Source organism: Taudactylus pleione, unplaced genomic scaffold, assembly GCF_031769625.1.
Source record: "Taudactylus pleione unplaced genomic scaffold, aTauple2 ptg000436l, whole genome shotgun sequence".
NCBI classification, from domain to species: domain Eukaryota; kingdom Metazoa; phylum Chordata; class Amphibia; order Anura; family Myobatrachidae; genus Taudactylus; species Taudactylus pleione.
Genome location: NW_028284838.1, coordinates 10,869,833 through 10,941,921, shown reverse-complemented (window position 1 = coordinate 10,941,921; position 72,089 = coordinate 10,869,833). Strand labels below are relative to the sequence as shown.

The following is a 72,089-nucleotide window of genomic DNA, read 5'->3' as shown; positions in this document are numbered from 1 at the left end:
TTGTTATGGCAACATTTGCACAAAATAAAAAAAAACAATCAAAAATAAAACAAATTAAAATAATAAATAAATAAAAGGCAAATTATAAAAGAGCTTGAGACATTGGTGACAAGAAATAAGGGGACTGGACAAGAGGTGAGGGAGACGATATCCAGGGCTACTTGCGTCGTTTTGACTGGCTCGGAGGAAGGTAAGCTATGGACAGCCGTCTGGCGTGTAACACGCCGACTGGCCTGGCCGGAGGTAGATGGTATTTCCTCTGGCCTAGGCATAGGGCTCTCCATACTTGCGGGGGTGGCTGTTGGGCTGCCAGAGGTGGTGGTCCTGGGAGGATGGGAGTCTCGCTCCATCATGGCAGGTGGGTTTGCCTGCTCCTGGGTATTGGCCCAACGATCCATGGCCCCAGCAATGGTCTCCAGGGCCACCACCACCCTCACCAGAGTGGTCTCCATCCTCAGGAGAACACATCTGTTCTCCTGAGTTTGGGAGACCAACCTGGTGAGGAGAGGCATGGCTCATTCCGATGGTTGCCCTGGAGTAGACTCCACAGGGTCCCCAGATGGAGTACTTGGATCCTCCCCTGCAGAGTCTCCATCTGTGCTGGACCCAGACCTGACCTCAGGAGCAGACACTACCTCCTCTGAGTCTGGAAAAAAAAAATATAAAAATGTAGTTGTTTTTGTTTTTTAAACGCATACACGTTTTAGCTTTATATGTTTTCGAAACAATAAATATTTACATTCTTGAACATGTGGAGCGTTGAAGTTGGCCATGTCAGTATCCATAGTGGACACGCCGACTATCTCCTCTTCCGTCACAAATCCCTGAGCCAACGTCTCCAACCTCGTCAAGGTCAGCTCCTCAGGGATGGGACCACCACCTGTCCCCGCAGCATGGTCCACCCTACTCCGTAGCTTCCTCTTGAGCTGGTATTTAAAATCAGTCCATCTGACAATGTGAATTGACATTTTTTTAGGGTTAGTTTATTGTATTAATATCTAGCTTTTTTCTTCAGTACACTCACAATATCATTTCCTTACCTTTTTTTTACGACTTTCATGGTTCTGTGGGTTGTCCCCACAGCATTAACAGCCCTGGATATCTCCTCCCAAATCCTCTCTTTGGCACCAGCCCCCATATTTCTTGGGGCATGTACAAGGTTATCCATTGTCATGGTCACCAATGTCTCAAGCTCTAGCCTCGAAAATGGAGGATTTCTGGGCCTTGGCCTGCTGGGCCCCGCCTCCTCCTCCTCTCGTGGTGGTACTGGATTCACAGCACCTACAATAAGTTGTTGTTATTTGAATCCAATTATAGCATTTTTGGAACATATGAACTGTTATTGACAATTTTTAAAAATGTTTCAAACTTACCTGCCTCATTTGGCCTCTGCCCACCATGCTCCTCGCTTGCCATTTTAAAAACTTGTGAGAGAGCATGAAGACTAGTGCTTGTGAAGACTATTTGATAGATGTGATCGCATCTCTGGATTGGTTACCCGTGCATCCCTATTTGCCTACATACAATGCACACCTTGCCTGCATTATTCAATCACTGCGTGGGTTGGGCGAGATGGGATTGCATCTCTGGATTGGTTACCCGTGCATCCCTATTTGCCTACGTACAATGCACACCTTGCCTGCATTATTCAATCACCGCGTGGGTTGGGGCGAGATGGGATCGCAACTCTGGATTGTTTACCCGTGCAACCCTATTTGCCTACGTACAATGCACACCTTGCCTGCATTATTCAATCACTGCGTGGGTTGGGCGAGATGGGATCGCATCTCTGGATTGGTTACCTGTGCATCCCTATTTGCCTACGTACAATGCACACCTTGCCTGCATTATTCAATCAATGTGTTATTTGTGCCCTTATTTAAGGCAAAGCCAAATGGTCCCTTACTTGTGGGTTGTAGTTGGAGTTATTTTTGTGGCTGGAACGGATTTGTAGTGTTTACAGTGTTTGGAGTTGTTTGAGTGGTGCTTGTGTGTGTGTTTTGAGTGGTGTGTTTTTTTTTTTTTTTTTAATTTTGGTGTTTTTTGGGGGGCTTTTTGTGTGTTTTTTGTTTGTTTTTTTGGGGTGTGTTTGTTTATTTAAAAAAACAAAAAACGGTTACTTCGTATGCTTTGGTGGCCATGTATTTTGTTGTGGAAAATAACAACGTTGTTTGCAGACTCCAGTAAGTGTTTCAGCCTACTGCAAGCATATTTCATTTTTTTTTTAATTAAAAAAATAAAACGAACATTATTTCAACAATTATAGTCACATTTTATATTTTTGTTTTAGGCGTTTAACAGGCCAGTTTGTACTGGATCCAGGTAAGTCTATTTCTTTAATCCTAAAAGTTTGTCGTATTTAAATTTAAAGGGTTTTATGCTGATTTTTTCGATTTTACAAATGTTTTAGGCTGTTTTTTTTTAAATTAAACAGTGATTTTGTCATTTATTTATATTGCACAATTTCAAAGTTAAGGATTGTTTTACCAATAATAGTAGTAATATACTTGGGTATGACTTATTTTTTTTTTACTTTTCCAATAAAAACAATTATTCAGAACACAAACAACACCTGTAGGGGTTCCAGAAGATGGCACAGGCCGACCCTGTAAGAATATGCACCATTATTACTCAGCTAAGTATTTTTTTTTTAATTTTGAAAAAACATTCTCACCACAACTAATTTTTTTAAATTCAAACTTTACAGAGCGATGTTGGCCAGCTAATAGTGGCCATGTTGCCCCCCACCAACCTTCCTCAGCCTCCTCCTGGGTGTAGGCATAGGAGGCATGCAAGGGCCAAGATATATAGAACACGTGTCACCCTTTTTGGAATGCCTGATGATGTGGTTTTAACCACTTATCGCCTGCCTCCAAATATCCTAGACACACTTTCAATAATAAAGAATGATCTAGAAAGTCAGATTAATATTCCTACAGCAATCACACCACTTACACAGTTGTTGGCGGTGTTACATTTCTGCGCCTCAGGGTCCTTTCAAACCACTGTGGGGCTGGTGGGTGGCCTCTCCCAGCCCTCATTTTCACGGATCCTGAGGGCGTGTGCTAGATGCATTCTTCAATCATATAGCACATTTTATTAGTATGCCTTTGGATACAGAACCCCTTGATGTGGTAAAGCAGAAGTTTTTTGAAATTGCAGGCTTTCCACACGTCATAGGGGTAGTGGAGGGCACTCACATAGCACTTCAGCCCCCTGCATGCAGGGAACAAATCTATGGGAATCGAAAACATTTCCATTCGCTAAATGTAATGGTGCTATGTGATGCCTCCCTCCAGATCCTCTCCCTGAATGCCAGATTTCCGGGCTGCAGCCATGATGCGTACGTGATCCAGCATTCAGGGATTTGGGCAAAATTAACCACACTGCAAGCTGGTGACACGTGGCTTCTTGGTAAGTATAAATCCAGTATGTAGCTATAGTAATAGTGTAAACCTGGTTTCCTTAAAAATTTGGAGAGCTTATGGTGTCCCATTTCCAACAGGTGACAGTGGATATCCTTGCACGCCCTGGCTGCTGACTCCTTATTTGAATCCCACACCAGGGCCACAAACTCAATATAATGCAGCGTTTACTGCCACCAGGCAGGTGGTGGAGCGCTGTATCGGCCTTTTAAAGGGCCGGTTCCGGTTCTCCATCACTCTGGTGGTGCACTCATGTACTCGCCGGATATGGTTTCTCGCATTGTGGTCCTATGTGGGATTTTACACAAAATCGCAATAAGGAGTCGAGTACCCATGCAGCCAGAGGATGGCTCCGGAGGAAGGTGTTGTGATGCTATCGGGAGGGGGGGGGGCAGACGCAATTATGTGGTTTCCAGATTTTTTAGGTATTAATTTTAATGTTAAGTTTGTATTTTACACTTAGAGCAAATGTATTTTAAGGTGAAACTAATTTTTTATTTTTTTTTTCAAACAAAAATAACACTTTCCTAAACTGAAAAACAAATGGAACCCATTGGCAATACCCTGTACTGTTTTTGGACAACTAACATAATTTATCCGGATATACCACCACATGTTTAGTTAATTTTGTTGAAATTTGTGTTATTTTTCATAAAAAATGAAATATTATGTTGGAGTTTACCTTTTGTTGTTTATGTCTGACTAAGCAAGATATTTACTGTAAAAAACACCCGAGGCCATTTTTTTTCTATGTTATTCTGTTATGAAATGCTTTTTACAATTAAAAGCATGTTGGCAACATGTTTGTTATTGAATACATTTTTACCCAAAAAAAAAGGTTTGGTGTACATTGTTTTGGAATCCCATTTTGAGGTGGATAATGTAGGGCAACCCAAAAAAAACCACAGCAAAACATTACTGCAAATGTTCTTAAGGTTAAAAAAGACATTTTAGAATTAGTTACACTATGGGATGGCACCCAGCTTTGTTAGCAAACTATTTGAAATGCAGAATTACACCATTTAATTTGTTTGAAAAAAGAGGACAAGTGTTTTTTTAACACAAACTTTACTTGAAATGAAAACATTTAGAAATGTGCAAATGTAAAAAAAAAAACTAAAAACGCTGCAGACTCCCCACAATCCGCTGTAGGCAGCAGTAGACCTCCAGAAGATGCCCACGTGCTCGAGTGAGCTCCTCTCTTATGCCTCCAAGTATGCTTGTTAGATCTGTGGACATAAAAATTTATTTGTAGGTTAAAAACATCTAAAAACTGTCCCACATGTTAACAGTAAACATTATTAAATGTCCCAAACAGTGGGTGGACACAATGATGTTAGGGTGTGTTTATAAAATTGACTCCACACAACAGTATTAATATGTTGAAACATTTAATGTCTGACAACACTGGGAAACCCTAACTAAGTGGCATAATAAAAAAAACCCTAGGATGATTTGAAATCAACTGGGAGGTGTATTCCTAAGTCATGATGGCCATAGCATTAAAACACACTGCACGTATTCACTTCTAGAATGTTCTTGATAATCCAAAAGTACAATGTGTTTGTTTGCTGTGGCTAACATCACTTTTCCAAATGAAGTTACATCTTAGTACTTTTTAAACACAGTGCACACAACATTAACAAGGTTAGTCTGGTTCCTATCACCTTCCCAAGTCCTGTGACATGTTTTTTTTATTTTAAAATACAAATCAAAATGTAAAAAAATTTAACACAAATTAATAATCATTTAGAAAACCCCAAAAGGCAAAAATTTTTGGCCACCCAAAAAAAAATATAGTGCACAGCCACAAAACATAACCACAAAATATTGAGTAACATGATTACTGTGCACTGATTATGACACCTATACTGTGATAATGAAAACAAACACACACCCAAAAAAAAACTAACGGCTAAAAACACAACGTGGATAACAACACTACAAAAAAAAAAAATGGCTGGAAATTTTCAGAGGGAGGGGTTATTTGAGATGAGGACTCGCGTTCGGGAGGGCTGAGTTGGGATGAGTGGGCAGGGGAGGGAGGATTACTAGGGGAGTATTGGAAGAGGGAGGGAGGGTTACTGGGGGAGTATGGTGGTGGGAAGGGAGGGCTGGGTTGAGCGGATGGGGAAGGTGAGGGTGAGGGCTGCAGGTTGGGCCCTGCATTGCGGGCAATTCTGAGGGCCCTTCTCCGTCTCCGCTGTTGGCCTAAAATTAAAAAGAAAAGGATAACATCTTAGTTTAGTTTGCACTTTCTGCTACACAATACAAGTACACTTTACACATTCTGGACAATAGAGAGAACATACATGAGTGTTTGTTTACATTTAGGAAAAGAATTGGAAAAAGTACAGACATTTTTAAGGGTCCTCTAATTTAATCATTTATACAAATGCATACTTACGTCGGCGTATTAGCGCCCGCAAATTGGCCAAAAGGACTGGCGACGCAAATCGGACCACCGCCTCTCTAGTTGTGCAATATTGCGGCGAAAACCCGCACGCCAAAGGGCACTCCTCACCTCCGCATAGGCCGCACACTTTAAGCGGTTGGTAATGGGAGGCGGTGCGTTGGTTAGGCGCCTGTCCAGGATATTAACCAGGATGCTCCATTCCCGACGGGTAAAGACCGCGGCTCTCATGATGGCAATGGCAGTTTTTACAGAAAACATGAAATATACATGGGGTAAAAGAAGGATGATTGGCTAAAATATTTACTCAGTTTCATAAAATAAAAAACTATTGGACAATCCATTAATCATGTGTCACCAAAAAAAAAGGACAGATTTGATTGGTTAAAACACGCACTGTGCAATTGCAAACCTAAGAGTGCCAAATGATCCTAACGTGAAATGTAAATGCATTTTTAAAGTTAACACAAATAGCATCAGTACATTCAAAGATAATAAACATTACTTTGTATTCGAAACAAACTAAATACACGAGAACGGGGAAACCCCCCCCTCCCCCCAAAAAAATAGGGGATCAATAAAGTTTATTGACAAACTAAAAAAGCTGGTTAAAAAGAACAGCAAGAGTTAAACACTCTTCATTAGATAATTGACAACAAGCTAATAACAAGCTGTTCGATAGTCCATGTAAACATGACATGTGACCATCAATACAACACATACGGCCGCAACCATCACAACATAATTAGCATACAGCGACTGACAGCGCCTGACTACGATTGTCTCGTTCGTTCGATCATATCAGTCGGTAGCTAGAGGAGGTGCAGTGCTAACGAATGGGCGTCACTTTGTTTACGATCGACCCAAAATCAAAGCTCCCGCTTTGGATTTTGCGGTCGTAGCCCGTACGACCGCCCCTGAATGAGGTCTTAAATTCCACCCCTACCCTGAGTTTTGCCTTCTCACAGCAGAAAAGGGTTTCTAATTGAGAATGTCAGAAAAATGTGACAGTTGGAGCTTTAGATTACTCCCAAATCCTCATTTTTCCCATTCATGTTTTTGCCCTGAAATTTGGCATCCAGCACCCAGTGACAGTTCTACCCGGCCATGCCAGATTTCAGATCCGTACCGCCTATAGCTTTTGAGGTATAGCCCCTTAAACACTCTGCCCCCCTCCCCCTTAGGAATTCTCTATGGAGAAATCTGTTTTTTTAGATGCAGCCCTAATATAAGGGTACGACTGTGTCTTTATTATATATATATATATATATATATATATATTGTGATAGGATCACTGGTAAAGTGGTTTGTGACAGGTACATTTGTCCCAGATTCCTGTCTTTTGTGTTTTAAACCCCCAGGAGAAAGTCTGCAGTGTAGCAGGCTTGAGTTTCGGCTTTTTGAAAAGCCGGTTTGGGACCTGGGGGTTGTGGGTGAGAGGAGAGGGAGGGCTCCACCCACGGCCACTCCAGGTTTTGGTTCTCGCAGCCTGGTAACAGGATTGTTAGTTTTCCACCTGAGAGTGGCCAATATAAGCCTAGTGTGTTTAGGGCTGATTGTCTCACCTGGGAGAGCAGGCAGGGAGTTTGCTCAGAGACACTTGGAAACCTAACCGTGAGTGTTGTGCTGTGCTTTTGTTGCTGGCGAGGGCATTAGGCCCTGCCAGGTTCTGGTAGTGAGGGAACCACCTGTGAAGTTAGTGCCCCGACAGGGCTAGGATTTATATTTATGTTTTCTTTGTTTCTGACATTGTACAATAAAGACTGGCGCCGACCAGCTTGTACTTGCATCCAGACTGGTGTGCTGCTTCCCTGCTGCTGTATGTGTGTGTAAGGAAGGAGTCCTCTACCCAGGAGAGGGACCCCCTTACCTAACTGTGTCACAATATAAACAAACAAACAAATAGTGGTGACCGGCGCTATAACTGTAGATAGAGACGGCTTAAAATGTCCTTTCCTTAAAACCCAATTAGTCAGATGAGAAATAAGGTTACACTCCTCTTCTCTCAGAGTGGCTGCTAGAATGATCTCCAAAACAGGACCGTTGCTCAAGAATGTCCAATAAAACAGTGGCCCTGATTCGGAGCCGGACACTCTGACAGAGCACTCGCTCTGAATCAGGGCCGTCCTTATGAGTTTTTAGAGCGGCCTCCTGGCCGCTCATATAGCTGTGGGTGACCACCCACAGCTATAGCGAGCAGCCAGGAAGATGGTCGCGATGGTCTGGCCAGCAGCCACGCCCCCGGCACACCCACCAAAGGGGGCGTGCTGTCACTCAACATCGACAGCACGCCCCCTTTGTAGCGAGACCAATAGTGACGGCTTGCTTGAAAGTCCCGCAGCGCGGGGTTAAGCTATTCAATAAAATAGCTTTCTCACCGCGCCGTTAACTTTGCTGTTGCGCGCGGGAACACACTGTTTTCGCGAGCAACGCGGAAACAGTGTGTAGTACCCTCTCGCGCGAGGCCGAACAGGGCGGCCTCACGCTGATTTTACCTCGCGCCTACAAGAGGTGCGAGGTAAAGTAAAACAGCGGGGACTTGCGCGCGGGGTCTCAGGGACACCCGCGCGTGGAATCCCCGTCAATTGTATTCTGTCCAGCGCAACAATTAGCCGCGGGGTAAACCCTGCGGCTAATTGAATATGCCCCATAGTGTCTCCAAGCCAAAGTGCATGTGGCACTTGATGATCTATTGCACCCTATTTAAAACAAGTGCAAATAAGCAAGCAGCATCCACAGAAGTGCAAAAATGCAAAAAAAAGTGCTTCACCACAAATAAAGGGCCTGATTCAGAGCCGCTCGTAAGCTGCCGCTCGTTCGCTCCAAGCGATGTTTGCCCAACTGCGAATGCATACGGATCGTTAAACGCATGCGCGAACCAGTCAGTGCGGCTGAAATTCATGTGCTCGCAAAATAGCGAATGCCTGCTAATTTGAGTGACAGAATGAGGCGTATGTGGGTGGTAACAGGGGAAGGTGCTTGAAAACGGGGAGTGGAGATCAGAACGCAGGCCTGCTTAAAGGTCAAAAGGGGCGTTTTATGGGTGTGCATAATTAAAACAGCAGCGTCATTGTGCACGTCACTGGGGTATTTTATAGCCAGAATTGCTCGCAAAATTGTGGTAGCAAAAACCAACCACAAGAATAGCGAGCAGCTCATACCCTGGTCGATGTACTCGATTAATCTAATAAATAGCGGACATGACGTAGGATGCGAGCGGCCAGGGGGCGTAGTTTCCCTAAAAACGATCGCAAGTTTTGTTCGGTCGTTCAGATCTAGAGGCGTGAACAGACCGCAAAGAGCGAACGGTTCATTTGAATAGCCACCCCTTTTTTTTGAACGAACGACAGCAAATAGCGACCGGCTCTGAATCACGCCCAAAGTGCACAGTGTTCAGTGCAATTCTTTGCAACAGGTACCAATCCAGCACTCACCAGTCTTCTAAAGTTTTGAAAAAATCACATTCTTTATTTCAGCATAGTGAAAAACATCTCAGACGTTTCTGTACTATTTGGACCTTTGTCCAAATAGAACCGAAACATCAGTATCTGGCCACTGATAGTAGAAATTTGTACCCTCGTGGGCTAGCTTTGATCGCCATGCTTTGGGCACAGTGGCTCGCTTCGCCTGCCACTGGTTACTATTCCCCCTCTGTCCATGTGGATCGTAACTGATGACATCAGGGTCCATTCGGTGAAGGGCATCTAGATACTACCAATGTTGGTATTTGGCTACCAACAGTAGAAACTTGTACCCTTGCCATGCTCCGAGCATGGTGGCTCGCTTTGTTCGCCACAGTTTACTATTCCTAATAGATGTCCACGTGGATAGTAAATGATGATGTTGGGATCCATTAACTAGAGGGGATCTAGCTGCAACCCTAAGGGAGAAAGGGGTCTATTTACTATGCCTTGGATGGAGATAAAGTGAATGGAGACAAAGGACATGATTCAGAGCCGTTCGCTAAGGCGCGATCGCTCCCTGCCGGGCGATTGTTGCTCAGTGCACATGCGTATAAGTCGCAGTGCGCGTACGTAAGCCAGTCTCTGCGATGGGGAATTGTGTGCTCGTAGCACACAGACTGCCTGATAATTAGAGTGACAGTGCCGTTTGTGGGTGGTAACGGGGGAGTGGTGTTGCAGACGCAGGCGTGTCAGGCTTACAAAATGCCGTTTAAAGGGCGTGCATAATTAGCAAAGTAGCATCATTGCACACGTCACCTGCATGTATTTCAGCCAGGACTAATCGCAGTGCTTGCGACGGGGTAAGGCTACCTCAAGTGCTGCGAGCAGCTCCGATGGCTCTCGATATTACCAAATAATCAAACAATTCCTTTATACACTAGCGAGCGCTCAGTGCCGTAGCTCGCTAAGATATAGTGGGCGTCCTTACGCAGTGTGAGCATGGAATTTGAATATCCGGCCCCTTTTTGCCAGCGAGCGGACGCATCCTCTGGCCTAAGAAAAAGGTACAGAGAATAAGAGGCAAGAGAGGAGGAAAAAAGCTCCATACAAAAAACGAGTTCTAACGCAACAATAATTTCCAGACAGATTGAGAATAATGGAGGGATCTTCAATTTGTCTAAACATACATTAAGCCCCATAGAGGAAAATATTTTACAGAAAGTACTATCATTTGTCCAATGGCAGGGGTGAATAAATTCAATCTCTTAATGGATTTGTATATCTTCGGAAAATGACCTTGAAGAGGCATTTTATTAGATAGAATAATAGACCATTAGCACCCATAAAAAAACTAGGAATCAAACAAGCATAATAGTGTTTCAGGTCTGAAGACGAGATCCACCTTTTATCCAGTAGAGTCAAGGGGATCACATTTAGATTTGTTTGCACAACTAGTAAAAAGAGATATCGAAAAAAGTAAAGAATCTGATATTAGTGCCCGGAAAAATCTTAGTTCTGTTGAAAGGAAGGCAATAAAAGGATTGGTTGAAAATGATAGTCTGGTGATTAAGGCCGCAGATAAAGGGGGTGGGGTTGTCATATTAGATCGCAGTGATTTTTAATCAGAGATGCAAAGAATATTATCAGATAGTAATGCATATAAAAAATTGAAATGTGACCCCACTAAGGATTATTTAGTTTCATTGCAAAGTTTACTTATCAAAGAGAGAACGTCCCAAGTTCTGGGAGACGATGAGTATAACTATTTATGGAATGAACATCCAAGATTGGCCACTATATATTACTTGCTGAAATTGCACAAAAATTGGGATAGGCCGCTGGGCCGCCCAATTGTATCGGGTATTGATTGTTTGACTGCAAGGATTTCAGAATATGTTGACATATTTATTAAAAAATATGTACCTATGCTAGAAACTTATGTGAAGGATTCAACACATGTCATACAATTATTGGACTCTTTTAGCTGGGATGAAAAATATAGTTGGGGGACCATCGATGTTCAGGCCTTATATACATCGATCCCGCATTCTCTAGGGATTAGGGGCCTGATTCAGACCCACTCGCGAGCGGCTGTCCGCTCGCAAGTGGGTCGATGGTCTGCACTGAGCATGCGCACGACGGAGGGAGCTCCGTCGTGCGCATGCGCCAGACGCGACGAGCGAAGGACTTTCCTTCGCTCGTTGTGTCTGATCAAAGGGGGCGTGCTGTCGATGTTGATTGACAGCACGCCCCCTTTGGTGGGCGTGCCGGGGGCGTGCCTCCCTGATGGGGGCGTCAGAAGCCGGTAGTGATTTTGGCTCTGATAGAGCCAAAATCACTGCGGGCCTTGCGGTTGAAAACCTCAACCGCAGGCTCCGGCTCACAGTGGCGATGGTCGCGATGGTCAAGACCATCGCGGCCATCAAACTGCACGCTCGTATAGGCTGTGGGTGGTGACCCACAGCTATACGAGCGTCCAGGAGGACGCTCCATAATTATGGAGGCCGGCCCTCATTCAGAGCGTGCGCTCTGCTCAGAGCGTACGGCTCTGAATGAGGGCCTAGGTGTTTAGAAAAAGTACTAATGATCCTGAAATGGATGTACAGAGAGTGGAGTTTATAATCAATTGTTTACAGTATGTATTGGTGTCACAATCGTGGGATTTAAAGACTGTGTTACCGGACTGGGCCTTGGACCTGTATCACTTGGCGCAGACGCTCGCAGGAGGAGACTTGGTTTAATAAAGTTCCTCCGCATGAGAGGAAGCAGTGAACTAATAGAGAATTTGAGTACTGTTAGAAGTGGTGTGGTAGCTTGGAAGCCACTTGGAAAGACTGAATAGCCTTGTGTGGACATTAGGAGCTGAGAAGCTACGTGGAGCGGCTGGATAGCCGTGGGTAGACGGTAGTTGGGTGACTACGTGGAGCGGCTGGATAGCCGTGGGTAGACGGTAGTTGGGTGACTACGTGGAGCGGATGGATAGCCGTGGGTAGACGTTGGTAGCTGGGTGGCTACGTGGAGCGGCTGGATAGCCGTGGGTAGACGGTAGCTGGGTGGCTACGTGGAGCGGCTGGATAGCCGTGGGTAGACGTTGGTAGCTGGGTGGCTACGTGGAGCGGCTGGATAGCCGTGGGTAGACGTTGGTAGCTGGGTGGCTACGTGGAGCGGCTGGATAGCCGTGGGTAGACGTTGGTAGCTGGGTGGCTACGTGGAGCGGCTGGATAGCCGTGGGTAGACGTTGGTAGCTGGGTGGCTACGTGGAGCCGCTGGATAGCCGTGGGTAGACGTTGGTAGCTGGGTGGCTACGTGGAGCGGCTGGATAGCCGTGGGTAGACGTTGGTAGCTGGGTGGCTACGTGGAGTGGCTGGATAGCCGTGGGTAGACGTTGGTAGCTGGGTGGCTATGTGGAGCGGCTGGATAGCAGTGGGTAGATGTTGGTAGCTGGGTGGCTACATGGAGCGGCTGGAGCACAGTGGGAAAGCTCACTAGGAAACTAGTTGCACTGGCAACTTGTGTCAGCATTGGGGAACCTTATATAGTGGACGCTGGGAGCTGACAGGCTGAGAGAGAAGAAGACTCCTCATTGGTGGTAGTGTGTCACATGGGCAATCCAAGATGGCCACGCCCATGGACCGGAGGACAGCGCTTCTCAGAAGAAGTCAGCGGGGACCAGCGACCAGCAGGAGCCAGCGTGGGAGCAGCAGAGCAGCGGGACCCTCCAGAGGACAGCAGAGACCGGCCAGAGAGAGAGGGAAGCAGCGCACAGCGCGGGAGCCGGAAGACAGCGCGGGTCAGCACCCGCAAAGGTAGGCGACAGGGTCTGATTCCGGGGTCTCCAGGGCGGCGTGTGACAATTGGAACATAATTATTTCCTTTTTATGAATGATTTCTTTTTGCAGACATGTGGTACTGCAATGGGGACGATTTGCGCACCGGGGTTCGCGAATCTATACATGGGAGAAGGAATATGTTCTGAATAATAATCTATTTTCTGATAAGATTGTCTTATTTAAACGCTATATAGATGACATATTGGTGGTATGGAATGGATCGGAAATAGACTATTTAGAATTTGTGAAATATTTGAATATAAACAGTTATAACCTCCAATTTACTTCAAATTATCAAAAGGAGGAAATAGAATTTTTGGACTTGACTCTCAGTACAAAAATTTTTATATCTGGGATTGATGTAGTAGAGACCTCAACTTTATTAAGAAGGTAGACAGCAAGAGTTATTTGGATTATACTAGCTGTCACCATAAAAAGTGGAAAAGAAACCTTCCCTTTTCTCAATTAGTCAGACTTCGGAGAAATTGTACTAGTGTTGAGAAATACAATGAACAATCTGAGATTTATAGAGTCAGATTTATGGAAAAGGGATATCCCGGCTCTTTGATTCAATCAGCTATAGACAAAGCCCGAGATTTGGATAGAAGGAACTATTAAAATACCAGAAGCCTTACAAGATGATTAAGGATGATAATGAAAACATTTTGTTTTGCCCTTTTGTAATTCAATATAACAATGCAAGTAATACAGGATACACTTAGGAAATATTGGCACATTATATGTATGGACCCAGTTCTATGTCCCCATATTACAAAAGGTCCGGATGTGATATTTAAAAGGGCAATAAATCTGAAATCGGTTCTATCACCTAGTTTGTTGCCTGAAATAATAGATGGGAATGGCAGACAGATAAATAGACTGAATGGCTTTTTCACATGTGGTCATTGTAAAGTTTATCCTTATGGGTTAAAAGGTAAAAAAAAAACTTTTTGTTGCAAACAAGAACCTTCAAAGGAATTTAAGGTGAATGACATGATCAATTGTAATACCACCTTTGTGTTTTATCTTCTAGAATGCGGATGTGGGAAACGATATATAGGAAAAACTAAACGACCGCTCAAGATCCACATTCGCGAACATTTGAGAAATATAAAGAACATGGTGGAGAATCATAGTATCCCTAGACATTTTAAGCAATGCCATCAAAATAATCCATCGTCATTGAAATTTATGGTCCTTGAACACGTAGTGATGGATAAAAGAGGCGCAGACAGGTTGAATAAGTTGGGGAGAGGAGAGACATTCTGGATAATTACTCTGAATACCCTTTATCCGCAGGGATTAAATGAAGGATTCGAGATCACGCCGTATCTTGAATAATAATCATGCACTTTGGGTCTTCATTATAGAATCTCATCACTATTAAGGATAAGATATACATATATATCTTTATTATTTTTTCTTTTCCTTTTTTCTTTCATAAAAATTAGTATAGATTACTGGAACCATATATATATATATATATATATATATATATATATATATATATATATATATATGAATTTGGTTTGCCATCCATGAAATTAGACAGGGTCATATATCCATTATTCGAATATATATATTAAATCCAAACGTTCATTCAAATTATTTCCTTCTTGTCTAATATATATATATATATATATATATATATATATATATTAATGTGTGCTCTTTAGGTATACGGAATTGGTATTTTTTAGGTATATGGAATTGATATATATTTTAAATGCATTTTTAGGTATCATAATTAAATGTAATATTATGTAACATTTATACTAATTGTATATACATTTGTAATTATATCAAGTGTATCCAATTTTAATTAGATTGTATGTGGCGGTACATGTACAAAAAGTATTGTTTGATTGGATTTAAGATGGCTTGTTAATGAACAGCTAAATTAGTTAAGCTGATCGATTATGTGTTTGATGCCGACTAAAAGATGTTGTAGAAATATGGTTACTATTGGATACTGCCGAGTATAAAGAAAACACGTCAGGAACCACAAGCCAGCCCTCTGATGAAGTCCTGGTGACGAAACGCGTAGGGTCGTGGCTTGACGTAGACACAAGGATTCTGGATGTGCTGTTAGCCGGAGCAACCTTGATTCATGCTGTCACACTTGCGGTAGTTCAACTGCTTTATCTGGTATGAGTGCACTTTGCAGTCAGTCTTTTTATGTTTAAATAAACTGTTTTATCTTTGAATGCACTATTGGCGCCCCCTTCATTTGTTTCATTTTTAGACTTATATGTACCTGACGAGAACAGGTTACGATTGGGGAAGACGCCTACCCTTATGGGATTGATGCAGGTGGAACACTGACATTGATTTTCAGCTGGAAATCTTTTCACCATGTGGAACTGACTGGATTTTCATTACTTCTATTCATATTGAGGATCTAATTTATGATCAGCGCAGCCACAGACTCTAACATATATATATATATATATATATATATATATATAATGTGTACCTTCTGTTATGTCACTTTGTACCTGATGATGGGCATTAACCTGAAAAATTTTATATTTCATCAAGTCATGGAGTGCCGCCATTTGTATATTATTTGGGATCCTCTGGTCCATCGAGGGCACCAACGCAACAACACACTTCATTTGGTGAGTGCCGGGACTTTGTTGCTGTGTGTGTGTATATATATAGTATAGGGGTGCACTCACCAGTCTTCTAAAGTTTTGAAAAAATATGAGATATGGTAAGAACTTAACCTTATTATCTCTATTGCTACGAAGTCCATAGGGTTCCACAGGATACCTTGGGGTATAGGTGATGACGTCAGGCATCGGGCACCATAGAGTTAAGTTTCAGCCTCCCAGGATGCACTAGGGTCCCCCTCCTATACCCCGCCCCCGAGCCAAGGAATCTCAGTTAGGTACCAAGCTATAGGCCGGAGGAGGAGAAGGAAGAGAGAGAAGAAAGATCTGGACACACACAAGAATCACATTCTCACCAGAGGGAGACGGAAAAAACGGTGACCAGAGCAAAGCCCATCTGCAGCACAGGTGCGACAGGGCGGGAGTCCTGTGGAACCCTATGGACTTCGTAGAAATAGAGATAACAAGGGTAAGTTCTTACCATATCTCATATTTTCTACTTCAGGGTCCATAGGGTATCCACAGGATACCTTGGGGATGTCCCAAAGCAGTATCCTTTAAGGGTGGGGACGGTCCTGTGCTGAAAGGAGGATCCGCCGCCCGAAGGAAGCATCCTGAGAGGCAAAGGTGTCCAAACGCATAATACCTCATAAAGGTATGGACAGAGGACCACGTAGCAGCCTTGCAGATCTGGACTGCAGATGCACCATGTCGAGCTGCCCACGAAGGACCCACAGACCTAGTGGAATGAGCCTTCACAGAAGGAGGAACCGGCAGGCCTTCATGAAGATAAGCTTCAGAAATGGCCATACGGATCCAGGCTGCCAAAGTTTGCTTTGAAGCAGGCCAACCCTTTTTACGGAAGCCTTAGAGGACAAACAAGGCATCCGACTTCCTAAACGAAGAAGTGCGGTCAATATAAGTCCTTAAGGCCCGCACAACATCCAAAGTGGCCTCACCCACTGAAAGGCCGGGTGAGTTAAAAGCTGGAACAACTATTTCCTCGTTAACATGAAACTGGGAAACAACTTTGGGAAGAAAATCAGGACGAGTGCGTAGCACTGCCCTGTTCCCATGAAAAATCAAGAAAGGGGGTCTACAAGAGAGAGCCCCTAAATCAGAAACACGTCTGGCCGAAGCTATGGCCAGAAGGAAAACAGTCTTAGCTGTAAGCCATTTAAGATCCACTGAGCCCAGTGGTTCAAACGGCGGTCCTTGGAGAGCTCTCAGGACCACAGCAAGTCCCAAGGTGCAAAAGGCGGCTGAATTCGCAGAACGCCCTGCATAAAGGTGCGTACATCAGGGATTGTAGCAATCCTACGGTGAAACCAGACAGAGAGGGCAGAAACCTGCACCTTCAAAGAAGTAAGGCGAAGCCCGTGGTCTAGTCCCGCTTGTAGGATGGCGAGTACACGAGATAGACGAAACACCCGCGGTGCATAACCTCTCGGTCGACACCACTGGAAGAACGTATGCCACACGTGATGGTATATTCTCGCGGAAGACTGTTTCCGAGCTCTTAGCATGGTTCGCACCACAGAGCTGGAAAACCCCTTGGACCTTAACATGGCGTCTCAACAGCACGCCGTCATAGACAGCCGAGTCAGGTCCGGGTGAAGACAAGGACCCTGTGACAGAAGGTCCGGTCGGAGCGGTAAGCGCAGAGGACTGTCCACGGACAGACCCTGAAGGTCTGAGAACCAGTGTCGTCTGGGCCATGCGGGAGCTATCAACAGGAGCGTCCCTCCTTCCTGTTTGAATTTCCGGATTAGCCGTGGAAGAAGGAAAACCGGAGGAAAGAGGTAAGCAAACCGGAACGTCCACCGGACGGACAGAGCATCCACTCTTGTGCAAGACCCGTACACCGGCAACTTGATGTTGTTCCGGGATGCCATGAGGTCGATCTCTGGAAGACCCCACCTGTCCACCAGCAGTTGAAAAACGTCCGGGTGCAGGGACCATTTCCCTGGATGAACGTCCTGGCGACTGAGAAAGTATCGCCTCCCAGTTTAGCACTCCCGGGATGAAGACAGCTGATATGGCCGGAAGATTGCGCTCCGCCCATACCAGGATCCGAGACACCTCTACGAGAGCCGCCCGACTTCGGGTTCCTCCTTGCCGGTTTATGTAGGCCACGGTGGTAGCGTTTTCCGACTGGACCTGCACTGGGTGACCTTGGAGAACCCGATGTGCCTGCTGGAGAGCATTGAAAAACGCTCGGAGTTCCAAGATGTTTATTGGAAGCTCTGCTTCTGCCGGAGTCCACCTGCTCTGGAACAAGTGTGGACCCGAGAGCGCTCCCCAGCCCCGAAGACTGGTGTCCGTTGTTAACAGGACCCAATTCGCCACCCAGAATGGACGACCCCTGTTGAGATGGGTCGTCTGCAACCACCAGGCTAGAGACAGGCGAACCTCCGGAGTGAGCACCAACGTCTGGGACTTCAGACTCTGAGGCAGTCCATTCCATTTGGACAGGATCAGGTGCTGCAGAGGTCTGGAGTGAAACTGGGCATATTCCACCATGTTGAATACCGACACCATGGAGCCCAGTAACCTCATTGCCGAGTGCAGAGACACCCGGCGGCTCTGCAGACAACTGCGCACCCTCGACTGTAAGGCAGAGATCTTTTCCCCCGTCACAAAGATCCTTTGCTGTCCCGAGTCCAATAAGGCTCCGTGATGCAGAATCCGCTGAGACGGGATCAGGGTGGACTTCTGCCAGTTTATCAACCAGCCGGGCCGTTGCAGTAGCGCAATGGTCAGGTCCAAGTGGCGCAGAAGGAGCTCCGGAGATCCTGCCACTAAGAGAAGGTCGTCCAAGTACGGCAACATGCGGACTCCCTGCAGCCGCAGGGAAGCCGCCATGACCGCCATCACTTTGGTGAAAACACGTGGTGCTGTCGCCAGGCCAAAAGGTAACGCCCGGAGCTGAAAGTGGTCGCTGCGGATTGCAAACCTGAGGAACTGCTGATGGCGCAACAGAATAGGGACATGCAGGTAAGCATCCTGTATGTCCAATGACACCATGTAGTCCCCAGGTTCCAGCGCCAGAATGATGGACCGAAGGGTCTCCATCCGAAACTTCGGCACCCGCAAAGACTTGTTGAGAGCTTTGAGGTTGAGAATCGGACGAAACGACCCATTGGGTTTCTGCACCAAAAAGAGATTGGAATAGAAACCCTGGCCCCTCTGGGAGAATGGAACAGGCACTATAACTCCAGCCTGGAGCATAGTGTGCAAGACCTTCCGCAGCTCCGTGGCTTTGTTCCGGTCTGATGTAGACCCGTGGTGAAGAATCGAGCCGGGGGTCTGTGCCGGAAGGAGAGGGCATACCCGTGTATGACCACCTCGAGAACCCAAGTGTCTGTCGTGGTGACCGACCAACACCGGGCGAACTGCAGCAGGCGGCCTCCCACTTTGTGATCCCCCAAAGGGAGGCCCGGACCGTCAGGCCGCAGGCTTGTCATCCGGCTTAGGGGCTGGACGTCTGGTACTCCAGGCCTGCTTCCGGGGCTTGGCCGAATTCTTGGGGCCAGCCTGTCGGGGAAAGGACTGTGCTTTAGGCCTACCCTGGGCCCTATAAGGCCGAAAGGACGACTTACCCGAACCGGAAGGAACTGCAGCAGACAGGAGACATGCCGATTTGGCTGCCGCCAGCGTGGCTACAATTTTGTCCAGGTCCGGACCAAAGAGAACTTCTCCGTTAAAAGGCAACGCTTCCAAACCCCTTTTGGAATCCGCGTCCGCCTTCCAAGATCGCAACCACAATGTGCGACGAGCAGCTACAGCCGCCGAAGAAATTCGAGACGCCAGGGTACTAATATCCAAGGCCGCTTCGTTGATATAAGTGGCCGAATCCCGGAGATTGACGATCAATTCCCTCTGCTCAGCCGAACAGTCAGAATCGAAGGACGCCTCCAACGTATCAGCCCAGCGCTCCATAGCTCTGGCAACCCAGCAAAGGGAATAGACGGACTTCAGGCAGATCTCCACCTTGCGGTCTGTAGCATCCTTAAGGGAGGACATAGATGGCATGGGTAATGTGGCACTACGGACAAGGCGTGTCACATGAGAATCCACCTGTGGAGGGGACTCCCACTTGGCAAAATAATTGTCCGCAAACGGAAACGCCACTCCTAAACGCCTTTGAGGCTGATATCGTTTGCCTGGCTGTTTCCACGCTTCCTCTAGATGGTCAACTAAGTGCCCCGAAAGAGGAAACACTGTGGTATCTCCTTTAACATCCTTGCAAAAGGCGTATTTGGACTTTGATACTGGAGGCTCCTCATCCTCAATAACTAAAGCAGTACGGACTGCACGAATAAGGCCAGGTATATACACCTTAGACTTAGCGTCCGACTCTTTAGAACGGGGAGGTTCCTGGTCAGAAAGATCCAGGATCTCCCCGTCGTCGGACGTCCCGTCGTCATCCTCATATGGAGCAGACAGACGCCACCGGCCGCTTGTGAGGCCGCATCACAGTCTCCCCTTGCAACACTAATGACAACTGCTGTACAGAGCTTGTTAACGAATTAACCCATGCAGGCTCATGAGAGACCTGAGGAGGGGAAATAGGGAGACTGTGGGGTACCATCAATTGTCTTGGGAAACCCTGCATGGGTGACGACACCACTGACTGCTGGGACAAACCCATCTGAGTGAAGGCAGGCTGCGGAGCTAACTGGCCCACGAGGGTTGTAAGCGCTTTGGCAAAACAAGCCCAGGGCGGCTCCTGTACCGGAGCCGTGACCGTAATCGGTCGCGTCAACGAATAACACAGTCGACATATTCCCTCCGCACTACCGTCCCCCTCCGCTATAGGTACCTTGCATGTAGTACATAAAAGCTGGAGAGGAAAATCACTTTCAGACATAATGGTAAGTATGTGACCCCTCTCACTGATACTCGTTAGTATAGTGTGAGACCACCCTGCAAGCACCACACCGCAAGGGCTTTAGCAGAAAGAACAGGGACAGTTAAATGCTGACAGATAGAAAATGAAAGTACAGGCAGCAGACGCTAGCATAGGTCACATACAATGCAAAGAAATCAGTTCCTGCACTATCAGCGCTGATCCTCAACTACACAGACTCAGAGCCTGGTAGGACACAGCGCTGCATACACAGACCTTAATCCAACGGAGGAGAGGTATGCAGGGGGACCCAGACCGCGATGCCACCATTCATCAGCGCTCACCATGCTTCTTCCAAAGATGGCCACCGAGGAGCAGAGAGGAGGCCGGCCTGGGGGAGGAGCGCTGACACAGAACCAGTCAGCTAGAGCAGAGGGCTCTGTGCAGCGGGGGAGGCGCCGGCTGTGAGACAGGGAAGGGGCGCTCCCCTGGCATGCATTTAACCCCTGGGACGCCGCAGCACTACCGCTCTGCCGCGGTCTCCCAGGGGGGTAGTGGAAGCGCAGGTTAGAACCTGACTCCACGCTGCAGCCAGTCCCCAGGGAGCCCCCTCCCTGGGGACTCGGGACCATGTATCAGTGGGGACCCACCGCGGGACCCCGCTGCTTACCTGTTGTCCCCCTTTATTCCGGCCATGGTCCTAAACATCTGGGGTCACCGCTAGCTGTGACCCCAGATGCCTACCAGCATCCCCGGATCAGTACCAGCGTTCTGGTACCGGCATAGGGTGTAGGGAAGACAGCATGGACGTCAGGACTGACTGTCCATGCTGTACTTCCAGATGTGCAGCCACAGCTGCATTGAAGAAACTTCAGGGGCTCTTCATGGCCCTCCTCTAACAGGTGCATCCGACTCCGGCCAGGCACCAAACTAAACTGAGATGCCTTGGCTCGGGGGCGGGGTATAGAAGGGGGACCCTAGTGCATCCTGGGAGGCTGAAACTTAACTCTATGGTGCCCGATGCCTGACATCATCACCTATACCCCAAGGTATCCTGTGGATACCCTATGGACCCTGAAGTAGAAAATCACATTCTTTATTTCAGCATAGTGAAATACATATCTCAGACATTTCGGTACTATTTGGACCTTTGTCCAAATAGGACCGAAACATCAGAGATACATTCTTTATTTCAGCATAGTAAAAAAAATATAATTTTTTCAAAACTTTAGAAGACGAGTGAGCGCACCCCTATACGATATTATTGGTATATGGATTTTTCCTATACTGAATATTGATGTAGCACCCCAGCAAACTGGTTGTACTACAGAGTGCGAACTTTACGCGAGTGTGTATATACAGTCAGGTGTATAAATATTGGGACATTGACAGAATTTTAATATTTTGGCCTCTATTCACCACCACAATGGCTTTGAAATGAAACAAACAAGATGTGCTTTAACTGCAGACTTTCACATTTAATTTGACGGTAATTCCATCCAAAGCAGGTGAACGGTGTAGGAATTACAACGGTTTCTAAATGTGCCTCCCACTTTTTAGGGGGCCCAAAGTAATGGGACTATCAACTCAAAAGCTATTTCATGGACAGGTGTGGGCTATTCCCTCATTATTTCATTATCAATTAAGCAGGTAAAAGGTCTAGAGTTGATTCTAGGTGTGACATTTGCATTTGGAATCAGTTGCTGTCAACTCTCAATATGAGATCCAAGGAGCTGTCACTATCAGTGAAGCAAGCCATCATTAGGATGAAAAATCTAAACAAACCCATCAGAGAGATAGCAAAAACATTAGGTGTGGCCAAATCAACTGTTTGGAACATTCTTAAAAAGAAAGAATGCATCTGAGAGCTCAGCAACACCAAAAGACCACGGAAAACAACTGTGGTGGATGACAGAAGAATTATTTCCCTGGTGAAGAAAAACCCCTTCACAACAGTTGGCCAAATCAAGAACAGATAGAGGGTTCACCACAAGATGTAAACCATTGGTGAGCCTCAAAAACAGGAAGACCAGATTAGAGTTTGCCAAACAACATCTAAAAAAGCCATTACAGTTCTGGAACAACATCCTATGGACAGATGAGATAAAGATCAACTTGTACCAGAGTGATGTGATGAGAAGAGTATGGAGAAGGAAAGGAACTGCTCATGACACAAAACATACCACCTCATCAGTGAAGCATGGTGGTAGTAGTGTCATGGCGTGGGCATGTATGGCTGCCAATGGAACTGGTTCCCTTGTATTTATTGATGATGTGACTGCTGACAAAAGCAGCAGAATTAATTCTGAAGTGTTTCGGGCAATATTATATGCTCATATTCAGTCAAATGCTTCAGAACTCATTGGATGGAGCTTCACAATGCAGATGGACAATGACCCAAAGCATACTGCAAAAGCAACCAAAGAGTTTTTTAAGGCTAAAAAGTGGAATGTTATGCAATGGCCACGTCAATTCCCTGACCTGAATCCGATTGAGCATGCATTTCACTTGATGAAGACAAAACTGAAGGGAAAATGCCCCAAGAACAAGCAGGAACTTAAGACATTTGCAGTAGAGGCCTGGCAGAGCATCACCAGGGATGAAATCCAGCGTCTGGTGATGTCTATGTGTTCCAGACTTCAGGCTGTAATTGCCTGCAAAGGATTTGCAACAAAGTATTAAAAAGTGAAAGTTAGATTTAGGATTGTTTAGTTTGTCCCATTACTTTTGGCCCCTGAAAAAGTGGGAGGCACATATAGAAACCGTTGTAATTCCTACACCGTTCACCTGATTTGGATGTAATTACCCTCAAATTAAATCAGAAAGTCTGCATTTAAAGCACATCTTGTTTGTTTCATTTCAAAGCCATTGTGGTGGTGAATAGACGCCAAAATATAAAAATTCTGTAAATGTCCCAGTATTTATGCACCTGACATATATATATATATTTATTTTCTGCGATATTGGGCATTTGGCACTAAAGCTTTAAGCTAATGGACCCACACGTGACGTCAAGTGAGGGCAGAAATGCGGTTCCATGCCCAGAAGGTGCTGCTATTTTGTCTAAACTGCAGTATCTGGCCACTGATAGTAGAAATTTGTACCCTCACGGGCTAGCTTTGATCGCCATGCTTTGGGCACAGTGGCTCGCTTCGCCTGCCACTGGTTACTATTCCCCCTCTGTCCATGTGGATCGTAACTGATGACGATCAGGGTCCATTTGGTGAAGGGCATCTAGATACTACCAATGTTGGTATCTGGCCACCAACAGTAGAAACTTGTACCCTTGCCATGCTCCGAGCATGGTGGCTCGCTTTGTTCGCCACAGTTTACTATTCCTAATAGATGTCCACGTGGATAGTAAATGATGATGTTGGGGTCCATTAACTAGAGGGTATCTAGCTGCAACCCTAAGGGAGAAAGGGGTCTATTCACTATACCTTGGATGGAGATAAAGGACATGATTCAGAGCCCTTTCGCTAAGGCGCGCTCGCTCGCTGCCAGGCGATTGTTGCTCAGTGCACATGCGTATAAGTCGCAGTGCGTGTGCGCAAGCCAGGCTCTGCGATGGGGAATTGTGCGCTCGTAGCACACAGACTGCCTACAGTAACAGTGCTGTTTGTGGGTGGTAACAGGGGAAGGCGTGTCAGGCTTACAAATCGCCGTTTAAAGAGCGTGCATAATTAGCAAAGTAGCATCATTGCACACGTCACCTGCATGTATTTCAGCCAGCACTGATCGCAGTGCTTGCGACGGGATAAGGCTACCTCAAGGGCTGCGAGCAGCTCCGATGGCGCTCGATATTACTAATTAATCAAACAATTCCAGGAGATGACGTGTGTTGCGAGGGGAAAGGGGGCGTCTTTATACACTAGCGAGCGCTCGGTGAGCTCGATAAGACATAGTGGGCGTCCTTACGCCATGCAGTGCGAGCATGGAATTTGAATATCCGCCCCCTTTTTGCCAACGAGCGGCCGTATCTTGCGAGCAGGTCTAAATGAGCTCCAAAGTCTCAACCAATCAGTTACTAGCTGTCATTTTTCAAACACAGCCTGTGACATGGCAGTTAGAAGCTGATTTTTTGGAACTTTATATCTGTTCAGTTTATCTCCATGCAAGGCTTAGTAAATCTACGGAAGGGGTTCTAGCTGTTACCCTTAGTAAATAGACCCATAGGAACTCTATTGCTGAATGGGAGCCGGAAGCACAAAGCTCCCTTAGTAACGATGGCCGCAGCCGTATTACGCTGCCCGTCCTCCCTTACGTTGCATCCTCGGTACGTGGTGACGTCAGACAGGGTTGTTCCTGGCTCTGGCAGACACAGCAGAGGCCGGGATGTCGGTGCGGTGCGCCCCGTGGCTACTGCTGGTGAGCGGCGTGCTGGCCGCTGTGCTGAGCGGGGCCGCGGCGGACGGTGACGGGCTGCCCAGCAAGAAGCTGAGGATGCAGTACACGGCCGGTCCGCTGCTCAAGTTCCAAATCTGGTGAGTGTGCGTGGTGCCCGGGCCTGTGCTGCCCCACCACTTCCCCCCTCCCAGCGGCCGCCACTGAGGGCACCCGGCTAATGCTGCTGCTGAGCAATATCCTGTAGTAGTATGGAGGAAGGTTACATACAGGAGGCAGGGGCGCAGGCCCGGTAGCAGCAGCATTCCTGTTACATTGTGTCACATATAGATATATAGCGACTGAGGCCCCCATGGTGTGTGATCAGACTGCCGGTTCCTCCTCCAGTGTCTAATGTTCCTCAGTAGCTGCTCCTATAGGATGCTGAGGTGGGGGGTGGGGACTGAGCTGTTTCTGTCCTGTATCTCTGCAGTAGTTTATGGCTTGTTGGTGTATGGTCATATACAGTAGGTGTGATCAGCAAACGTGTCAATTACTGCCATACATGACCTTCACTGCCGTCAGGATATCTGAGTATGGATCTCCTTAGCTTCATATGAAGTCATAATATGGCTACATAACTGTATTTTAATATGGGTGTGTGTGTGTGTGTGTATATATATATATATTTACACAATATTTTCAAGGTGGGAGATCTAATTGTGCGTCCAAAAGTAATGGGTGTCCATTGGAGCTATTTAATTGTTGTTCCAATGGGTGTGAGTGCAGTCGGCGCCCATTACTACTTTTGCCAAAAAGCACTGGGTTTGGCCACGTAAAGTGGCTAAACTTGTCTAAACTATTGGGTGTGATGAGGCTGAGTTTTTGCACATTTCTGCTCTCCACCTCAGGATGGTGCAAGCAGAAATAATCGGAGCACCAATTTAATGGAATGTAGTTATGAGACCTGTGGCCACGATGCTGCCGGTCTAAATCCTGACTGGGGAAGTCCGACAAGGGACTTAATTAAGGGGTCAAAATACCGCTGCCTATCTTAATCTTGATGCCGGAATCCAGGAGCCGCTGGGAGGAGGGGGGAGAGTGCTAGGTTCAGGTAGCATAGCAGGATTAGGTTGGGGGGGGTTACGGTTAGGCACCCCTAGGGGGGAGGTTTAGGTACGTGTGTGGGGGGGGGGGTCTAGGGTTAGGCACGAAGGGGGGGAAATTTAGGAAGCCCAAGGAGCCCAGAATGTGTAAAAGGAACAGGAGGGTTCCGCCAAAATACTGGTGATGTACTGCATTTTATAGTTGTGCCATACTCCAATATGAAGACTACAGTCAGGTGCATAAATATTGTGACATTGACCGAATTTTCATATTTTGGCCTCTATTCACCACCACAATGGCTTTGAAATGAAACAAACAAGATGTGCTTTAACTGCAGACTTTCACATTTAATTTGAGGGTAATTACATCCAAATCAGGTGAACGGTGTAGGAATTACAATGGTTTCTATATGTGCCTCCCACTTTTTAAGGGGCCAAAAGTAATGGGACAAAGTTAACAATCCTAACTTTCACTTTTTAATACTTTGTTTAATTCTTCTGTCATCCACCACAGTTGTTTTCCGTGGTCTTCCGGGTCTTTTGGTGTTGCTGAGCTCTCCGCTGCTTTCTTTCTTTTTAAGAATGTTCCAAACAGTTGATTTGGCCACACCTAATGGTTTTGCTATCTCTCTGATGGGTTTGTTTTGATTTTTCAGCCTAATGATGGCTTGCTTCACTGATAGTGACAGCTCTTTGGATCTCATATTGAGATTCGACAGCAACTGATTGCAAATGTCACACCTAGAATCAACTCCAGACCTTTTACCTGCTTAATTGATAATGAAATAACGAGGGAATAGCCCACACCTGTCCATGAAATAGCTTTTGAGTTGATAGTCCCATTACTTTTGGCCCCTTAAAAAGTGGGAGGGCACATATAGAAACCGTTGTAATTCCTACACCGTTCACCTGATTTTGATGTAATTACCCTCAATTAAATCTGAAAGTCTGCAGTTAAAGCACATCTTGTTTGTTTCATTTCAGAGTCATTGTGGTGGTGAATAGAGGCCAAAATATGAAAATCCTGTCAATGTCCCAATATTTATGGACCTGACTGTATGTATATGTGTGTGCGCGCCAGGGAAAGTGTAGACTGACTTTACAGGAAGGAAGTGTATTCTTAATGGCAGCCTGTTTTATTGGATTTCAAAAGCTCGGTCAAAGGTTAACTAAAAGTTTAGCAATAAATTAACATGGTTTACACTTTTTGATCAGTAGTAATATTAACACTCACATTTAAATTAGTATTATAACTTGTTAGAATTAGAAGGGTAGTTTTATATAGGCACTTTTGAACACTATGTTTACAGGAAAAAGTATTTTGAAAACCCAATAGTTACACAGGTCATTTAAAAGAAACTTTGCATTCAACTTGGGCAATTACCTTACTTTGGGGAGCACTGTTAAATTGGATACACACTATACAATTATCTGTCAAATCATCTGAGAATGTTATGATCTGATTGGACATTCGTACACATTACACAATCCTATGTACATTTATCTTGCATAAACCGGTCTAATCGCATCTTCTAGCATGCTCATAAGATGCTATAAATCTGGTTACAGTATCAAACATTTTGCATTGAGTGCGCGCTGACAACCGATCTGCAGACAAATTTTATTTTGATTAAGCGCCACAGTTAATGATCTTTCCTTCCGACCAATAGGAGAGCTAAATCAGAGGATCGGAAGAAACAATTATACAGTGTCTACTCTTGAATATGGGAGGTTTCCTTGCAAGGACAAATCCTGAGTTTGTTGCATGGTAACAATTGTACAGTGTGTACCCAGTTTAAGCTGAAATAATATCCTCTGACCTATAAACCTCCTGTGTGTTACCACCTCCATGTTATAGAGCAATTGTCTGCTGTTTGGGTGAAGTCTAATGGTTATCAAAACTGGCGAGCTAACACAACTTATTTTTCTGTTTGTAGCATCTCCTGAGGTTATCGGCGGGTGTTTGAAGAGTACATGCGGGTTATTAACCAGCGGTACCCAGACATCCGCATAGAGGGAGAGAACTACCTTCCCCACCCATTTTATAGGTAAGTAAATTGGAGTGTGTTTTCGTATAAATTAGATCTATTCTTTAAGGTAGCAGTGGGTTTATTCTACACGGTATGGATGTTTTAAGTTCTATATGAATGGAAATTGTATGAAGAAACTTATTTTAGGTGTTGCATGCATCAATAATTTTCGATACAGTATCTGAGAATAGGCATATTTATTCTGTGTACTTTTCTCACTTACCACAGGGGAAGTATCTCTCAGCTTTTAGTTCCATTTCCTGTGGCAGATGTACACCTCACAGGCACAAGTATCATGTGGAGTTGAAAGCTTTGTTCTCTTTCTTATTAATTCAAGGGTCACATGTATGAGACTTTGATTGTTGGGAACCTGACACAATTGGGCTCTTTCCTGACCTGTCTTGGCTAGCGGCTTCTAAATTTATTCTTAATCTTTCCTGCATAGAGCATTTTTTTCACATTTTCTCAAAGTACCAACTTTATTTTTTCCCCTATCTGGATTTTTTTATTATGTTAAGGTGCATACACACAGTCAGATGTGTCAGATGAACGATTTGACCAACGATTTGAACTATGACTGCATTAAAATGACTGAAATCGTCCAAAACTGACTGCAAACACATCAGATGTCAGATATCGTTATCTGACCATCGGGAACGCGCATCGTTCATCGTTCAAACATGTCAGATATGTCATATTTTCCTTCAGATATGAACGATTGAACGATTTTTAAAATTGTTATCCTTCAGATCTGAAGAAAAATCTGACCGTGTGTATGCACCATTAGTCATAATTATTACATCTGAGTTCATGATCTAAAAAAAAGAAATGTCAGTGTTATGTGAAATTGACGACTGAGAACACAAGGCTATAAACAAGGAAGCACTTCATGTGTGCCATTCCTATGGTGAATGAAGTAAATATAGCACTTGTATGGGGCATTGATATTTATGCCTTAGTGAACTACCAAGCCTAAAATCATTATAGTTGCATTATTTAAAAAAAATTATTAAAATCCTAAATATGTTAACATTTTGGGTCCTTATCTTAAGTTCAAGTTCTTAAAGATAGATAACATTTTAATTGTACAGGGGAGTATGTTTCCTATTCATGGCAGACTTCATTAATCCCTTTCAAGAACACTGTAGTCAGCCTCTTTATGGTGCAAATGGCTGATTACAGAGAGCAGTGACATACGAGCGTACATTGCGTTGAATAGCAAATATTGGCATGTTGGAGATGAAATTAAAAAAAAGCTCACGGTTCTTATCTTAAGCCTCCCACTGCTTCTTATACCTGCCCTGTTACTGACCTTGCTGCTATGTGTACATCCATATTGTTTGTTCAAGGCATCAAAAAGTTCCAGCAAATAAGTGCCACAGTTTCTGTTCTTCAGCTGTCGCCTTCCTGCTGTATTAAAATGTTAAAATTGGCCATTCGTATATTTGTTTCCAATCCTGAAATAAGGTTTATCCAAGCTAGAGGCATAAATATATTCATTTTAGGTGGGCTCACTAAAAGTAAACTTGATAGTTTCCATTTCCTCTACTTCTGCTGATATCAGTCTGATAATGTCAACTGTAAAAGATTTCTCCCAACTCTGTAATTTAACTCTCACTACGCCACCTGTAATTAATTTCTCCCTTACAGCCCTCTTCTGTAACTAACTTCCAACCTCCCTAGCACTTCTTACCTCATACAGGGCAGGCTGCAGCAAAGGAAGAAATGCGGTCAAACCAGTATGACCGCATTTCTCATATGCACCAAGCCCCACAATGCGATACATTCCGAGGCTTGGATGCAGTTGGTAACGCCATCTTCTGATGGCGTTACCCTATAGAAGCCTATGGGCTTCTCTCCGCAGTGCTGTGAGAGGGATCCAAGTGGGTCATAGTGCTCGATTCAATTCAACGCGAATTGAATAGCGCCGGGAATCTGCTCCCAGAGCTAATCAATTCAGTGTGCTGCTAAGCCCGACTAAGGATTTCCTCTCTTCCCTCCTGGGATGCGAGCAGAAATCCGACAAAAGTACAGGCGCGATGCTGTTATCTATCCTCAGCGCTGCGGAAACAGCATCGTGCTGGGAAGTTCAGTCGAGGAATGCCCGTTCTCACAACTAAACACCCTGTTTAAGGCACGAGAGGCGGGAGAACGGGCATTCCCCGACCTAACAGTGCGCAGAATTGAACAACTCTGGGAGCTCCTTCCCGGTCCTATTCAATTCGCGTTGAATTGATTCGAGCTCATAGACCCAGAAGTCCTTCATTCGCAAAGGACCGCTTTCACCGAGAGAGCTGTACTTTGATTTTCTACATGTATACCAGCCTAATTAACGCTGGCATGCATGTGAAGAGTGGCGGGGTGCATCGCATCCCGAATGTGATGTGTCATGTATCCCGCCCACAGTGGTCTCTGATATCCCACACTATGGGCTTGATTCAATTCAACGTGAATTGTATAGCACCGTATAGCTCCTATTGTATTGTTTAGCTCCTGAGGTGCAGGCAGAAATCTGACAAAACTACAGGCGCAATGATGTTTTTTGCCCTTAGTGCCATGTAAACAGCATTGAGCCGGGTAGTTTAGATGGGAGAATGCTTGTTCTCGCAACTAAACACCATGTTTAAGGTGCGAGAACCGCCGTTCTCCAACATAACAGCGAGCTGAATTTAATAGCTCTGGGGGGGCCTTCGCGGTGCTATTCAATTCACGTTGAATTGTGAATTGAATTGTGCCCATTGTTGCTGTTCTACATCACTGCTAGGCGGAACATGTGCAGCAGTCTTGATGTCATGAAACCACTCTGCTCATCACAGCCAGGACGCGACGCAAGGGAGTATTATGATGTCTGACATTGGAGGTTGACCCCAATGTTTGTATACAATGGCAGGGGAAGAATAACAAGGGGATGGGAGATTGATGTGACACTTTAAAAAAAAAAAAAAAAATGTAATTCTTTTGGTCTGGTTCCCTCTGTAAATGAACATAGTTGACCTGCCAACGAGCATTTTTTTCACAGTGGGGTCTACATATCTTACTTTGTATTTTTTTATGAAGCCAACTCCGAAAGATTTTGAATGTTACATTGCTTGGATTATCATTCCAAGTTAACATAACTTGTTCTTACAGATAATGTACTGACGTAACGTCTTTTCTTTCTGTTAGACATATTGCATCGTTCCTGTCAGTCTTCAAGCTAGTATTAATAGGTTTAATAATCGTTGGAAAGGATCCATTTGCATTTTTTGGCATGCAGCCTCCAGGTCTTTGGCAATGGGGACAAGAAAATAAGGTAGGTGGTCACATTCACATATAACAGTAGATAGATTAAAGAGAGAATGCATAAATAGTCTAGCAGACCTATAATAGCTGACAAAACATGGGATATTCATGTTCTGTGTCTGTAGAGTCTGACTTGAAAATTTGCCAAAATGCCTTTTGAGTAAATGATTGTGTACATACACAGTCACTATGGTTTGTTGTAGCGATGAAATAATAATTCCTATTGCTAGCCGTTACATCATCTTGCTCTGCATCCAAGGACCAGACACTTGCTTTGAGACTAAGCAATGCAATCGTAAGAGAAAGCAAGAGTGTGAAACGACTTGACAACACATTAACCTGTCAAATTCTTTTATTTGTAGTAGACAATAAACATTCCATGTGTATCAGGGTAGCAATGTAAAACAATAATACAAATAAGTGTATTGGCATCTTCAAGCAACAAGTTGTTGTTTTTTCTTCTGTAACATTCTCCTGTAGTCTAATAACACTCAATTCATGCTGATGCTCTGTAACATTAACTTTGCTTGTAAATCCACAATTGGCAAAATTCATATAGCATTATTATTATTATTATTATGTTTTATCTTGGTATATAACACGTTAAGCAGTGTGGTCACTAATAGAATTAGTTATTGTAAAAAAAAGGCCTTTCCTATAAAGGGGAACTGTCGTCATTGCATAAAGGTATACTGGATTTGTTCAAGACTGTTAAAAACAGGAACTGTTCTAATTGCCATTACTCTCCTCTGCAGAAGTCAGTGGCAATCCTTTTTTTATTAACTGTTTTGCTGTCTCTACCCTCTTGTATGGCTGTGCTTATTGCAGTAGACAAAGAATGTCTGCAAGGAGGATGTAAAATGGTTAAGAAAAAATATTTAGCTTATTTTATTCTTTGATAGCAAGCAGACTAGGCTTTTAGAATTTAATTCAATTGGTAATGAGCAATTATCTTTACGTCTTTATATAATTTTTTTTTTCCATTGTTTTGCTGTCTATTTGTCCTAGCATGTAATGTATTGGGGGGAGAGCCGTATAAAGCCTTCTAAAAAGTGCAGAAGCTGCCCATAGCAACCAAGCTACTGCTAGCTAGCATTTATCAGGTACATTCTATAAAATAATAGGTAGAAGCTGGTTGGTTGCTATAGGCAACTTCTCCACTTGTCCACTTCACTCTTTAGAAGGCTTGATACATCTTCCACCTGTCTTTTGATAAAGAAAGTATTATCGTAAACTATAGCAGACTTGCATGTGTTCTATACATTGACCTTGGTGTTTACATGTGGTTTCCTTTGGTCGTTGTTTCTGGCTAGGTCTACGCCTGTATGATGGTTTTCTTCCTGAGCAACATGATTGAAAACCAGTGTATGTCCACCGGCGCCTTTGAGATCACTTTGAATGGTAAATGTTCATGTACTTTCTTGCACAGCTATATCCTGTGAATGATTAGACCATTTTCATATCTCTCTGTAAATACATGACCGCTGTGTGGGCTGTCTGCTTTACCTTGCATAGACTTAGAGCTGTACTCTGCATTGAAAGAGTATTATGAAATGATTTACAAAGTACGTTCGACTCTGTAAATCCTAATATATTGTAGTGTCTCAGTTAAAAATTGTAGATTATATGTGTGTGTGTGTATATATATATATATATATATATATATATATATATATATATATATATATATATAATGTATGTATGTATATATATATATATATAATTTTATTTTATAAGCGCCCCACTGGAATCTCCATATGATTTAGTGGTTTTCTTTTTTAATAGTGGATAGGAGAAGGGGGTGTGGGTGCCAGGAGAGAGAAGAGGGACAGTCAGAAGACAGATCTGAGGGGAGGGATCAGGGTGTCACAAGGGAGCATCCCATGGGAGAAGGTAGCTGGGGATTTTAACCTCAATTCCCCATCCCCTGCTCATCTATATTTTTATATATCTTTGTTTTGTAATGAAAATGTAATTTTATTTTGCAGAAAGATTATTGCTTTCATTTTGAAATGTTTGTATAATGCTGCATACACACAGTACGATTTTCCTTAACAATCGTTCAACGATAAATCGTTCATATCGTTCATTTTAATGCAGTGCTCGATCAACGATGCGCGTTCCCTCATGAACGATAATGTTATCTATGATCGACCGTACATGCAGGCCAACTTGGACGATTTTGTCAAGATTTGCATGTAAAGACATGACTTCATTGAAATATCAATTATAGATATCTGTGTGTACACCCAAAATAATTTGCCCTGCACTACAGAAAGTTGAAGGGATATCTATCGGCGATATCTTTGGTTGTGCAGGTTGCACCGTATGTATGCAGCTTTAGTCATTCCTTCCTGTATGTGATAATCACCATCTCTGTCAACAGCTTCTGTAGCTCTGCTCGCTGATTGGGAGCTCAATCTCTGGATTCATTTAGGATTATATAGCTGACAGTACCTCCCATAGTGTGAAATCCCTGAATGAATATAATAAGTACAGGAAATATAGGGGACTTTCCATGTTGCTGATAATTTCTGAGCTTTATGTCCTCTTTTCTTTAAATCAGGCATGTTGGTAAATGTGCTTATAAGGTTACTGCTATTGGCCTTCTGTGGTGTTCTTCCGTCTATAGTAACAGGTTCCAGTGATGCCGAGAGAGAGTTGACTAGTTGTCCTGTGTGCTAAACATCTATAGCTCCTCTATCTTGGCCATATATGCTTTTAGTGGTATTACAGTAGGATTGTGTTTGAGTGAATGAAGGTTCCAGGTAAGCTGGGTTTAGGTTAGAAGGACATATGACTGCAAGTATGTTTTATCTTGAACAGTGCCCCAACGTGACCCTTGTCTTTATGTTCGTGCTTTAGAAAAATCTGTAATGTCTTTTTCTCCAGATGTTCCTGTGTGGTCAAAACTAGAATCTGGTCATCTCCCATCAATGCAGCAACTTGTCCAAATTATTGATAATGAAATGAAGTTAAATGTTCACATGGATGCGATTCCTCACCACCACCGTTCCTAGCCACGTATCCAGCACCGGATTTATTTTGTAAGTCTACAGTGTTCATAATGAGTCATCACTCCATAAATACGAAGCAAACTTCACTGCATGCTCCCACATTAGCTGGTAGCAGTGGCTAGTGTTCTAGACGGCCAGATTGCGATATACAGTGTCAGTGAAAGACGTCATTCTCACACACATCGTGTGTACACACAAACAAATGCACTAACCGATATATCGTTTGTCGGCTGCACGCACATTATATCGCCTAGTGTGTGCTCCTCATAAGGCTTCAATTGAACATGAGCACTGTACTTCTAAATCTGCATAAGGAAAAATTATCTAGTTCCATATACAAGGTGGTCAAACAATGTCTGTATACTGTATATCCCGGCCTCACCACTGTAATCCTTTTGTGGTGGCAAGATCAGGCTGCACATTTGTAGTAAACACAATGCAGATCACTTGGCACTGAGCTAATTCTTTCACTGATTAAAACCATTGTCGCATAGAGACTTTCTTTGGACCAACATTGTGCAGCTTAGGAACCATGTGGGGTCAAGGTTAGGCCTGTAAAATCTTGCAAATCCATTTAGTGGAGTATATGGAAAAGATTTCTTGACTGCACAACGTGACTATATATACAATGGGAGGTGCTACCTGATGAGACTAATTGCAGGCACAGAAACAGACAATATCTCAGGTGCACAACTCCAAATCATCAATAATATATATAAATGCAATAAAATTTTGCAATCAATAGAGGTTTTTAGCATAATCATGGCCAAGCTTATGGGCCTACCCACCATATCCAGGTAACCTCTTTCGGGTAGGTCCCTAACATACTAAGGTTCAAATCCAGAGCGCAGTACCCCCCAAAACCGGCCAGGCTAAGCCGCCCCAGGGCACCACCATAGTAAGAAAAGTGCAGTGTAAAGAGATAGTTAGGAGCAGCTGCTGCTGCATATAAAGAATGAAAATAAAAAAGTGAAGTACATATATATTAGACACACAGTGAAGGGTTAAAATGTGTTATAAAGGAAAATGTGTTATACTGCAGTGCCCTGAGATAGACCAACCAACGCAATCCAAGGGGACCCACGCCCCAAAAATTAACCAAAATTGCACTACAGTATATAACTTGTAGGACTTACCTAGAATTGTACCTAATACAGTGTGCATATACATTACCATACTCCATGCTAACACATTTTCCTTTATAACACATTTTAACCCTTCACTGTGTGTCTAATATATATGTACTTCACTTTTTTATTTTCATTCTTTTATGCAGCAGCAGCTGCTCCTAACTATCTCTTTACACTGCACTTTTCTTACTATGGTGGTGCCCTGGGGCGGCTTAGCCTGGCCGGTTTTGGGGGGTACTGCGCTCTGGATTTGAACCTTAGTATGTTAGGGACCTACCCGAAAGAGGTTACCTGGATATGGTGGGTAGGCCCATAAGCTTGGCTATGATTATGCTAAAAACCTCTATTGATTGCAAAATTTTATTGCATTTATATATATTATTGATGATTTCAAATCCATTTAGTGGTTATAAATTTGTGGGTGAGCAAAGTCACACCTCCTTCTCCTTGATTGACCTATCACAGGGCTAGTCAAATTGGCAGCTGTACAACTACACATCCCACTATACCCTGCCACACACGGCATGACCAAGCTGTCTGTGCATGATGGGATGCATAGTTCCACAGCAGCTGACATGCCACACGTTGTCTACCGTTGCCCTAACGTATGGTAACACTAAGTGTAGCAGCAATGTGATGATGGAGGGTGTAATAATAGAACAACACCCAATACCATGACTTTTGTCACCGTAATGATATGTGATAGACTTGTCTATTACTGCTGGGCCATGACTTGCTAACTGGTTTCAACTATTTTGCGCATTAACATTTCAAGGTGTATTTCATTAGAAGTGTGTACTTTTTTTTTTTTTTTTTTTTCAATTCTTTTTTTATTGAATCAGAGACATATATGCAAACAGTTCAATTCAACAATAGGTCAAAACAAATATCAAAGAAACAATTTTGTTTGCGAGTACAGAACAACATGTACTTTCCATTTGATTTGACAAGAAGTCAAAATATATAACATAAAGTACATAAATATCCCTGAACTAAAAATATAAATAAAAGTAATATATGTATTATAGCTGAAGGGTGCATCGTGTGGGAAGTCATCACTGGGCCACTGGGGGATCATTGTCAAGTAAACGTAAAAGGTACCACGAGGAATTGGAAAAACATTTAGTGAGAAGTTGTTGAGTAGCCAATGGAAGTGTGGATATATAGCTCTCCCAAATTTCAAAGAACCTTTCTACCCTGGATTCTTTATCCAAAGAAGCTTCCACCCAATCCATTTGGAACAGATAAAACAACTTCTCCTTAAATAGTAAAAAGGGGGGTGTACCCGGCTGATTCCAAACCTGTAAGATGGTTTTCTTGGCGGCAGCACTAACTGCCAACAATAATTTACGACAACCTTTTGTAATACATTGATCTTGGGGAAATATACCCAGTATTGCCCATAGGGGGTCAAATGGCACAAAATTGACCAAGTTCTCAACAGCAAATTTGCAAACTCTTAGCCAAAAGACTGACTAGGGGGCAGGACCACAGACAATGGAAAATATCTGCATTATCTTCCCCACATCGGTGGCATGTGTGTGAGGTCGAAGATCCCATCAGGAAACTACGATGTGGGCTAATATATGTTCTGTGGTAGACATTTAGAAATAACTCTTGATATGAGCTAGCAGAAATAAGTCGACAAGACTCATATAAATTCTTGAGTAGTATCTCAGATGTGAGTTGGGGAAATTGACGTGTCCAGAGGGTCAGACCTGTTTGAAAAGTGTCGTAATCCAAGCTATCTCGCAGAAATAAATAGTGATGTGCTATCGCTTTACATGTGGGTGGAGAGACAGATAATAGTTGATACAATCTTTTTCTGAGAAATATTTTGCGACTTGTCTTATATAGTGCTGTACTTGGAAGTAGGCAAAGGGAAAACAGGATAAAAATTCAAATTTTTAGAAGTGTATTCTAATACATTGTAATACAAATGTACATACAGTGTTCTGATCCTGCCATATCCCGTGTTTTCTATTTCTCCAGGCACGTGGACTTTTATCAAGGAGTCAGCGGGGCTGGTGTTTATGAAGGCCTGCTCTGAAGACAGCTCCTGTTGGTGCAGGCTGGATGTCTCTCTGCCGTCTCGTTGTACCTTCTAAAGTTCTAACTGCAAGATTTTCTGTGTGCTGCCCTTTTGTGAAATTTTACAGACAGAGTGCAATGACATACTGTGTAGTCATCAGCTTTATTTCTAAGCCATTTCTTCCAATGTTCCATAGTTCACATAATGCTGGCATTAAAACTTTTTTTGTTTTATATTCATAATTTACAGTGTTGGAATAGGTTATCTAATTTTGTTTCTTCCTGAGACATTTTGTCTTTGATATCTAATTTTTATAAGAATCTGTTCTTTTTATAGTTTAAAATGATGCTGTATCAATAATCCAATGATCCGTAACTGTTAGCCATAAATGTTTAGTTATCAATGTTCTATCAAATAAGATTATATTGCAGATCACTAAGTTATTCTAAATTATAAAAAGACTTATTGGCAGTGAAATTAAAGATATATTTGTGACTATGTATATTGAAATATTCTGTTTGATGTATGCAAGTAATGTAGAGTTTTTAAACTGAGCCTTTATACTGGTCCTCTTTACAGAAGATGCAAATTAATTTAAATAAACCTATCAGTTCAGTAAACATCATCCTGTGTGCAGTCTCCGATTGTGTTCTAACCAAACTTGTTGTCCAGAGATTGTACATTCAGAATAAACCTGTTGCTTTTGGACACATTAGGCAGTTTTGTGATATGGCAAACACGCTGGCCCATTGTACATGAGCAGCTTCCCATCTCATAAGGTGGTTTTATACTAAGTGCGAGCATGCTGAGCTAACTGACCCAATGCTGGCTAGTTCCTGGTATCCTTGGGCTGGGTAATAATACATAGATTTATGACTTCTTTTTAAATTAATTATAATTGATACTGGTGCCTTTTAATAAATATGGATTATTTGTACTACCTTATCAATAGTCTGTTGCCTTATTTTTATAATACAATGCCCCCATTTGGATTTAAAAAAATAACAAAATTGAAAACACAACCTGAAGCAACATGTTCAAAAGAGCTCTGGCTGCACAATGAGTTAAAAAAAGGCAGCCCGACTAGTTAATAGCTGGACAGCCAATCATGGACTTTGTATTAACTACAAGATAGGACACTTAAGTTAATTGTTTTTCTTGTAGTCCACTGATGGGCACAGGATGTCTCCTTTTAAGCTCTAATGTGTTACTTGTTTGACATGTTCTTTTTCATGTATATTATGGCTACTATCCTCTCCCTTCCAGTTTTGTAATTACTCGCCTCTGATTATGGCTGTTAGTTAAATAACTTAAGGGTTCCCAGCTGTAGGGATATTGAGGGAGGGAGGAGATTGGACTACATTAATTTTTCTTCACGGTCCATAGGCTCCACAGGGAGACCTCGGGGTGTGGGTGATGGAACTGAATCCGGGCACCACACAGTTAAAGCTTTCAGCTCCCAGGATGAAAGCTTTAACTGGGTCCACTCTCCCTATACCCTGCCCCTGATCCAGGGGCACCTCAGTTTCATTGGTGCCTGGCCAGAGTTGGGTCACCATTATGCAAGGGGCTGCTTAGGCAGCCCTTAAGCTATTATTTTTGTGATTTATTTTATATTTGCTTCAAAATAGAAGGCACAGTAGCAGACTGTCCAGGGGACGTCTGTGCTGCCACTCCGTCACCCCTCCGTGCCACGACGCCAGTACTCATCTGGGGGTCTCGGCGGGCATTCCGGGGGTCTGCGCAGCGCTAGCCAGAGGACCCGGACTTCAGGGGACAGGTAAGGTGGGTCGCCGTTTGCGGTGACCCGCGTGTTAAGGCAGTCTACCCCTCTGGTCTCTGGACGGACCAGAGGTGGCTGAGTGTGGACGCAGGCACCAGCCATCGCGATCCACTAGACCACCAGGAACATTTTGGTGTGGAAACCAGCGTCCCAGGGGTTAATAATCAGCCAGGGGAGACCGCTTCACTGTTTTAAGCGGTTACTCCCCTCAGCTCAGGGCTCCTTTCCTCTGAGGTCTGGCTTCTCTGAGCTATTCTCCAGCGGTCATTTTCTTCATGATGCAGTCGCAGCTCTCCCAGGACAGCGTGTGGTTCGGTTCCCCTACACACCTCTCCTCAGGGTCAGCGTATGTAGCACTATTTCCTACCAGACACTGAGTCTGTGTAGTGCCAATTTGCAGTTAACTGTGTGGAGTTAGTATATTCTCCCTGTGCTTGCGTGGGTTTCCCCCGGGTACTCTGGTTTCTCCAAAAATATACTGGTAGGTTAATTGGCTCCAAACATAAAATTAACCCTAGTGTGCATGTGTGTGAGCATGTGATAGGGAACATAGATTGTAAGCTCCACTGGGGCAGGGACTGATGTGAATGGCCAACTATTCTCTGTACAACGTTGCGGAATATGTGTGCGCTATATAAATAACTGGTAATAATATATATATTTATTTTTTTTACACACAATATTTGTGAGGTTTGTCACATACTGTTGTGTCCTGCAGCTTACCCAAGCATAAGACAGGACCAGTATATTGCTTCCCTGCTAGTATTTGTACATACTCGTGGTTGCATTGTACCCAGTGCCATATTGTGTGTTCTCTTACTCTGCAGGGATGTCTGAAAAGGGTAATGAACACATTTCTGCACCCATTCTGCAATGCAGATTTCAGTGAGGAGGATGTGGTTCGGGATGGGTTATGTATGAGGTGTTACGATTCACCAGGTACCTCAAATCCCCCGACATTGGTACAGGAGCCCCCTTGGGCGGTCTTTTCACAGATGCTGGCCTCCATTGTGGGCCGTCTATCAGTACCGACTGCTTTTCCTTCTATGGGGCTACCCACAGCAGCCTGTCATTCCCTCACAGGGACTACCGCTAATTATGCAGACCCCTTCTCTGTCACAGCAGGCTGTCATTCCCACTCCGGGATTACCACAGGGTATACCTCCACCATGGGTGGATGTTTTATCTACCTCAGTGCAGAGTCTGGCAGCTTCCTCTACGTCCATTCACACCATGTTGCAGAATGAGAGACCTGTACAGCTAAGCGTCCTATGGTGTCATGTCAATCCACTCAACTATCAGAATCTGAGATGTCATCTGATGACTGAGAAGTAGCTGACACCTCTAACCCACACTCCCCTTTGCAGGAGGTGGAGACTAAGTCAAGGATTAATATTCCTGACTTGGTGCGTGCGGTCAGATCCGTATTGGTTATAGAGGATGACGAGCCAGCCCCTAAAGCCAAACACCCTCTGTTTATACAGATAAAGGTGACTTCGGCAGTACTCCCTCTGCCAGATCAGCTAGTGGATCACGTGGCTGCTGCCTGGCAATCTCCTGGTAAGAGGTTTCCACCTCAAAAACGTTTAGACTCACGTTACCCATTTCCTGAGGCTCATTGTAAAAGGTGGGAATCACCCCCTGCAGTGGATTCCCACGTTACACGATTGATTAGAAGTGCAACGTTACCTATCCCTTCAATTCCTTCCTTGAAAGGTCCTTTAGATAGGAAAGTGGAAACTTGCCTGAAATCAATATACTCTCTTTCAGGAGGTGGGCCTGTCCGTCCATGGCTATCTCCTGGGTATCTAAGGCTATAGAGTGTTGGGCCGATGCACTTTGAGGACTCCTTCCCCTTGGAAGTTCCGGAGAATCAGGTGTTGCTGGTTGGCCACATCCGGGATGCGGCTGCATATATCGGTGAGGCCGCTCTAGAAACTAGTCTACTGATCTCCAGGGTCGTGGCTGCGCTCTTGGGAGTGCAGATGCCGATTCTAATGCTGCCCATCCACTAGGCGATTATACCTATCTATTAAGTGATAACAACAGTCATCGCTCAATCGCTAGGTTTAATCGCCCGCAAATCGGGCAGTTTAACCACTTAACTGACGATTTTTCTAGCAAAACTGGTCAGAAATTGCCGGGTCCGCAGGAAAATCCGGGGAGTCAGAAGAGATCTGTTCTCCACACGTGTACAACAACTTTTCTCTTCAAAAACACTGTAGGGTGGCGTGGTTGCACCTTCTCAACTGAAGCACAGCTGGCTGCATTCGCATCCCGTACGACCACGTCAGTTAAGTGGTTAATGTAAAAAAAACGACCAGCGATGCGTGTGCCCGCTGATCGTTTTTGCCATCTATCATCGCCAGTACATGCTGGTCAACCTGACGATCACGTCAGGTTCAGCATGTACGGGGATGATGGATGTGCCTACACTGAACGACTGAATGTAGGCACATCACAGACCTAGAAACGACAGCACGATTAAAATGTTGTAATCGTGCTGTCGTTTCTATGTCGTGTAGTGGATGGGCAGCATATAATGTGGAGATTTTGTTTGGTCCAGACCTGGACAAGATTGTTGGCAAAATCAAAATCTGCGTTTCTGCCTTCAGCATCTGCTCCTTCAAAATCTCGAACCTCCTCCTTTAGGTCCTTTCGTACCAAAGGTAAATTCAAAGGGCAGTCCTTTCCTAGACAGTCCACTGCCAAGAAGGCAGCCAAGCCTAAGAAACAGGCCTGGAGCACAAGATGTCTGACCTCCAAACCAGAGGATAAACCCTCAGCCTGATGGGGCAGGGCCTCCCTCTGGGGGACCACAGAGTGGGGGCCGACTTCTTCAGTTCACCCACTGCTGGTGTCAAACCACCAAGGACGCTTGGATAAGAGAAGTGGTCTGTCACTATACGCCCTCTCATTCCTTCGAAGATCTCCTCACCAGTTTTTCTGCACAGGCCCTTCTTCAGACAACAACAAGGCCTTATAGATCCAGAAAGCCATACAGTCCTTGCTGCAGGCAAGGGTAATTGTGCCAGTCTCAGTATCCCAGCGAGGGACTGGTTACTGTTCTACTCTCTTTCTGGTGCAGAAGCTGAATGGATCTCATCTGCCTTTCCTCAACCTCAAATCCCTGAACAAATTCAACTTTACACTCCATCATACTGGCTATGGAACCTGGGGATTTTATGGTTTCTCTGGATATTCAGGATGTATACCTTCATGTCCCTGTAATTCCTTCTCATCAACGTTATCTCCGGTTTGCTATGCTGCAGCAACACTTCCAGTTCAAGGCGCTACCCTTTGGCCTATCCACAGCTCCAAGGGTTTTTACCAAAGTTATGGCCATCAGGACGGCCTATCTGCAGAAACGGTATCCGGCTGCTACTATACCTGGACGACCTTCTGTTGGCAGGTTCTCCAGAATTGCTTCGCCACCACCTGCAACTGGCAATTGCCTTTCTACAGGCACATGGGTGGTTAATCAATTGGAAGAAGTCCTCCCTGAATTCCTCACAGAGGATAATTTATCTGGGGCCCTCCTGGATTCTCAACAGCAGATACTTTTTCTGACTTCAGACAAGATCTCAACATTACAATTACAGATACGCAGATGCCTCCACAGTCGCCGGGTGTCAATACACTCGGCAATGCAGGTTCTGGAATCCATGGTGTCCACCTTCGACATGGTGGAATATGCACAATTTAATTCCAGACCTCTGCAGGGGCTGATCCTCTCCAGATGGAACGGATTGCCCCACTGGATCAAAGCTCAGACAATAGTGCTCTCCCCGGAGGTGTGTCTGTCTTGGTGGCTCCTGACGTCTCATCTAACCAAAGGTCACCCCTTTTGGTTCTCGGACTGGGTACTCCTAACAACGGACGCCATTCTCCGGGGCTGAGGCACAGAGACTCTTTTCAGGGTCGTTGGACAGCAGTCAAAGCAACCCTTCCAATCAACATATTGGAACTACGGGCTGTGTTCAGGGCCCTCCAGTTGGCCAAACACATACTTCACTGGATAACCTGTGCAGGTTCAGTCTGACAACGTTACTACGGTGGCTTACATCAACCATCAAGGAGGCACTCGAAGTCGGGCAGCAATGACAGAAGTGTCACGCATTCTGAAATGGGCAGAGTGTCACCTCCCGGCAATTTCGGCAGTGTACATTCTGGTAGTTCTCAATTGGGAAGCGGACTTCCTCGGCTGTCACGATGTGCATCCAGGGGAATGTTCTCTTCACCAAGAGGTGTTTGAACTCCTAGTGGACAAATGGGGCCTCCCAGAGGTGGACCTCATGGCCTCCCGACACAATCACAAGTTACCAGTGTACGGGTCCAGAACAAGAGATGCCGAGGCAACCTTGGTGGACGCTCTGTCAGTGAAGTGGACCTTCTAGTTCGCGTACCTGTTTCCTCCAGTCTCCCTTCTTCCTCGAGTTCTACGGAAGTTCAAACAAGACGGAGGCACTGTCCCGCTGATGGCTCCAGCTTGGCCCAGACGTCATTGGTACTCAGATCTTCAGAGTCTCTCCATCGACACGCCGTTCCTGTTGCCTCCACGTCCGGACCTGTTGTCTCAGGGTCCTTGCCTTTACCCGGACCTGGATCATCTGTCTTTGACGGCGTGGCTTGAGACATCCCTCCTAAGGTCCAAAGGATTCTTTAGCTCTGTCATCAACATGATGCTTAGAGTGTATAAGCCAGCTTCTGCTAGGATCTACCACAGAGTGTGGCATACATATTTCCAGTGGTGTCGTCCCCGGAATTACGACCTCCAGGTGTTTCGGATCGCCAGGGTCCTGGCCTTCCTTCAAGCTGGATTGGACCTCGGTCTTCGCCTGGCCTCGCTGAAAGTGCATATCTCTGCACTGTCAGTATGGTTCCAACGTAGAATTTCTCCTCTTCCGGATATCCACACCTTCCTCCAGGTTGTCCTCCGGATTCAACCTCCCTTTGTCCCCCCGTGGCTCTTTGGGATTTGGCAGTAGTTCTTCGGGCCCTCCAGGGTCCTCCATTTGAACCACTAGATTCGATAGAACTTAAGTGGTTAACAGCTAAGACTCTTTCTTCTGGCGATTGCATCTGCCAGGAGAGTGTCAAAATTGGGAGCGCTCGCCCGTCGCTCCCGCTTCCTAATATTTCACCAGGACAGGGCTGTGCTTTAGTTCCTTCCTAAAGTTGTTTCTAGTTTCCACATTAATGCGGCAATTATAATGCCGGCCTTTCAATCACCAGACCTCTCGGCAGATGAGGCCTCTTTAGATGTGGTCCGTGGCCTCAAAATTGATATGGACCGTACCAGTTCCTTCCAGAAATCGTACTCCTTATTTGTGTTCTATGGTTTCCACAAGAAGGTATGGCCAGCCAATAAACAAACATTGGATAGATGGCTTCGTATGACTATCTCAGAGGCTTTCACACAGGCTGGCCTGTCTGTTCCGGCTTCTGTTAATGATCATTCTACTTGGTCTGTGGGGTCCCTCGTGGGAAGCTCGCCGTGGCGCCTCAGCTGTTCAACTTTGTAAGGCGGCCATGTGGTCTTCTGTCCAGATCTTTCTAAGGTTCTATGAATTTGATACCTTCGCCTCTCAGGATGCTTCCTTTGGGCGCTGGCTTCTTCCCTCAGCGCAGGATCGGCCCCACCCTTAAAAGGACTGCTTTGGAACATCCCCAAGGTCTCCCTGTGGAGCCTATGGACCCTGAAGATGAAAATGAGTTATGGTAAGAACTTACCTCTGTTAACTCTTTCTTCGAAGTCCATAGGGTCCGCAGGGCACCCACACTGACGCACCTGGCTTTATATGGGCTATGTTGCTGGTCACTGGTTTTCCGTCTCCTGTGTGAGAATGTGATTCTTGAGTGTACCAGCCTTCCTTCTCTCTTATCCTCCTCCGGACTTTGGCTTATTACGAACTGAGTTTGCTCGGGGGCAGGGTATAGGGAGAGTGGACCCAGTACATCCTGGGAGCTGAAATCTTTAACTGCGTGGTGCCCGGATTCAGTTCCATCACCTACACCTCAAGGTCTCCCTGTGGTCCCTATGGACTTTGAAGAAAGAGAGTTAACAAAGGTAAGTTCTTACCATAACTCTCATTTTTCTTTTTAAAATGCCAGTGGTTCAACCAGCACCCTATACCCCATTGTTTGTGTGCCCCTCAATGGAATATGAGAAAAGGTTTTAAAGTTAGTATACAAATCTATTATTGGCTAATGAATTGATATCCGCTATATGAATCTCGATTGCCAACATTGAGAACCTCACAACTTTTCAGTTAAATTGCAGTGATTTGCAATGAGTTTAACTAAACTATAAGAGTAATTTACCATTGCTCTCATACCTGGAAAGCTGTACTGATAAGTAGCTGTCCTGGCAAAGCCTAACAGTGACAGGCATCTGTGAACCGGCGATGTTGCTGCATATGCGTGACCATAAGTTGAGTGTGTATACACTGAAAGCTGGAGGAGGTGAATCCAGACCCTCTTCCCATAGGATAGAAAGTGGGGCTAACACTGCTTGAAGATGGCGTTAGTTCCTGCAGTCAAGCTTACAGAACTTTCAGTTTTCGGAGTTTGATAAATTGCATAATAGTGATATCTCCCGCATTCACAGGCATAAATAGGCAATTGTTGAAAATGTGGCAAACATGCAAAAACTTGGTTCTACATGTTTAGTGGGGCTGATCACTTTTACAAATAGGCACCATAGAGCCTCAGAGTGGTGTCTGGTTGCTATTGTTTTAAACAGTTTGGGAATGAGATCCCATCGGTCGGGATGCCGTTGGTCAGAATACCGACACCGATTAGAAACAATGTAGGTCTAACCCTTACCCCTAACCACGCCTCTAGTGTCTAAACTTGACCACCCGCACCCTAAACCTAACACTCCCCCCTAGTGCCTAACCCTCACCCTAATGCCTAACCCTAAGCCCGTACACTAACCCTCCACCTAACCCCCGATACTTACCTTCAGAATGCTGGCAGTCGGGATTATGGTGCCGTTTTAAACATCTATGTGACCACACCGCCCCTGTCATCATAATCGGTGCGCAATTGCAAAAGCCTTATCCTTGGTGCAAGAAAGCCCCCTGAAAACATACAAATATGTTCATCCTAAAATGGATTTTGGATCTGGAACTGTTGTGTCCTGTTGACTGACAGCATTCTGGAGCAGTATAAGGAGGAAGCATACAGTAACTGCAACAATCCATGTTCTGCAGGGATTTTTTGACAGGCTGTATCTGATGAATTTACTGATTGATGACATCTGTCCAGTCAAAGAATTCACTGTCCATGGCAGTTGAGAGGTAATACAGGGTTAAAATTAAAGTGTTCCTACTTAGAGCAAGTTCTAAGGTTCATAATGAAGAGAAATTTGAACATCGGTTACTTTTAGAGGAAAAAATATTAGTTGGAAGTTCTGTCACCAGGTGGCGATGAGGCAATAGCAATCACTTGAATATCATAATAACTGTTCAGTATGCCTTTCATTGTGGTAATTAACAGTTTTCATTTGAAGAACAGCATTCTCTATGGGCCTGACTCAGTGATGTACGGTATGCTGATATTTATGCAGTTGGTCGATGGTTCTATTACAGCGCAGGCGTCTAAGTCACACGGTGCATGCGTCCAATGCCTCTGTGATGACAGATCATGGAGAGGATTAAGACGCAGAGTGATTGACAGGGACCGTTTGTGGGTGGTAACGGAGAGGTGGTTAGAAATAGGCCGGCGTGTCGTAACTAGTTTGTAGGCATGTCAGATCCAGCGACTGCATCTTTATTCGCAGTTTTACTGATGCCGCACTGTACAAAAGGAGTAAATAATATATTAGTTGCTGTTTTTGGAGGAGCTAAGAGATATAATCCATTGATCCAGTTACTCTGTATGTTTTACTAATACTTTTATATAAGTGAAAGGAATTATGTAACCTGCTGGATGCGAAACAACGGAGAGGTAAACAGCTGTCTGTCAGACCATATTGGGAGTTGTGGTTTATGAATGTTTTGACTGATATTGTGTAAATCAAGCTAAACCAGTATTTTAATTAAACTTTCAATTAAGCAAAACAGTGTTCAGCCCATGTATACCCACCTCTTTCTAATTAAGCTAAAGTAAATTTAGAAAGATATCATTGATCCCTACAAGGACTATCAGGATCGTTTACACCTGGGGCACCACCGGGTGTTCGATGGAGCATAAATGCAGCTTGAAGTATCTTTTTTCCAACCATGCCTTTTCCAGCATTTACTGTTACTCAGAGCTATTGGCCAATCAGCTCCTGGGACTCTGATAAAGATAACTTATTCTAATCCTGTTTGAGCTGTACTCTGTTCTGTTAAGTAGCAATCCATACTTGCCTACTCTCCCGGGACTGTCGGGAGCCTCCCGAAAATCGGGTGCCGCTCCCGTCACACCCCGCGAGACTAGGCAAGTCCCCCGGAATGGATGCCGGCACCCTGCTAACCCCCACGCCAGCCGCAAAAGTGGGCGGTGTGGGGGTGTGATGACGCGATTTGCGCTGAATCGTGTCATCGTAGCCCCGCCCCCTGCCTTATAATGCCAGTAATATTGGCATTATAAAGCGGGGGGCGGGACCACAATGACGCGATCGCGTCGGCACGCCCCTGCTCCGCCTATTTGACCCGCCCACATCCTCCCTGCTGGACGGCCCTGCCAGCCCCCTCCCGGATTCCCCTGCCGAAATGTCGGCAAGTATGCAGCAATCATATATATACTCCACTTGAGACCAGTAGCACACACTTCAATATCCAAGGAACGAAGTGCAAGGCACATACAGTATAATGTTACTGTATCAAACAGAGGGAACCAGCACATCCTTCTATGCAAAACAATAAACAAATTTGAATCCATCAAAAGTCCAAGAAAAAAAGCATCTATTAATAAAGTGCATATCCGTAGAAAAACGTCAGGGCTAGCAGAGACTTGTGGTAATAAAGTGCAACATCATATAAAAAAGCAGCATATCAATGTAGTGGCAGCATCATAGCAATAGTCATCGCAAGTCAGCCTCCAGTGTGTAGTGCCATATATATATATATATATATATATATATATTTATTATGAATACCCTTACATCATACTTGCCTACCCTCCCGATTTGCTCGGAAGCCTCCCGAAAATCGGGTGCCGCTCCCGACCTCCCGGGAAGGCAGGCATGCCTGTCGGCGACCCCTCCTATCCCCCCGCAATTACATGTGTAAAACCCCCACAGCGGAGGGGGCGGTGACGCGATTCACGTGGAATCGTGTCATTGTGGCCCCGGCCCCTGCTTCACACTGCCTGTAATATCGGCAGTGTGTAGAGGGGGTGGGGCCAAAATGACGTGATTGCGTGGCTCCGCCCACAAACACTCATCATCTGGCCGGCCCCGCCCCGTTTGCTGGCCATGCCCCCCCAGTCATGCCGATCTGGCTGCTCCCTCCTGGAAAGGGGTAGCCAGATAGTCGGCAAGTATGCCTTAAATTGCTAGAGAAATAATCGCTGTCCAGACAATAATTGTGGCTCCAAAGCACAAAAATTCTTATTGCATTCAAAAAGAAAGGTACACGCTTTGATATATCACAATTAGCAAAAAGACAATTAAATACAGAAAATAAGATACAGCCCAACATATACGCGTGCACACCGGTCCCAGCATACAGTCATCAGTCCAGAAGACTGTGGTCATCCAAGAAGAATGGCTGTTGACTGGGAACGGGACACAGGCTATATACCCTAACAGATCATGATAACAACAATGTAGACTGACAAACATAATTCCATTGGTTCTTGCTCTTGGTCTTTGTAGTACGCTGTAGTTCATAGGACAGTTCATTAGAGGTATGTCCCAATTCTCCACAGTTCCTTGAGATTATATTGTCTTTCTAGAATTGGTTTAAGACACTACATACAGAGTATACATTCTAACCAATAATTTTCTATGATCCATAACCATTGAAAGCAAGATGCAACTCCATCGCTGATAGGTTCGGATATCTGGAAATAAACAGTGTGTCAGTATAGTACCAAACATGCCATGTTTACCATGTTGTATACCTTAAATATCATATACATACATTTCATAACATAATTGTATGCTATTAAAACCTCTAATATTACGTTTAATGTAAAGGAACCTTTTATGAGTGAGTGTATATTCATGATTATATGTAAGTATGCGTTGTGCGTCTACACGCAGCGTAAAAGGTGGGCTGTGTGCAGGGGTTGTGTACAGCGCAAGCATGCGCTGTGTGTGTTTATATTTACAATAGCAACTGTGTATATGTGTGCACGCATTGTGGATACACGTGATCATTTAAGTGTACGTATTATATATATATGTGTGTGTGCGCAAATGTGCATCAATGTCATGGGTTTATATCTATACATATATTAATATATATATATATATATCTAGCTTTATTCAGTAACTGGTATTATTGATATTACTTCTGTCTGAACTAAGGGCCTGATTCAGACCCGGTCGCAAGCGCTGAGCGCTCACAACCGGTCGATGTTTGCCCACTGGGCATGCGCACGACGGAGCCGGCTCTGTCATGAGCATGCGCGAGACCTGGCTAGCGATGGGTACTCAGGCGCTCCTGGTCTCGCACCAAAGGGGGCGAGCTGTCGACGGCGATTGACAGCTTGCACTGTTTGGTAGGCGGGCAGGGGGGTGGCTGGCCGAACGGAGGTGTTCCCGAAGGAACGCCTGCCGCTTGGGGCGGCCCCACTGACATCACCAGTGATATCAGTGGTAGAGCTTCCGGCTCTATTAGAGCCAGTAGCTCTCTGGGGCTTGCGGCCACGAGACCCTACCACAAGGGTCTCGTCGCAAGCCTGATGGTCGCGATGGTCTTGACCATCGCGACCATCAACCTGGCCGCTCGCAATAGCTGTGGGTGGTCACCCACAGCTATGCGAGCGGCCAGGAGGCCGAACAAAAAAAAAACACCCTGATTCGGAACGAGCGCTCGTTCAGAACGTACGTCTCTGAATCAGGCCCTAAGTTCAAAAATGACAGACAATGGAGTTGTTCTGATCAGAGATGGCCAGCAGACAGGGCCGGTTCTCCCGTTACGCATGGTTCGCAGCTGCGTAAGGCGCCACATAGTGAAGGGCGCCTCAGCTGCGTACAATGCGGGCCGCGGTGCAGACTGTGTCTCTGTGACACAGCTGCACCGCGTGTGTAGCGCTGACCAGATGGAGTTCGGTCAGTGCTACACAGCACAAACACACAGCCGCCGGAGCCGGCAGCTGTGTGTTTGCTTTAGCAGCTGATGAGAGTCAGACAGACTCTCATCAGCTGCTGCTGCTCCCACTGCCAGGACATCATCCGGCTCCCGCAGTGGGTAATAGGAGTGACGTCATGACATAACGTCACTCCCTTAATGCAAGCGGCGGCCGGAGGAGCTGGTATCGGCGGCGGGATCTGGAGCAGGAGCGGGTTTCAGGTAAGTGTTTTTTTTTTTTATTTTCATTACGTCTCTACTGCGGGGGGCGGGGAAAGGTGGAATACTTCTGGGGGCACTACAAGGGGGGATTACTAGGGGGAGAATACTACTGGGGACACTACAGGGGTAATTCTACTGGGGGGCACTACAAGGGGGGAATACTACTGGGGACACTAGAGGGGGTAATACTACTGGGGGGCACTACAAGGGGGGATTACTGGGGGGGAATGCTACTGGGGACACTACAGGGGGTAATACTACTGGGGACACTAGAGGGGGGAATACTACTGGGGGCACTATAAGGGGGAGGAATACTACTGGGGGCACTACAAGGGGGGGATTACTACTGGGGGCACTACAAGGGGGGGGACCACTACTGGGGGCACTATATAAAGGGCACTGCATAGTGGGTACCACTACTGGGGGCACTGCATAGGGGGGAGAGTACTACTGGGGCACTATATAAGGGGAATACTACTGGGGGCACAAGGGTCACTGCACAGGGGGGACCACTACCGGGGGCACTGTAAAAGGGGCACTGCATAGGGGGGACTACTACTGGGGGCACAAGGGGCACTGCACAGGGGGGACCACTACTGGTGGCACTGTAAAAGGGGCACTGCATAAGGGGGCGCCAAAAAATATACTTGCTTACCAAAAAATTTGGGCTAGGGCTGGCCCTGCCAGCAGATACTTGATGGAATCACAATGTAATCAAAGGCCTCTCTCCAGCCTATTTGGAAGGTAAATGCTAGTTCCTTTAGGCATACAATGATAGTCAGACTTAAAGACAATGGTTCATTCAAAACACTCGTCTGCACCTCACAATATGTGTGTGTTTTTCAATTACTACTCACAGACATGTCCACAGGACTTGTCTCCCAGCACTGGCCAAACCTTGCATTTTAAATATATATAAAGTCTTTTAAATACATATGTGTATCCGTGCGCATTTATTATGTAAAGACTTTAACAGTGTGCAGTAACTCGGCAGATGGACACAACGATAAATAGCGCCGTACACAATGATATTATGCTGACTATGCCAGATGGCGTCGTGCAGACAACACAAACATGGCGTCTTCAGATATTTTCAAAGATCTGATCTCAGCCAATCATCCAGCTTCAACAGATCACCCTTTGATAGCAAACAATACGCTATCACACTCTGGTCTTAAATTTATTCAGTTATACACTATGAAATATTATTTAAAGTTATGTTATGGGATGGCGCAATGTGGTCATTAAACCATCAATTATGTGTCCCTGGTAGGGACATAAAACTACCCTTACACGCACACCGCGGATCTTGGAAGATCATGGGAAAGATGTGGGGATGCACCTAACCTATAAAGGAAGTCTTGAAGGGAATATGGACTTACATTATTTAGGATATTTAAAATAACATTTAATAATGCATTTCATGCATGGCTAAATATATACATCATCTGATGATACATTCTAGTTCAGGATTGTAATGCAGTCCTTCATTTACCTTAGTATGCATACTATTACTACTAACTACCATCATAATTTCATTCTCCCGGTTTACCTTAGCATTACATTTTCCACACTTCAACACAGCAGGAACACATCTGACACATAAGGCAATTACTAAGATGACAACCAATATGAGGATCAGGAGTTTACCTACACTAGAAACCATTTCCTGGACCCACTCTCCTAGACCGGAGAACCATTTTACAGGGTTCAACCACGAGAACCACTCTTCTACCTTTTCCTCTACCTCAATCAATGAGGCATTATGGTTCTTTTGAAATTCCCATTTCAGCTGCAGAATCTCATCCATCTTCCGGTTTATCACCTCCTTTGATCGCCAGTAGTATTTGTGATGTAAGTGCAACACTTGACACCAATTTGGGTGGCCAGAGTCACACAGTATCCACCAGTGACAGCTGTTAAATAATTTAATACTAGTCTATGTTGCAAAAGTTCTTTCTTATAGACCTGTAGCTCCTTACCAGTGTACCTGAACGTGTCATCATACATCTCGGTGATATTATCTATTAATTTAGCAAGGTCTTGGATGTATCTAAAATTTAAAGTACCCCGAGCGATCCTGGTGGGATCTAATGCTACCACAATTTGGAAACCAGTTGTTTCGCTAATCAACTGTGTGGCTGTATGTACATCACCAGGTATATTTCTTTTGTCTCTTTGTTCATACTGTGTGTGAAGATATGGTGATGGTGTGTTTTTATGTATACCAAGCATTTCACCATGTGTAAGGGTCATAACCTCTGGGAGTACCCTTCCAAGATAACATAAACCTTCAGAACTCAGAGTGAGACACTTTTATGCTTTCCTTCCACATATATAATACACATTGTCTGGGAGTACATAGGGAAAAGAATGCATCATTACCATCAAACACATTTCCCTAGCAAATTATCCTATCTCAGGTTCTCCCATCTGACTAACACACGTTTCTGGTTGTATAACCCTGGCACAGTACCCTTCTGGTACCCTACCAACCATTTCTTTGGTGTCACTACATGTGTACCGATACCGGAAGTGTTTCCCATCTAATTGTGCGTAAAAGTTCAAAATTTATAGGTTCATTATCAGTTCTTAGTGAAAAGGTCATCGTCTGGTTTTTCCCAGTCACCTCCCAACTTCCTGGTTTGTTGAAGTTGGCGATGTTCAAACACAAAAGTGACCTATCTACTTGGTACTGGTGGAGTTTAAAATGAGGTGGTTTGGACATAAGAAATTTTCCATCCAGCGTCTTCCCTTTTTGCAATTCTAACACCTCAGAGACATTTAATGGAAATGGCACTAACCTTACATTATGCTGTCCCTGAGACACGTGAGAGCACACCCATCAGTCAGTCTGGTTTAAAACTTTGTCCGCCATGTTATGATAATCCTCTAAAGGATACCCACCCCAATACTGGTTATAATTAGGTTGACACCGTTGGATGCATCTCTCATCAACTAGGGACCCACAAAACTCGCATACAATATTCCTCAGATGATAAACCTTCACACTGTCTCTGAGTTTCCAGGCTAACAGATCACTTAGCAATTACTGTACTGAGTTTGGTCAGATACTGCCCTTGTGAATGTAGGGCTCCTTCTCCCAACTCCACTCCATCGATATCACCATCGACCTCTCCCTCCATCATCTGCCCACTGTTACAGAAGCAGGACATCCTGAGCCAAACAAGGATGATGAGAACTCTGGAAGAAAATAGGAACGCAAACCCTGCCCGCCACTCCATGCTGGATTAGTGGGCTGTAAATTTCCCTAGCTCAGGTATCTCACTGCAGTCTTTAACTCTCCTGGAACAAGCTCGCAATTGACAGGTCTACGTTATCTGCCTCGACTCCGCCTTGTATCTCCACCGGATAGTTGACCTTCCTGCAGTGTGGAATGGACCCAAGTATCTCTCTCTGCCACTTTCAAGGATGTTGTACTTGTCAGCAACACTTGATACGGACCTTCCCACCGATCTGTCAGACCTGAACGTAAGAAATTTCTGATCATAACAAATTCTCCAGGTTCAACATCATGACAGTTAGTTTCAGGCATATCATTGGACAACAATTTCAGTTTCTGCTGTTGCTGTTTTAACTGCTTACTCATTGATATAAGATACCTTACAGTTACCTCGTTGTTACCTTTCAAGTCTTCCTGTGGACTTATAATCAGATGAGGTTGTCTCCCGAACAGTATCTCAAAGGGGGACAAATTTAGAGGGGGTCTAGGAGTTGTCCTGATGCTATGAAGGTCTAGCGGTAGTGCTTTTGGCCAACCTAATCCAGTTTCTGCCATGATTTTACTCTGTTTATTCTTTATAGTACCGTTTACCCTCTCCACCTTGGCACTGCGCTTGCAGTTGATAGGGGGTATGAAGTCTACTATTAATATCCATCAACTTACACATGTTCTGGAAGACATCACCAGTGAAATGAGTACCCCTATCACTTTCTATGATTCTAGGGATACCGTACCTGCATACAAATTCCTGAACAATCTTTTTAGAAGTAATCACAGCAGTATTAGTGGCAGCTGGATATGCCTCAACCCAATTAGAAAACACATCTGTACAAACTAATACATACTTAAGATCCCTGCAGGGTGGTAATTAGATTAAATCAATTTTTATTACCTGAAAAGGTCCATCTGTCGGAGGGATGTGAGATGGCTCGGTTGGTATTGTTTTTCCAACGTTTTTCCTCAAGCAGGTCAGACAGGACATTGGCCTCTTTTTCGCTTGAGAAGAAAAAGCCAGTGCACACCAGTACGCCCTCACCAACTTGCACATACCTTGTTTACCCAGATGAGTCAGGCCATGCGCTGCCTCAGCCAAGCTTGGGCAGTATGCCTTGGGAGCCACCGGCTTACCTTGTCCATCTCTCCAGAGTCCAGAGGACTCTTGCCCATATCCCTTGGATCTCCAGGCTTGCCTTTTCTCGAATGGAACACAAATTTTGCATCTCAATTAATTTCTGCATATCAATATTTTGAAACATCATCATTTGATCAATTTGTGTATTCATTCTTAACCCTGCTGCCCATTTGACAGCTTTGTCTGCTCTATTATTGCCCAGTGACACCGGATCGTCCTCACATGTATGGGCTTTACACTTAATGACGGCCACTGCCTTTGGTAGTTGGATCACTGTCAATATCCTTTTATATGTTTTGAGTGTGCTACTGGTGTGCCTGCTGCTGTGATATCATTTCTAAGATGCCATAGAGCTCCGAAATTGTGTACAACCCCAATGGCGCACCTAGAGTCAGTGTCGCCACTTGGGCCGAGTGAGATGGACCAAGTGGTTTGGCTTCTATAACATCCTCGTCATTTACAACAGCATAACCTGTACATAACTCTCCAGTGTCAGTTTGTCTATGACAACTCCCATCCGTGTAAAATGTCACATCTACATTTTCTAAAGTTGTATCACGTATGTCAGGTCTTGCAGTAAAGGTCTGATTCAAATATTCCATACAATCATGTGCATCAGTATACCTGCAGAACTCACCTTCCACCAGCGACTCACCTCTCTCCACCCTTTGTGCATCCTGAGGCACATATGGTAAATACGTTGCTGGGTTTAACATACTGCACCGTTTAATGGTGATATTTGCAGGTGCTATTAGAGCTAGTTCCCATTTCGTGAACCTAGCTGAGGAAACATGTCTGGTTTGGGCAGAATTCAGCAAAGCAGATACAGCATGGGATGTATAAACAATCATATCATGGCCTAATACTACATCCTTACTTTTACTGACCAAAAGAGCAGTTGCTGCTACACTTCTTAAACACGTTGGGAGTGATCTTGCCACAGTGTCCAATTGTGCACTGTAGTATGCTACGGGTCTACTAGCATCACCATGTTTTTGTGTGAGGACACTGCTGCGCAGCCATCAGCTTCCATATAATATAACTCAAAAGGTTTTTTTTCATAATCTGGCATTCCCAGGGCAGGTGCTCTTGTCAGACTGTCCTTAAAGTTAAGGAAAGCCTGCTCTGTTACCTCAGTATGTGTGACACGGTCGGGTTTTGAGGATGACACCAATTCCCGCAATGGTAATGTCAAAATAAAAAAAATTAAAAACTGGGATCCATGATTTGCATTATCCACACATGCCCAAGAAGGTATGGATTTGCTGCTGGTTTTGCAGCAGTGTCATGGTCTGTATTCTGTCAGTGGTCAAGTGAAGTAGCTGCTGGGTTAGACAGTGTCTCAAGTATTTAACCTTAGCCTGACATAGCTGTAATTTGTCCTTTACAACATTGTGTCCTGTTTGTGAGAGATTAAGCAACAATAGTTTAGTATCATTCAAACATGACATAAACGAATTAGAGTACAACACATATTCAGCAAACCCTCAAATCATAAACTTCAATATTATATGTGGTTTACATGCAATCTAATACACAGATAATACAGTATAATACACCACCTGTTACCTTACTTAGAAGTGAATTCCTTAACTGCTGTATTGCAAGGATATTTCAGAAGTACATACACATGCGCACATACAAAACTTGAGACAGAAAATTCTCATATGCAGCATGTACAAACTTATACATAGAGAACCTTCATATTTGGGTTTGCTGTGATTAATTATGAATGCATAAGTTTCAATGCAGATTGCCTAGACTTTCAAGGGGATCAAGGAAAAATTCATACATATAGTAGCTATTCTGGCCTCAGATCCTGATTCAGAGATGGACGCTCTGAAAGAGCGCTCACTCTGAACCTGGGCATTTTATTTTTTATGTGCTACCTCCTGGCCGCTTGCATAGCTGTGGGTGACCACCCACAGCTATTGGGAGTGGTCAAGACCATCGCGACCATCGGGGCTTGCGACAAGACCCTTGTGGTAGGATCTCATGGCCGCAAACCCCAGAGAGCTTCTACCTCTAATAGAGCCGGAATCTCTCCCACTGACATCTCTGGTGATGTCAGTGGGGCCGTCCACAAACGGAAGGCGTTCGCATGGGAACGCCTCTGTTTGTGAAGCCACCCTGCCGCCATGCCTACGAAACGGGGCGAGCTGTCGATCAACATCGACAGCCGCCCCTTTTGTAGTTAGCCACAGAGCGATAGAATTTCTCTCTCGCTCTGGGGCTTGCGCATGCGCAGTGCGGCCGCTGCGCGTGCGCAGAGCTCACCATCGACCCGCTCGAGAGTGCTCAAGCGCTTGCAAACGTGTCTGATCAGGCCCTCAGTTCTCAATCTCAATATTTACTGTAAACAAAGACACCTGATTTTTTTTTTCCTAGAGGTGCAATGACTAAGGCTTGTACACACTTAGAATTCCTAGAGGTGATTTAAAACACATTTTCTTTTTTTTTTTTTTGTTACGATTTTTTTCATTTTTGGTATAGGCTGTATCTTCACCTTCTACCATGTAGGGCGGTGGAGGTGCGCCTGCGCAACAAACTGTACTTTCGCCAATGCTATCTTGCCGTGCGTACGCGCTCCCTTGTGGCATGCACACAATGCTATTTTGCATTGCGTGCGCGCTCACTTGCGTCATGAGCGCGATGCTATTTTGCACCGTGCGCACACCACTAAGCCACATGTTTCCCTCATGCTGCCACAGCTTCAAGCAATCGTTTTATTTTACTCTTTTCTTCAGAGATTTCACCACACAGGCAATCTCTAACATTGTTCAATATTTCCTCATCAAAATTACCAAAATTATCATAAAAGGTTTCACACACTTCCTCATCATTCTAACCCATACATTACAGTATGTAGTTGCATACGCTCCGTACTTAGTATGCATTATATGCCATGCCTACCCTGTCGGCCCTTCCAAAAGCAGCACATCATCCATCATACCCAGCGTTAGCCTGGCACCCATCTGGAAAAACACTAAGCACTTTTCGCTAGTATGTGGACTGGTGGACGAATTCACAAGCTGCATCCACTCACCTTCACCCGCTGTGTACAACCAACTCGCTAATCGTTACAGTCAACCTACACAACAAGCAGCAGAATGCTGCCTATACAATATCCTGCCTTCTGGATAGGGAACACACAGTACCCCTAACCAGTGGGAACACACAGTACCACACACTAACGGGAACACACAGTACCCCGAAGAAAAAAAAAAAAAAAAAAAACCCTTTCCGAGTACTCTCCACTGCTAGCAGTGATTTCCTCCACCACAACTCACTTCACAATCACGGTCTGCTCCAACTGTGTGGTTCAATCGCAATTCCCAAAGAACCTACCTGATCAATGGATTTTGCGATCACACTGAGAGCCGATTTCACCTCTAGGCAGACTTGCCTACCTTTAGGCTGTCCCTTCCGGGAGGGGACAGCCTGGACGACACTCCTCTCACAGCAGGTGGGCGGAGCGGGGGGGCGTGGTGGCTCAACACGTCATCATGGCCCCGCCCCCCGCTGTTCAGAGCCCGTAATACAGGCACTGTACTGCGGGGGGCGGGGCTTCGATGACGCGATTTAACATGAATCGCGTCATCTGATCCCCCGGGCTGCATATTAAGTGGCCGGCAACGGGGGGTGTGGGATGGCTGCGGCTGGTTCCGGGAGACTTGCCTTGCCTTCCGGGTGGTCGGGAGCGGCACCCGATTTTCGGGAGGCTCCCGACCAAATCGGGAGGGTAGGCAAGTATGCCTCTAGGGAACACACAGTACCCCTATCAGTAGGAAACACACAGTACTCCTTTCTGCAACACACCTGCTTTGTGTACCCTAGGAAACACACAGTAGTCCTAGGTCTAGGGAACACACAGTGCCCCTAGTAAATAGGGAACACACAGTACCCCTATTCTCACCACAAATATACGTCTATCATGCACCTTTTCTGCGCAGAAAAGAAATGAAACTTTTTCTCAGATATGGCAGTATGATTAAGAGACTTAAAACAATGTAATCACGCTATCAATACAACAATGCAATCTTAAACAATTTGTTTGAACACGTGGCAGCAATACCGGAAACACGTATACGCTATTGTGCACCTAGTCGCATACATAATAATGCGACATACACAAAACACAGACAGACAATAAAAGAAACAAACCTTTCTCTCTTGTCCCCAAGTTCCTAATCAGTGCCCCTTAAGATCACACAAGGACATTGATTCCACAACACTGAATGGTAGCAGGGTTTCGAACACAGTGGTTCTTGTCTGCTTATGGCGCCTTCCACCCTTTGTTGTGGAATCGAGGTCCGTTCGCTATCATGCAAATCAGGGTGGCGTGATATCAACTGCGAGCCCCCATCTATGAATACCCTTAAATTGCTAGAGAGAAATAATCGCTGTCCAGACAATAATTGTGGTTCCAAAGCACAAAAATTCTTATTGCATTCAAAAAGAAAGGTACACGCTTTGATCTACCACAATTAGCGCAAAGACAATTAAATACAGAGAATAAGATACAGCCCAATATATACGCGTGCGCACCGTTCCCAGCATACAGTCATCAGTCCAGAAGTCTGTGGTCATCCAAGAAGAATGGCTGTTGACTGGGACCGGGACACAGGCTATATACCCTAACAGGTCATGATAACAACAATGTAGACAGACAAACATAATTCCATTGGTTCTTGCTCTTGGTCTTTGTAGTACGCTGTAGTTCATAGGACAGTTCATTAGAGGTATGTCCCAATTCTCCACAGTTCCTTGAGATTATATTGTCTTTCTAGAATTCGTTTAAGACACTACATACAGAGTATACATTTCTAACCAATAAATTGCTATGATCCATAACCATTGAAAGCAAGATGCGACTCCCTCGCTGCTAGGTTCAGATATCTGGAAATAAACAGTGTGTCAGTATAGTACCAAACATGCCATGTTTACCATGTTGTATACCTTACATATCATATACATACATTTCACAACATAATTGTATGCTATTAAAACAGGGCTTTGACAAATCCCGGGCGCCAGGTCGCCATGGCGACTAAGATTTTAGTCATGGCGACCGGGTTTCCAAGCCCCCCCAACTGCCGCCGCAGGGAAGCTCCTGCCGGGCACCCGCTGAAATGTTACCGCCGGACGCCCGACTCCCCGCAATGGCAGCCGCAGCTCACTCCTGAGCTCCGACGTATGGCTCCCCCCACGGGCATTATGGGAGAGACGTCCATATTACTTTTGTCTGAACTTAGGCCCTGATTCAGAGCCGGACGCTCTGACAGAGCGCTCGCTCTGAATCAGGGCCGTCCCTCTGTTTTTCAGCTATAGCTAGTAGCCAAAATGATGGTCGCGATGGTCTCGACCATCGCGACCATCGGGCTTGCGACGAGACCCTTGTGGTAGGATCTCGTCTGCCGCAAGACCTGGAGTGCTATCGGCTCTATCAGAGCTGAGAGCACTCCCACTGACATCACTTGTGATGTCAGTGGGGCCGGCCCCAGACGGTAGGCGTTCCCATGGGAATGTCTCCGTCTGGCCAGCCAAGCCCCCGGCACGCCCCCACCAAAGGGGGCGTGCTGTCACTCACCATCGACAGCACGCCCCCTTTGTAGCGAGACCCATAGCGACGGCTTGGCCGTCGCTATCCGGGTCTCACGCATGCGCACGACGGAGCCTTCTCCCTCGTTCGCATGCGCACTGGGCCAACATCGACCTGAATCAGGCCCTAAGTTCAAAAATGACAGACCATGGAGTTGTTCTGATCAGAGATGGCCAGCAGATACTTGATGGAATCACAATGTAATCAAAGGCCTCTCTCCAGCCTATTTGGAAGGTAAATGTTAGTTCCTTTAGGCATACAATGATAGTCAGACTTAAAGACAATGGTTCATTCAAAACACTCGTCTGCACCTCACAATATGTGTGTGTTTTTCAATTACTACTCACAGACATGTCCACAGGACTTGTCTCCCAGCACTGGCCAAACTTTGCATTTTTAAATATATATAAAGTCTTTAAAATACATATGTGTATCCGTGCACATTTATTATGTAAAGACTTTAACAGTGTGCAGTAACTCGGCAGATGTACACAACAATAAATAGCGCCGTACACAATGATATTATACTGACTATGCCGGATGGCGTCGTGCAGACAACGCAAACATGGCGTCTTCAGATATTTTCAAAGATCTGATCTCAGCCAATCATCCAGCTTCAACAATATATACTGTACATACAGTGCATCCGGAAAGTATTCACAACACTTCACTTTTTCCACATTTTGTTATGTTACAGCCTTATTCCAAAATGGAATAAATTCATTTTTGTCCTCAAAATTCTACACACAATACTCCATAATGACAATGTGTAAAAGGTTTTTTTTAGATTTTTGCAAATTTAATTAAAAAAACCCACTAAGAAATCACATGTACATAAGTATTCACTGCCTTTGCCATGAAGCTCAAAATTGAGCTCAGGTGCATCCTGTTTCCACTGATCATCATCGAGATGTTCCTGCAGCTTAATTGGAGTCCACCTGTGGTAAATTCAGTTGATTGGACATGATTTTGAAAGGCATACACCTGTCTATATAACGTCCCACACTTGACAGTGCATGTCAGAGCACAAACCAAGCATGAAGTCCAAGGAATTGTCTGTAGACCTCCGAGACAGGATTGTCTCAAGGCACAAATCTGGAGAAGGGTACAGAAACGTATCTGCTGCTTTGAAGGTCCCAATGAGCACAGTGGCCTCCATCATCCGTAAATGGAAGAAGTTCGGAACCACCAGGACTCTTCCTAGAGTTGGCTGGCTGTCTAAACTGAGCGATCGGGGGAAAAGGGCCCTAGTCAGGGAGGTGACCAAGAACCCGATGGTCACTCTGTCAGAGCTTACAGCATTCCTCTGTGGAGAGAGGACAACCTTATAGAAGGACAACCATCTCTGCAGCAATCCACCAATCAGGCCTGTATGATAGAGTGACCAGCCAGAAACTACTCCTTAGTAAAAATCACATGGCAGCCCGTCTGGAGTTTGCCAAAATGCACCTTAAGGACTCTCAGACCATGAGAAACAAAAAAAAATAACTCTTTGGCGTGAATGCCCGGCATTCTGTTTGGAGGAAACCAGGTACCGCTCATCCCCAGGCCAATACCATCCCTATAGTGAAGCATGGTGGTGGCAGCATCATGCTGTGGGGATATTTTTCAGCAGCAGGAACTGGGAGACTAGTCAGGATAGAGGGAAAGGTGAATGCAGCGATGTACTGAGACATCCTGGATGAAAACCTGCTCCAGAGCGCTCTTGACCTCAGACTGGGGTGACGGGTCATCTTTCAGCAGGACAACGACCCTAAGCACACAGTCAACATATCAAAAGAGTGGCTTCAGGACAACTCTGTGTATGTCCTTGAGTGGCCCAGCCAGAGCCCAGACTTGAATCCAATTGAACATCTCTGGAGAGATCTGAAAATGGCTGTGCACCGACGCTTCCCCTCCAACCTGATGGAGCTTGAGAGGTGGTGCAAAGAGGAATGGGCGAAACTGCCCAAAGATAAGTGTGCCAAGCTTGTGGCGTCATATTCAAAAAGACTTGAGGATGTAATTGCTGCCAAAGGTGCATCAACAAAGTATTGAGCAAAGGTTGTGAATACTTATGTACATGTGATTTCTTAGTTTTTTTGTTTTTTTTAATTAAATTTAAATCTCAAAAAATTTTTTTACACGTTGTCATTATGGGGTATTGTGTGTAGAATTTTGAGGACAAAAATTTATTTATTCCATTTTTGAATAAGGCTGTAACATAACAAAATGTCGAAAAAGTGAAGCGTTGTGAATACTTTCCGGATACACTGTATGTATATATATATATATATATATAAATGTCCAGGGTGTGCTGTCATGTAACAAGACAGACCACAGCGCGTCACTCCAGGATTTAGAAAATGAAACTGTTTATTCAACGTTTCAAGGCTCTACCGGCCCCGTCGTCAGGAATACAAACACAGAAATATACAAACCAGACACTTACCTAAATACCCCACCCGATCAGGAAGAAAGAGTGACGAGCTTCTCCACAGTCGCGTTCACGTGTCCGGAGGGCGCGGGTCGCCCGGTGATGACATCACCCGTCTCACCTCGGGCGGTTGTCAAGGCAACCTAAGACGCTACTGCGGCCGGGCGCTGACATAATGTACGGCAGTACCCGGAGCCGCGATCACGTGACCAGAGGGCACGGGTACTCCTGGGGATGACATATCCCAGCTCACCTCCGGAGGTTGAAGTGCCAACCTAAAACGTTCCAGCGGCTGTGGAGAGTCTATAGAGAAGAAAGATAGAGAAGTAAAATAAAGAGACCCCAAGTCCCTGTGTATAATAACCATAATTACATAAACCCACAAATCTACAGTCAAATATAAAAACAAAAAGAGTAACTAAAAGTGAAGAATGAAAACAATACAGTGATAAAAGTATCTAAACATGCAAATAATGCCTAATGATGAAATAGATGAAAAGCAAGTACAAAACGATTAGTCAAAAGGGAAAAATGACTCAACAGTCACACTCTGAGCCAATATTGTATAATATCTAAAGTAAATTAGGAGTATTCTAATGGTAAATAAATATGCAAAATCGGAAACACATATGGAAAGGACATGAAATGAGGCATGGACAATGATACAGAATTAGATGAATGAATTCCAGGCAATCCGTTCGTTTAGTCCCCTGGGTTGTGTTGTGTTCATCCGTAGTATCCATCTCGCCTCCAATCTCATAAGAGCACCCACACGATCACCACCCCTCAATAATGCAGGGACGTGGTCGATAATTTTGTAACGCAGAGTAGATAATTGATGTCCTGCAGTTTTAAAATGCTTTGCCACCGGCTGATCCACATCTCTTCCATTTAACGCCAGTCGTATGGCAGATCGATGTAAAGCCATCCGCTCTTTGAAGGTTCTGGAGGTCATACCGATGTAGCATAAGGCACACGGGCACGTAATCAAATATATTACAAACTTAGACGTGCATGTCAATATATGTCTGATTTTAAAAGTTTTGCCCGTGTGTGGGTGCTGGAAGGTGTTTCCAGTTTGTAAATAACTGCAAGTGACACAAGATGGACATTTGTAACATCCAGGTTTCTTATATGACGTGTTTTCAATGTCTGGATGATGCCCAGTAATATCTGTATGGACCAATAGGTCTCTAAGGTTTTTTCCCCGCCTGTAGCACATCATTGGATGCTTGTTGTGTAAACTTGTGAGATCTTGGTCACTGGCAACAATTGGCCATAATGCTCTTGCAGCCTTGGGAAGTACCCCACTGGCAGTAGAAAACGTGGTTACCCAGGGAAAACGATCTTGCTTTAGTTTTTTAGGTTTGGTTGATAGAAGATCTACCCTATTAAGAGAAAGTACCCGTTGCTTCGCTGATAGCAACTGCTTTAAAGGATAACCCTGTGTACGAAATTTATGTATCACGTCATCCAAGCTGGCTGGTAGTTCATCCCAGTTACTGGTGATGCGTGCAGTTCTTAACATCTGGGAAAATGGTAATCCCCTCTTAAGGGATGGTGGATGATGGCTACCTGCAGTGAGGAGTGTATTCCTGTCTGTATCCTTATGAAAAATGGCAGTGGAGATGTAACCATTGGAGACATTGATTTTCACATCCAAAAAGTCAATTTCTGTGCCACTCAGCCTATACGTAAATTTAATGGGAGACGCCGAATCGTTAATAGCACTCATTAGAGTATCAAATAGCTCTTTGCCGCCAGCCCACAGCATAAAGATGTCATCTATATAACGTGTGTACAGTTTGATGTGTTGGCTAAACATAACAGACTGAAGGAATAACTCCCGTTCTTGTTGGAACATGTAGATATTCGCATATGATGGGGCCACATTGGACCCCATCGCACATCCAGACTGTTGTAAGTAGTACTCCCCATCAAATAGAAAATAGTTGCGGGATAAGGTTAAAGCCAACAGTTGTAGAAATAACTCTTTGTCCAGTCCCAATGGTGAATTCAGAGAGTCCAGAAACTGACGCATAGCCATCAGGCCTGCTGCATGGGGAATGGAAGTATATAGGCTCTGCACATCTAATACACATAATAAAATGTCCTGATCAATTTTTTGGACATTGTTTAATAGGTTTAGAAACATAGTTGTATCTTTCAGACATGTAGGTTGTTGTATAACATGTGGCTGTATTAGGGAGTCCAGCAATGACGATACAGGTTGGTACATGGAACCACGGGCTGAAATGATTGGGTGCCCTGGTGGGTGCTGTGGATTTTTGTGGATCTTGGGAACAGTATAAATGATTGGAGTGATGGGATTGGTACTTTGGATATCGTGAAAAGTCTTAGAATTTATCAACTTATCGTCCAATGCCTTTTGTAAGATATTTTGTAGTTCCTTGTGAAATTCGCTTGTAGGATCCTTAGGTAATTTAATATACGTAGTTTGATCTGCCAATTGATGGCTAAGCTCTTCCTTATATGGTTGTAGATCCTGTAATACAATGCCGCCGCCCTTGTCTGCCGGCCTTATGATGATAGAGCGATCTCGACTTAAGGCCCGTAGGGGCTGCATTTTATTTTTCGTTAAATTAGTGTGACTGGATCTATTAGCTTGTATATATTTTTGAACCGAGTCATTCATAAGTTTGGAGAAGGTTTTGATCGAGGGGTTAACGGAAGGAGGATCAAACTTAGACCTGGAACATGCTGATAAAAAAGGTTCCAGAGGATCAGAATTGTTGACTGGTGCTTGATCTTTAAAAAATTCCTTAAGACGCAGGTTACGTCCCATACGATGTAAGTCAACCTGCCAATCAAATTCGTCATGAACGTGGGTAGAAATGAAGGATAATCCTTTGTTTAGTACCCGTTGTTCCACTTTGGACAGGAGTCTTGATGAGAGGTTAAAGATTAATTTTTCTTCTTCAATGTGTTTTTTGAAGATCCTCTCATTTTGACCACTTCTTCTGGTACTATTAAGTTTTTTGATCCTTTTGCTCGTGTGTGAACCCCTAAAGGGGCCCTCTGTGATTGTGATGTTTCATCGGAGTCTTCAATAGCGAAGTCACTGTCGCTGCGTGAGGATAGCTGATCTCCTGTGGTGCGGTCATGTTTAGTTCGCCATGATTGGCGATACTGAGGACGTCTTGGTCTCAGTGGGGCACTGGGACCTGTTAACCAGCGGTAAACCCTCTTGTCCTCATAGTCCTGCTGTACAGTTTGCAGCTTGTTTCTTTTGAATTTCAATAGCTCTTTTTTGTACACATCACATTGGGCATTTAGCTTATTCCACCACGAACTGTGCGCTTTATCTGCTAGAGCAGTAGCGTAAGATGTTGTAAAACTTTCGATTTTGTTCCTTACATGAACCAACTCCTTCCCCGCCTCCTCAATCACAAGTAGCATGAGATCTAAGCTACATTTGTTCAGCACTGCCACCCATCTCCTGCAAAATTCAGGGCTCATGCGGCTGATGGTAGGGGTATTTCGGACTCTGAAACCCCGGGGAATTAATTTTTGACGATAGTAGTCCGACAGTGTGGTCCCGTGCAGTAAGTAGTCTGTTTCACGCTTTTTTAGTTTTAACAATTGATGGTAAATGTCTTCAATCTGTATTACAGACTCATCCTCTGTGAGGTCAGCCGAAAAAAGGATCCTGTCAGCTTCCACGTCCGTGAAACATAGTGTCTCTCCCACTGGCAAATTGAGATTAATAAAATCCATAGGGGCAGAGCTTGGTTGTTGAGACTGTTAATAAACAGTTTCATTTTCTAAATCCTGGAGTGACGCGCTGTGGTCTGTCTTGTTACATGACAGCACACCCTGGACATTTATACCTTTTTTTGTGCGAGCACCCAGGTAACATATCATCTTTTTTTGAAGAATATTGAGTGCCGAACCATACCCCAATATATATATATATATATATATATATATATATATATATATAAAAACAAATGTCCAAACTGTCTGACTCATCAATGCCCAGCACATGCCCCATGACCTAGAAATATGTAATTTCAGATTTTTAAAAATTCGACTCCTAAGGGGTTGAAAAGGGCTAAAATGTTTCATCCCCCTGTGCAATGTCCTGACTCACTCACTCATCAACACCCAGCCCAAACCCCTGTACCTAGAAACATGTAATTTGGGGAGAATATTCCTTTCATGACATAGGCACCCACTAAGCAGGGATTTTTCAAAATTCAACTCCTAATGGGTTGAAAAGGGCTCAAATGTTTCCTCCCCCTGTGCAATGTCCTGACTGACTCAAACGCCCAGCCCAAACCCCTGTACCTAGAAACATAAATTTGGGGAGTATATTCCTTCCATGACGTAAGAACCCACTAAGCAGGGATTTCAACCCCTTAAGGAGGTGAAAAGTGGTAAAATGTTTCCTCTTGACCAAGGTGATTGGGTGACAAAGTAACATGTCCCAAGTGCTGTGGGACTCTAAGCTATTGTCTGGGTCGAATGGTGGCTTCAGCACAGCCCAATATTCAAATAGGGGAGCCACACCAACTGCCAGTGATGTTTGGCAGCATTTGGGGTGACTGTGCTGCAGCCCCACCTCTGGAGTTGCCACTGCTAAGAATTTAACTGGCAGGATGCGGTCTGGGATCAGCCGCTACTCACCTCCGTGCTGGTGTCCTTGGGCTTGGGTGTTCAGTTGCTGGGAGTGGAGGTGAGTGGTATCTGAGTACATGTGCCAGGATTCAAGCTAATTACTAATTCAGCTGTCAACCTGTATTCCTGTGATTACATTTCTTGTTTCAACTCCTGTGTTCAAATATTCATTTCAACGCCTGTGTTAATTTCAACTCCTGTGTTCAAATATTAATTTCTACTCCTGTGTTCAAGTATTCATCTCAACTCCTGTGTTCAAGTATCCAGTTCATCTCTGGTGTTCAGGTATTCATGCTAATATAGTTCTGGTCTTCCTGCCTCTCCAGGGTACCTGTCCAGAGGGCCGCAACCTGATCACTTGGTGCAGCGAAACCCAAATCCCAACTGGGGGGTCACTGGTGAAGACCATCAAGTGAGTTAGACTCTGGGCAGGTCTAGCCAAACCTGGGTTTGGCTGCAATAGGGAGACCTACCTGTCACTCACCTGCTTGTTCCCTAGCCACCCTACTCCTTGGCTTTTCCCATACAGTTCATGACATTAACACTTTGACTGGGTTTTTCTTCCATTTGGTTACTTGGCTTGCTTTGTATTTGTATTTTTTAATTTCTCAAGCATGGCAAATGAGTTTTTGAATGTTGAAGGGGAGATGGTGCCTCACACCATTGTCCCCATCACAGGAGACGGAGCCTGCCTGTTCCGACCCCTCTCATCTCATGTATGAAACTCAGCTAATGGCTAGGAAGGCGCATGAACTAATTGTATGGCACATGGTGGACAACTGGGAGGAGTTCTCCATCATGTCCCAAAGGTGGACAACTACACCAGCTCCGCTGAGTACCTCCTTGACATGTCACAACCTGTTACTTATAAGGTGGTTTATGAAAACTTGTTGCGGCTGGGCAACTGTTCAAGTTCGTCTCCGAGGTTTACTGGTTCAAATGTAATTTATTTATTACAATCTGAATACTAGCACTTACACCAGAGGCATAAAATAAACTATGTATATTAGTATAGTTAATTTAAGATGGTATGAAACAAATTAAAATATCTATGGTCTACCCAGGTGAAATCGAGTACATCAGCTAGTCTTAATATATAAAAATGAATGTCCTAACTCATCAACATCCAGCCCAAACCTCATGACATTTTGGGAGTATATGCCTTCCATGATGACCTAAGCACCCACTAAGCAGAGATTTTTCGAAATTCTGGGGTGAAAAGGGGTAAAATATTTCCTTCCCCTATGTAATGTCCTGACTGACTGACTCACCAACACCCAGCTCAAAGCCCTGTACCTAGAAACATGAAATGTGGGCAGTATATTCCTTCCATGATCATAGCACCCTTGCTGCTGGACTGTAAGCTCATTGTCTCGCATGAGTGGCGGTTCCATTCTGACCACCAAGAATGACACAGCTACTGTCATTAGTGACACTCTACTTCAGTCGTTCAAAAGGGTAGAAATGGAGTACAGGTCTATGGAATCAGCAGTGCAAATGGATGATGTGGTCCATTACCACGTGAAGTTCCTCAACCCTCCTGGCCTCCCAGCCCACAAGCTTCTCCCCAAAGTGGGGGTTCCAGTGATGTTGCTGTGGATGACCGGCCAAAACTCTGCAATGGCATCAGGCTGCAAGTAAATGCCCTCCACAGATGTTCACACCACGCTTACCACTCATACCATAAGAGTTCAAGAGGCTGCAGTTCCCCCGCAAGGTCTGCTTTATAATGGCCATCAACAAGTCCCAGGGGCGCTGAAGGTGGCAGTGATGGCTCTGCTATTTTGGTGTCACCCCCTTGGGAGCTGCTGGGAAGCCCCCGGGCTCTTCCACACTGTGGATGATGCGTGCGTTATCCATCACTGTAGTGCAGCTCTGCTCGGTGATACCATCCCAAGGGGTGACACAAAAATAGCAGAGCTACACTGCTATTTTGGTGTCACCTCCTCAGATGGCGTCACTTAGCAGAGCTGCACTGCAGCGATGGATAACACACGCATGCACGCACCATCCTCCCGGAGTACTGGGCAATCCCCCAGTATGACGAGGGCTAAGTGCCGCGCCAGGTGACATTTCTGAATACACCCATAATCCTTTCATACTGATATGCAGTTCGTGCTGAAGTTAAATTGCAGACTAATCCTTTATACATGCAGCCCATGTACACTGTCAGCTCACAAGGTTCTCTGCAATATCAAAACGTACCTAGCGAAAACAGGGAAAACTACACTGGTTATACAGGGGATAATCCTTGTTCCATAATGATATATATTATGCTGCTGCTGTTATGTCAGATGAAAAACTGAATTTAAGGAAAAAGTGTCATTCTAGAAAGACAACGATGCAACCTTTTTTGTAAACTGCGTCACCTACAGTAATACTCTGGACTTTACCATGAATGGTAAGGTAAATGTATGTACATTCAGTTCATACTAACTCAGACATGTCAAACATGTGGCCCAAATACGCATATTATGCGACCTGACAGTGACAGTGTCACATGATGACGTACTGCGCTGCCAGGGAGAGATGCCACACCCCACAAGACCTGCTCTCCCAGAATCCCGCCTTCTGGTAGTAACGCGCTGCCAGGGAGAGACGCCACACACCACAAGGCCTGTGTTCCCACAAGACTGCCTTCTGGCAGCAGCGCGCTGCCGGCTATGGACTCCACAAGGCCTACCGCCGCGCTCCCAACTGAATCTCTGTTGCACACCCAGACCTCTATACAGGCGCATGTGAAACAAGCTCAGCCAGCCGGGACAGAACAAGCGCTGCACCTGATACTGGAGTCACTCATAATATCACAGCTGTAAGTACTGCCTGGTGCTGCCATGCTCTGATAAGTGCCACTGTCTGTGCAGTCACACAGCTGCTGCCTACCTTTCACAGTTATAGAATTGGGGTCAGCTTGTGTGTGTGAGGCTATGGGGGCAGTAAGTGTGTGTGTGTGAGGCTGTGGGTGGGGGCAATAAGTGTATTATTCTCATTAATGAAAGGAAACAGTCTCCTGCTTGGTCCAGATTGATAGACTTTCATCTTGGTTCAGTTTTAAAAGTTATCACATCCAATAAGATTTATCCTAAAATTGGAAAATTGGTGACAGCAAAAAGATGTCAAATACCGGGAAGAAAACATTAAAGTTAATGTTTTCTTCCCGATGACATCTCTATGCTTAAACTTTATTGATGTTTTTTTTAATAATAAACCATTCAAAATTGCATATGACTTTTTTTTTCTTGCGGCCCAAACACTCTTACGGTGCGGAACAATATATCTTAACGATATGAACGATAATGACATTGTTCAAAGATATATCGTCCATGTCGTTCCGTGTGTATGCAACGAACCACCAACAATGCACGCTCCCGCTGGACGATAAAGATATCGACCATCGTCCATGCATTCAGCCCAACCTGGACGATATCGTTATGTCTCCATAGGGATCCGCGATCTTTGATCGTGGGTCCTTGGTGGTGTTTGGGTGTGTGGATGAACAATATCGTTCAACCAGCACACCAGGATTTTTAAAGGAAGATCGTTCAGCGATATCGTTATCACTGATGATCGTTCAGTGTGTACCCAGCATTTGACTTTGAATATTCAGCCGGGTTGGGAATTTGAGTTTGACATGCCTGTACTAATTGCTACTAGAGGTATTGTTTTTCTCCTCCTTTAATTATCCATATAGAAATTGGGCTCCAATTTGTACAGTTGGTAATCTCAATTATTTAGTCATTTATTAATATCTTTATTTTTTTACCTAGGGAAATGTAATTATATATTTTAAGTCTGTTTTTGATCATTTGATTGGTTTCTAATATCTTTTTCTCACCAGGATATGTAGCCCACACTGAGCATAGGGCCGTAGCTAGGGTAGTGCGGCCGGTGCCATCGCACAGGGCACCACAGGTCAGGGGGCGCTGTTTGGGCCTGTCAAATTTCTGTTTATTATCATTCTTGCTTGTAACTTCCTCTTATTTCATCCCCAGCATCTCCTGGCCTCTCCTATCTCTTCCCTGGCCCTTCCCCAGGATACCTGGAAAACATGCACTATTTGGGGCCCTGAAGACCGAGTTTGAGAACCTGTGAGATAGAGTGATTGTGGTCGCCAGCCACCAGGGCAGAGGAAATTCAAATGTGAGGGTGGTTGGAAGAGTCAGTTGGAAAAGGGAGAGTGAGAGAGAGAGGACGCTGGGGAGAGAGAGAGCTGCCTATTAATCAGATCTAAAACGTCTAATAAATGATAAAGGTAAGATAATACAGCTGCTGTAGTATAGAATGATGCAACAACCCTTTAGAGCAGGGTTTCCCAACCTCGGTCCTCAAGACACACTAACAGTGCAGGTTTTAGTGATA

At 44.7% G+C, this 72,089-nt stretch overlaps 1 protein-coding gene across 1 annotated transcript; it reads left to right on the top strand.

The window, feature by feature from the left end:
* Window positions 1-24,791: 24,791 nt before the first annotated feature.
* SELENOT (selenoprotein T) lies at window positions 24,792-38,084 on the top strand. The gene is made up of 6 exons (XM_088447709.1): window positions 24,792-25,023; window positions 27,906-28,016; window positions 31,164-31,290; window positions 32,594-32,681; window positions 34,173-34,327; window positions 37,420-38,084. Exons 1-5 carry the CDS (start codon window positions 24,875-24,877, stop codon window positions 34,298-34,300), a joined length of 603 nt encoding a protein of 200 aa, XP_088303835.1. The 5' UTR covers window positions 24,792-24,874; the 3' UTR covers window positions 34,301-34,327; window positions 37,420-38,084.
* The last annotated feature ends 34,005 nt before the right edge of the window (window positions 38,085-72,089 follow it).